Raw genomic sequence first — 72,089 nt, forward strand, 5'->3', positions numbered from 1 at the left:
AGGAATACCTAATGGAAAACAAAATTATTAGTAATAGTCAGCATGGATTTATGAAGGATAGATCTTGCCAAACTAACCTTATTTGTTTCTTTGAGGAGGTAAGTAGGAATTTAGACCAGGGTAATGCAGTTGATGTGGTCTACTTAGATTTTGCAAAGGCTTTTGATACGGTTTCACACAAGAGGTTGGTGTATAAAATAAAGAAAATTGGACTCAGTAATAATATATGCACCTGGATTGAAAACTGGTTAAAGGACAGACAACAGAGGGTTGTCATAAATGGAACTTTTTCAGGTTGGGCTAAAGTCGTGAGTGGAGTACCTCAAGGATCGGTACTGGGACCCCTGCTTTTTAACTTGTTTATTAATGACCTTGAGGTTGGGATCGAGAGCAAAGTCTCCATCTTTGCTGATGATGCTAAATTGTGTAAGGTAATAGAATCAGAGCAGGATGTAATTTCTCTTCAGAAGGACTTGGAGAGACTGGAAATGTGGGCAGGTAAATGGCAAATGAGGTTTAATACAGATAAATGTAAGGTTATGCATTTGGGATGCAAGAATAAAAAGGCGACTTACAAATTAAATGGAGATATATTGGGGGAATCCTTGATGGAGAAGGATTTAGGAGTGCTTGTAGACAGCAGGCTTAGCAATAGTGCCCAATGTCATGCAGTAGCTGCAAAGGTAAACAAGATCTTATCTTGCATCAAACGGGCAATGGATGGAAGGGAAGTAAACATAATTATGCCCCTTTGCAAAGCGTTAGTAAGACCACACCTTGAATATGGAGTACAATTTTGGGCACCAATCCTAAGAAAAGACATTATGGAACTAGAGAGAGTGCAGAGAAGAGCCACCAAATTAATAAAGGGGATGGACATTCTAACTTATGAGGAGAGGCTAGCTAAATTAGATTTATTTACATTAGAAAAGAGGCGTCTAAGAGGGGATATGATAACTATATACAAATATATTCAGGGACAATACAAGGAGCTTTCAAAATAACTATTCATCCCATGGGCAGTACAAAGGACTCGGGCCATCCCTTAAGGTTGGAGGAAAGGAAATTTCACCAGCAACAAAGGAAAGGGTTCTTTACAGTAAGGGCAGTTAAAATGTGGAATTCATTACCCATGGAGACTGTGATGGCAGATACAATAGATTTGTTCAAAAAAAGGTTGGACATCTTTTTAGATGGGAAAGGTATACAGGGATATACCAAATAAGTATACATGGGAAGGATGTTGATCCAGGGATTCATCCGATTGCCAATTCTTGGAGTCAGGAAGGAATTAATTTTTCCCCTTAATGGGGTTTTTTGTTTGCCTTCCTCTGGATCAATAAGTAAGTATAGATATAGAATAAAGTATCTGTTGTCTAAATTTAGCATAGGTTGAACTTGATGGACGTACGTCTTTTTTCCACCTCATCTACTATGTAACTATGTAACTATGTAACTATCTTGGGTTTTCTGTGTTAAAACCAAACTTTGTGGCAACATAATAGAATCTATATAATTAACCCTCGCTTCTCTGCGCACTTAATATATTTTTGATATATATATTTTTTTTTTGATATATATATTTTATATACACACACACACGCATGTATAAATACAGTATCTACACAAAACACATACATATACTTGTGCACACATACAGTAAGTGTATGCACCATATACACATAAAATATATACCCACATACTCCAAAAAATCTACCCTTCCTAACATACAGTAGGATCAAGGAGAGAAGTTCAATGGTTTTTCCATGTGCAGGCTATGTACGGGGAGACCAGGGGAGGCGCAGCAACTGGGAAATCAGGCTGCTCAGTGGCACCCTCTTGCCTGAAGCAGTTACTGCTACATACTGGACACCTCACCTACTGCAGCACTCAGCGGGTACAGTCTGCCCTAATATTTAGTACTCAAACAGGCCCGGGGGGGGAAAGTCCCCCTCCACCCCTGACCATTTCAAACTAAACCTAGTAAAACTAAGAGTCAAATTTCTTAAATTATGAATCTTCTATAGAGACAATATCAGACCAGGAAGGATTAAAGAGGCACTCCAGGCGACATTTTTTTTTGTGTTCCTGCGATTCTTACATCCGTAGTAGGTGCTGCCGGTAGGAATCCTGCCTGTATTCCCAACATGGCGGTTTAAAAGTTCTGCGTCCTGTGGGCCAATAGGAAGCCGCGATGTCATACCTTGTGTCTTCCTATTGACGCGGGACCTTTAACTGCGCAGAGATGCCGGCAGCACCTACGGAGGTATCTCAGGAATCAGGTGGTCCCCAGAGCTGAACTTAACACAGTTCAGCTCCTGAGACGCCCTGCTTCCAAAAATATATATATATATTTAAATAGTATCGCCAGGAGTGCTCCTTTAAGATATACCAATATCATATATATACCAAAGGGAGAAATAAGCGAGTCAAATAAATGGTAATCTCTGCTTAAATTCCTATTCCTTTGTTAACTTTCTGGAATAATCTTACTTCTTATTTTTGTGTGAATTTTACATTTGTTATATTACATACAGAGGATACATTATTAATAAAAAAAACAATAATAATTAAATCTCATCCTTGGTATTTAAAAGTGGTAAACTGGAACCTGGAAAGGGTTTAATATCCGTCTTCTTTCGTGTGATGTCACTGTGTATATTGAGCAGGATCTGCCCTATCTTCCGCAAAGACACCCACACCTTCTGGGTCCTTTAACCCTTTTACCGGGAGGCGTGGGTTAGAGGTGATGGACACACTTAGCTGACATACATTGTCTTTGGAGAGGACCTACTGAACGGAATCATTTGACTTGTTTCCAAAGAAACCACAAATGCTTGTTTTTAGGATGAGTAACTTAGTTTAATGAAGTCAGTTACACTGTTAGGTTGTTTCCAAACTTAGTTTATGTGAACTGTCTCCTTAAACTGACCTTTTCCCTTTTTGCTTCTTATGAAAAAGAACATCATTTATTTAATATAGTTCAGCTTTTTTTCTAAATTGTACCAGTGGAGCTCGAGTAGTAGTGTTTCTTAAATTCATCAAAACAATCTTGCTTTGTTCTGAAATCAAATAGTTCTATGCCAAAAGAAAAGCAAGCTGGCTTGATCATTGCTTTGTGTTTATACAATCTTTTGTTGTCCAGACAGCAGGAGCTTTGCTTTCATCATCAATGCGTAAAATTTTACACCCTCCCCTCAACATGGTTACTTACTCACTTTGTTTTTGTTCAACAAATTAATTATTTATGTATTGATTTATCTTAGAAGAGAAGGTTGAAGGGAGTTTATCTCAGACAAAGGAAAAATAGCCTTTGCGTATATATTTGCATAACAAGTTTTAAGGGGACATTTTTTTAAAGTACACATACATTATAACAGAATGTGTGACTAAATACAAAAAGTGAAGGCATTTGTGTGTGTGTATGTATGTATGTATGTATATACTGTATGTAGCACACTTTACCCCACCCTATGGGAGATATGGTGACTACAGTGTGTGTGGTGCGTGACCTGTGGCTCACAGAAGGCCTGAACCTCTGCCACTGGGAGCCTGTGGTGTATCTGATTCTTAGGGTGACAGCGCCTCCACCCATAGGGGATCCCGACTTTGCAGGATGAACCCTTACAGGAACAATAATAATATACGCACACAAATATAAATATATGCTAACAACCTTTACTAAACACAATAATCTTGGTACCCTGTACCCCACAGTAATATAACCCCCAATCTGATACCAACAGAGAATGTCCTCAGAGTACATTGGGTGCCAGGCACCAATTCCCTGATTTCCCTTTTTCCCAAAGTTAGGGCCTACCCAAAGTGTTGGAGATAGCGCTATCCCATGGAGTGTTAGTGCACTTGGTTAGGTACCTGCCCGGGGCTCCAGCACCCAGGTATTGCAGAATGACAAAGAGGATCCGTCTAATCCAATGTTGTCATCCGCGATGGCGTCCGCCTCCACGTGGGGTGAATTCCGGCGTGGATAATATCACCTTACCATCTTTACCTCGTAGCTGGTTTGGTCCCAGACCACAGGCCGCAGTCACCGCGTGGCGTCTCTCTGGTGCTGTACATGACTATATGCAGCTACTGAAGAAAGGTCCCTGACTATGGGCTTTCCCTATAGCAGCCACAAGCTACAGTGAGTCGGGGCCTATCTTGGGCCTAAGAGGAAGGCTCTGGCCTAGTCTAGGGGAGCACTGCTCCCTGGACAATACCTGCTCCTCAGAGGTCCCTCTTCCGACTGGCGTGCCAAATGTATCAATAGAGGTGCAGGGGAAATACTGTAGCCCTATTGGCTGTGCTTGTTCACATGCCCGGCAGCCCCAGTGCATGCTGGGTGTTGTACTTCCCCTGCGAAGTATTTGCTGCAATGGCCGCCGCTTGCAAGGCCTGCTGCGTAAAACACAAAAGACATACCACACCGCTCACTCATATTGGATAGATAAATTTGTAATAATGTTGTTTTACTAATGTCTATTTATGACATAAATGGGTGCTACCTATGTACAATGGTTAATAGTATTAACAATTGAATGAAGGTTGTGACTCATCACAAGATCACTCACAGAAGGTACATTTATGGTGCACATCACACTAAGAATTTTTTATTATTATTGTTTTGTGAATATATACAGTGAAACACCTCGGTGAAAAAGTGAAAAAATAAAATATAATTAAAACTAACACGTGGTATTTTTGTAACTGATTCCTACTCACTTATGTAGTAATGATGGTAATATGACTTACATAATACTCTGGGATATGGTTATTTGTCTTGAACCAGAAAATTACCTCCTGCTCAAATTCATAAATCAAGAGTATCACCCACAGTAAATAATTAATGAAGTCTCACAGTCAAAAATATTAACTTCTATCAGTGCCCCTGCACATACCAGGATGAATAATTCATATAATCAACCAAAACAATACATGAGCTGGCATCCATGCAGACTGCAGAGTCATTGATAAAGAATCCTATCTCAGAGGTATGGTTGCATAATCAATAAGGGGATTCCCTGAACAACTAAGCTACCATATGAAAGCTGTTTGAGACCAAACAGCACAGCTCTAACATCGCTGTCAAATTGTACTAGGGAGTCCCTGTAGCTAGTTATAAATTCATGTGCCTTGCAACAAAAACTCTCTGAGAATAAATATGAGGATACTTAGCTAATCGTAGCCTGAACTCTGCGTCTGTCACGGTACACGGCACTCCAAATACATCCTGCACACATGCAGAGGCACTGGCAGTTCCGGAATCAGCTACTCCACGTGTTTTGACGTCACCACGTCACTGAGTCCACGCCCCTGCGCATGCGTGAGGAGTAGCAAGATGGCCGCCACACTTGGGACCCCACTGGGGAACCTGTCTGCGCATGTGTGATACGTCCTGCAAAATGGTGGTGCCCTGCAAAGGGAGCCGCCGGCGATCCGATCGCCTCTCCTAGCTACCGCTGGCACCGCTCACCCTGCAACACTCCCGCACTCGCCGGATTCATCCTCCGCCACAGCGGAGATAAAGGTGCTTACTGAGGACCAGGGGGAACCCAGGATTTATATATATATATATATATATATATATAAATATATATATATATATATATATATATATATATATATACACATTGCAAATGTTAAAGAGTTAGTACAGTACATAATCAAGTCTTACTTGTCATACAAATCCACGTGAAGGTCGTGGTGAAGTCTGCCACTACTCTTTATTAACTCTATGGCCAAGTAAAGATTGCTATATTGCTAACTTGTCTGGTTCCAAAATTGGACGGACATGGTGTGGTGCTAAAGGTCCTAGATTTGAATTGGGAAAGTGAGCAAACTGGAACTTGGAGACGTCCATTTGTCTTTCTGAGCGTAAGGCTCCGAACATTAAGTTGTAAGCTATTTGGAGCGAGTATTCATTGTACCTGGAAATTCCATCATCAGAAATGCTGCACTGTATCTCACCATTAGTATGTGGAATAGTAAATCATTAGGCAGCAGCAGTGGGAACATTTATTATTGGTAAGCAGGTAAAGGAGTAACATACAGTAGGGCCCACTGATACTTCTTTTTTGAAAAGAGGTCACGGATTCTCGAATTCTGCTTAAAGCAGAGTTGAACGCCATTTATTTTTTTTTGCATTTTCTTTTACTTTAAGAGATCTTGCCCTTTCCAACACAGTTTTTCTTTGTAAATGTTATCCTCTGTTCAGGAGATAATACATGTTTTAAATATTAAGTGCCCGGGAGGTTAAAATAGAACTGTCCCCAGAGCTCATTCCAGTGTAAGGTTACCAAGTTAACCTCAAGCTAGATATTAAGAAAATTGTAATTTTTAGCACTAAAAAAAAACATTTAAAAAGAGCAGGACATGCTCGGGGGGCAAGATACTAACATTATAGGAGTTAAACGCCTAAAATGGTTTCTGAGGGGATGGTTTCTGTTTTAAGATTGGTTTTGATAAAGATCACTTTGTGAAACATGCCGTTCTCCTTTCATCAAAATAAAATCCTATATAAGCAGGTTTGCATTTTTATGCTCGCCTTTAGGACACTGCCCCATGTTTAAACTATTTGAATGAGTTCCTTGGCAAGATGTTTAGAATGCTTAACAAGACATTCTTAGTAGCTGAATCCTCCTGTTTTAAAGATGTGTCCAGTGCAAGCTGCCATACACAGCACATTCTAGTAATGCCATGGAATGTTTTTTGCCTCCTAGGCCATTATTCTATAAACTGCGACAGCGCCATCGAACTAAGGGCCCATAAACGTCAACGGGGATTTCTGTGTCATAAAATCACAGTTTATAGAATAAGGGCCATAGAAGTGGCTGCACATGTTAATCTGAAGGTGAATGTAAGAAGGAACGGTAAAATGCAAAGGACTCCGTCCTACGCTTTCACCATCAGAACGTATTCTTTCTAGACACTTACCGCCCCCTCCACAAAGGTGCATTTAAATTGTAGTGCTACTGCAAAAGGAACAGACTGTTTTATAGTCAAAGGCATTTCACCAGATAATGCTTACATTGTAGAATTCTAGTGCTAGCATAGCATTGGGATTTTCCATATACATAAGGCGGGCTCACTATTTTACAATATTTAGCACACCAGATGATGGTCTAGCACAGGGGTGCACAACTCCAGTCCTCATGATACCCCCTCCCCCCAACAGGTGAGGTTTTAAAGGATATCCCCGCTTCAGCACAGGTGGTTCATTCAGTGGCTCAGTCTTCCAACATTTACAATTGTTTTTTTTGAGAACTTGTTTCAAACATTTTCAAAAAGTCAGAGCACACTGTAAGCAAATTTTTTTTTCGGACATCTCTAATCCTAACAGCAATCCTGGATTACCCCAAATGTAACAATCAGTCAGAAGTCTTTAAAGTATGAAATGCTTTTTTTGATCAATGCTGATCTAATTGGCACTTATTTTACCATTCTCAATGGCTGGGAGGTAACAGCCTCACTTTTATAGCCAATAGAAAGGTGCAGCATCCCCGGCTTTATAATAAGACGCCTGTCAGTTGAGAATTGGTTTTGGATGGATTGCTGCTTTAAACAGGATCAGGCAAAAAGAGCAATGTTTCCCCGAATTGAAAACAAATGAAGGATTCCCCAATGAGTTACATGATCATCAGGAGAAGTGAAAATACAGGCTATTTATAGAAGAAAAACACGACGGTCAGTGACTTGGAAATGCAACTTTGAATAAATTGAATGAAGTACAGAAACATCGGTTAACTAACGTGACGTCAATGTTAAAATCCAGTATACAGCGTTGAACTTAAAGGGAAATCTTAACATTACTGCCATTCTATTGTACATAACAGCACCAGTACAGACAGTGACCTTTGCGCAATACTGACAATGGTCTTAGTGGTCTACAGCAGGGGTGCGTAAACTGGTGGGCGCTAGATTTTCTGGGGGGCGCGGCAGTTAGAGGTCCCGCGCTCTCCCCCCAGGCATTTAAATACAATGCCGGGGGACCGTGCTAGGCCTCCATAGCACACTTGCCTTCCCTTCCAGCGACGCGTTGTCATGGTAACCCGGCGTCAAATGATGCCGCGGGGTCACGTGACATCACGTTACCATGGCACATGATGTCACGTGACCCTGTGTGTTATTTGACGCCGGGGCTGAGCAGGTGGGGTGAGGGTGGGAGGTTTCGCGAGGCATTGAGTAGAGCAGGCAGGGTTGCGCACAGGGAAAGGTTTGTGCACCCCTGGTCTACAACAGGGGTGCTCAACTCCAGTCCTCAAGTGCCCCCCCAACCCCACACAGGTCAGGTTTTCAAGATGTAGCTGCTTCAGCACAGGTGGCTAAATCAGTCTCTGCTTCAGCACAGATGGCTCGATTAGTCCCTTCATCAGCACAGGTGGCTCAATCAGAGGCTCAGTCTTTGACTGAAGCAGGGAGCGGCTGATTGAGCCACCTGTGCAGAAGATGGTGGGGTGGGGTGGAAAGCTTGAGGACTAGAGTTGAGCCTTTCTGAGCTACAAGATAAGATACGTTAGTTAAACAAGAAGAAGCGGATATCCATTGACATAAATGTGAGAGGGGAGTTCCTACTCTGCAGAATAATCTTGGTAATCTATAATGACATTTGTTATAATGGTGGCCATGCGGGATTGAGAAATACCTTTTTCTGATATAATAATAAAGCAAGAGGGTTTTGACTTATTAGTCCCAATTACCTTTTCCAGGAACAGTTAGATACCCCCAAGTTTTATATTGCACACGGCCATACCTTGTTGCCTTATCATTTTGATCACAACATATGATCAGCTTTTGCCATATAATAAGGAAGGGTGGTGTTAGGACAGTGACGATCTGATTTAAGAGTTTAGGCTTAGTCGCAAAAATAGCACGGTGGTAAAGTAGATCATTCTACGCCATCGCTATTTCAGATCGCAATGTAGAGTTCAGCGCAACAAAGTCAAACTGTTTTTAAAATATTATAATGAGGTAATAGATAAGCGCCATTGGCCATGTGTAATTTTTATGTCTGCGCAATCCTATATCTGTGTAAACATTGCGTTCATATTGAATAATTACGGCAGCTTCACTTTAGTGCTTTAGGAAGTGAATACACACCCTGTAAATAGTTATTCTCTTCAGTCATCAACAAGTCTGGATAGCAGAAGCGAGCTCTGCCACATCATGACAGAGGAAAGTAGAAGCCAGCACGTGGACAGGAAAAGTAAGCACACATTTAATAGAAAGTCAACAAGCTCATTCTGGAGCATCAAGATAAGCTCTTTGGAAAGGCCTCTATGAGAACCTCAGGGGCAGAGAACATAGCAATGAGGAAAACTGTCAACAGGAAAGTCCATTCCATAGTACTGCACTGTGGAAGAGCTAAAAAAAAAAGATGACTTGACTAAAGGCATAGACTCAAAGAAAAGCTGATTTCTACAAATATGCTGCAGGTACAGAAGGAGGTCCTCCCTCTGATGTGGAGTGCACACCTTTGAAGAAGAGGGTCATGGACACCTTCAACATGGGCCTAATACAATGGAGTTGGATCCATTGACACTGGTGCTGCTAAGAAAGGTAGGCTAAATCTTTTACACACTCTACACATACACTACCAACTTCATTACTTCAAGGATGGCAATACATTCCCACTCGCTCAAACTAGATGGCACCATCAACTTACAATGAATGTGCCTAATTTTTGTTAGTCTAGCCACTTTCTTAAATGACAATGTTTGCCAAGTGTTGCCTTGAAAAGTAATTTGCCTTTTAGAGCATATTGAGAGTCTTCCTCTGTCACGTAGGCCTTTGTTGCAGACTCTAAACGTCTGATTTACAGGTTTTTCCTTAGGGAACCATGTTTTTTTAGACAACTCTAGAAACATTCTATTATGGATATCATAAACTGTATGGTGCTGCCTAGTTGGTTTCAAAAACATGCTTTATTAGAGGGCATCTGAGGATTTCTGTGGAAATGTCTTGTTTATGGTTTTGAAGATATTTTTAATTTGTAACTAAGAATTGTGTCTTGTGCAAACACAAGGTGTTTGCACAATGTTTGGCAAGGTGTACAGTATGCCTTATTTGTGTTTTGTAATAGAGAATCTAGTCGGACAAAGAAGTCTTTTGTGAAAGTGCACAGTGCACCATTTGAGTTTTGTAAAGCAAGTTTGAACAAGATATAGTGTAAAAGAATTGCACTTACAAGTAAAGAATTGGTGAATGACAATCTCTTGTCCTTCGTCCTTCCTCCATTGTATCGCCGACTTCTGCCTCAAGTTCCTCCATACCCTCAGGTCCATCAATTTATATTCCAGCTATCATTCCCCCACTCACGGCTAATCCGTTAACGTGATGCGTTGCGTTATCACTAGGGCACTATTTTACCATAGGACCATAGAAAACAATGCCAAAGAAAATAACTCATGCTGTTCTGTCCCAAATTCACTGTGGCAAGTGAGTGGAGACAGGCAGCTTAACTCAATCTCATATGCCAAGCAAGGGGAAGCTTCTTATTTGCTGAAGTGTTAATTGGGCACAACACAGAAATAAAAAGGGGAAAAAGTACTGAGGAAACAATGTGGGATGGGAACAAGGAATGGAAAGGGGGGCTAGATTGGCAAATGGGAAGGTACTAAGTATAGGGATAGGTAAATAATATTGACTTTACCAAGGGATAGGTAAGGTGTAACTAGTCACAATGGCTGCAGGGTTAAAAGAGAGTCTGCTTTCCTGTGCAAGCAGGAACAAGACATGGGCTGTACCAAATAGCAGGGGGAGGATGGGTATCCCAACTCACCGAAGAGCAAAGGGGAGTTCCTAAGGCTAACGTTTCAGAAGGCCAAAAGGTGCTCTCTATGGTAGAAGTATGGGCCTGGTTGTAGCGTATCTCCATAAGTGCAACTGGATTGAAAAAAAGTGTTAAGAGCTAAGGCCTTAGGGAGTAGGCCTTATCACCTGTAAAGGACTGGGGGAAACTGAACCTTAATTGTGGGGTGAATAGTAGAAATGAGAAGTAGTAAGGTGTAATATTTGAAAAGTCCACTTACCAAAAAGTAATTCCATATGCAGTTGTTTAGCCTTCAGTGGGTCGGAAATGGTGGAGTGGTGAACAATTAAGGGACCATGGGTGCAGCCAGGGTATTTAGCAACCTGATAATGAGAAGTGAAGCATCCCAAAGATCAGGACAAAAATGGAATGGTAGAGTTTCCTGTTTATGCACAGGACTTCCCTCTGTGGAGGCACTGGTGCCATGTGGGTGCAGTCCCACAAGATTTGGGAAGTGAGCAAATAAAATTGTGTTACATCATTCATAGCCTGTTGATCTAAAGGGAACTTATATTTTCATTTTAAAGAACAAAGCCCTCAATAACCTGCTTTAGAATAGAATGTTGATAAATAATGTTCATAATGATATTAGGTGTTAACTCTGTATTAGTAGAATCAGGTAAACAAGGTTAACCCGTCAGGTGCGTCAGAACATGGCAAAGCAGCCGCTGCGTATGTGTAAAAGCTATCACGAGGTAAGTGACGACACAGTGTGAAGGATATGTACTCTCTCTCTGCAACTGGCCCTACCTTTGGGCATCAAATGTATTGCTCCGGTACAACTCACTGTTCTGTAGACTGTGTCTCGATCCTCCAAATGATGCGTGTTGCACCGCCAACCCTCCCGCAACTGCACCGTCGCGGAGGGCGGTCACCTGACCGGCGGTGATGTCATCAGGAAGTGCTGCAGCTGCCCGGCGTGCTACCCGGCAATGAAGTACAGGAGATCTCTCCAGCAGGAGATAGAAACGGGGCACAGCCGTAAAGCAGTCAAGGATGGCTTAGGTGGTGACTAAAGGATTTTATTGAACAACAATATACTGCAGAGGATCCATCAGCAGTATACTGTTGTTCAATAAAATCCTTTAGTCACCACCTAAGCCATCCTTGACTGCTTTACGGCTGTGCCCCGTTTCTATCTCCTGCTGGGGAGATCTCCTTAACTCTGTATTATTTCGTCATCATTTTTTAAAGCAGCAGAGTCCCCTTTGGCACAGAATGAATGTGTTCTTAGGTTAGAAGCTGCTATTTATCCAACTCTAAATTGGCAGCTAATAAAAGATAGGTGCAATTTAACGAGTGAATGCCACGTTGAGCTCGTTTAAATAAATTAGGCATAGACACGCCTGCACTGCAACTTATGAACTGTTAAATGAATGTGGCCTAAGCAAACATGGTTTTGTCTTGTGCCTAATTTTGGCCAACTTTTATATAAAATTCTTATTTTTAAACCACCATTTAGCACCTGCCAAATGAGTTTGCGCTACGACTCCACTGTGTTGTTAACCAACTCTAAATAGACTCCCGAGTGTGTAAGTCTCCCTACATGCTTGTTTCTTTGCTAATGTCTATTGGAGTCTGCCTATATTTCATTTAGGTTACTTATTTCTCCACTTTTAATTTTCCAGCTACAAACTATAGACTTGGATACTAGTGAATTTCTGTACCACAAGTCACAATTACCTGAAAATTATGTAAACTTGAGTTGTTTGTGTTGGGAAAAATTGTGCCAGAACATTAAACCAAAGTAAATATAATCTGTATCTAAAGTAAAATAACTTACCTGGTTTTAATTGGATAAATGTGGCAAAAAAAAGCTTTTAAACCCCCAGTCACCATCTCCGTCCCATCCCATATAATTCTATAATCACTACCGATGTAGCAAAACTCACTGCCTCTGGTGCCGCGGTCAAAGAAGCTAAAATCTGCGGCGCTGGAGACCGTGTCTGCCGCGATCGTGCTGCAGGGTCCACCCCCACATGCTTCCAGAAGGGACGCCCCGCACAGGGTTGCCACAACTCCGGGTTTGACCAAGAGACTACGGGTTTCGGCCATGAATCTCGGGCCTACGGGTTTACCTGAAAAATATCCGGGCGGCGGCTTTATCTCCTGGCATCTCCCCATACAAATCCCGTCAACATGGCTGAGCGACGTCAAGTGGTGCCACGTTGCCATGACAAAGGGGCACTATGTGACGTCCCACGACATACCGTTGAGATGACAACGGGGCATCACGTGATGCTTCGGCGCCGTAAGGCGTCCCGTTGTCATGGCAACTTGTGCCATTTTACGTCACAGAGCCATGCTGACTGCACCTTGCAGGGGTAGATGATGCCGGGAGATGCCGCCAGTAAGAGAAATAAATATATAAATAAAATAAATAAATGTAAAAAAAATGATTGCAAAAAGTCTCCGGGTTAGCCTTCAATAGAAGGTGGCAACCCTGCCCCCGCACCATTAAACCATTGTACCATCTGTATCTGGAGATTCTTCTTGATCTCCAAAAAAAAGACCAGAACTCCGTTCCTGTGAGTTCCCCCACAACAAATATCCGCACATGCAATAAATATCTAACATGCAACAAACCAAAGAAATCCTACTGGCTGATGATAAACATTACAGCACACACCAATGCTTTATTATCTGTGCTATTTTAATTTGTGTGCACAAATCAGTCCAATAAAAACAACTGTGCACTGAAATGAGTATAAATGCCAAATGAATCCTTGAATGAAGATCTTGCTATCTATTTTGGGGAGAAGGGGGAGTTATGGAGGTAACACAAAAGAATCCTATTTGAACTCACTATCAGCAATAAATGGCTAGGAAAGATTCAATCCTTGGGAGAAGCCCAGTAGCCGTTCATTAAACATATTAAAATATTTTATTTAACATATATACAAGAAGAAGAAAGCCACCATGTGGCAATAAAATAATAGGGGGTGGTACGAGAAAGGTAAGTAACCAAAATAGTTTTAATACTTTGAACAGGGTGTAATTACCCAATTTCAGATGTCAGGGTGTATACAATGATACGCAGAGGTAATGAAAATGTATGGATGGTTAGTGCATAATATGTGTGTTGGCTGCTTTAAAGGTCATCATATATCCATACAGTAATAATATGTGTCTAACCATTGTACCTATATATATATATATATATATACATATATATATATATATATATATATATATATATATATATATATATATATATATATATATATACTCTATACTGGTAAAGGTATTATTACTGTCAAAACAGCTTGCACCGCTAATAATATAGCTGTCTCTGCGCACTCAGGCCCCCAGCTATGAGTCACTCATGATCCCAAAATCACAACACTATTTATACATATAAATCATAGTGTTCCATTCATTGGCTGCAAAGTATACGTAGAACCGAGAGTATTAGTGATCATGTATAAGGGTCAAGTGCCCCGCTGTTGCGGCATTAAGATGGTAGTATACGACCTGGCATCATATGTTGTTCAAACGGAGCTGACTCGCGCCGTCCCGTACCCGCGCTCCCTGATGACGTCTTGGGTAGTCCCACCTCCGGCCATCTCACGTAAGATGCAATGGATGTGGTCTATGCCACCACTCCCATTACCTTGACAAAGCGCTAGGTAGCGCGAAACGTATGTCGGTTGTTATGACGCCCTTGTTGTGACGTCATCAGGGAGCGCGGGTACGGGACGGCGTGAGTCAGCTCCGTTTGAACAACATATAATGCCAGGTCATATACTACCATCTTAATGCCGCAACTGCGGGGCACTTGACCCTTATACATGATCACTAATACTCTCGGTTCTACGTATACTTTGCAGCCAATGAATGGAACACTATGATTTATATGTATCAATAGTGTTGTGATTTTGGGATCATGAGTGACTCATAGCTGGGGGCCTGAGTGCGCAGAGACAGCTATATTATTAGCGGTGCAAGCTGTTTTGACAGTAATAATACCTTTACCAGTATAGAGTATATATATATATATGTATAGGTACAATGGTTAGACACATGTTATTACTGTATGGATATATGATGACCTTTAAAGCAGCTAACACACATATTATGCACTAACCATCCATACATTTTCATTACCTCTGCGTATCATTGTATACACCCTACATCTCACATCTAAAATTGGGTAATTACACCCTGTTCAAAGTATTAAAACTATTTTGGTTACTTACCTTTCTCGTACCCACCCCCTATTATTTTTATTGCCACATGGTGGCTTTCTTTTTCTTGTATATATGTTAAATAAAATATTTTAATATGTTTAATGAACGGCGACAGGGCTGCTCCCAAGGATGGAATCTTTCCTAGCCATTTATTGCTGATAGTGAGTGCAAATAGGATTCTTTTGGGTTACCTCCATAACCTCCCCCTTCTCCATATATATATATATTACTCCCGTATGCACCCTACCTGTATATAGTAAATCTCATACATTTGGTGAGCGGCAGTTATTTCTCTTTTTGCGTATCTATTTTGGGGGCCTGAGGCACAGGGAGACAAGTTCATGAAGAAATGGCACTGGGGCTTGAGTCGGATTCTCGCATTTCAAAGTCAGTGTCGTTATCACTAGGTTACTCCTCCCTTACAAGGTGGGCTTGCAAATAAATGCCTTTATATCTTAGCTACTACTCCTATCCATTCAGGAGTTCCATCCTTTTTCAAACATAGCACCTAGCTGTTATGCTCTTTGCATTGAAAAGCATGAAAATTTTGGAGGGAGTAGGACTGATGCTGGTCTTTGCAGCGCTGAGTTTTCAAGCTCCAATGATGTTCATATTATGGGGGGCAGAGACACTTCCAATAGCCACTTGTGTTACTCACATGCTTATGGCAAACAGTGGGTTTGCAATATAGTAAAAGAAGCAAGGGTTTGTTACAACCTTTGTCACAAACTTCTAAACTCTAAAAAGCACGTCAATTTCCATTGTAAATAAATAAAAACACGCATGATGAGCACATTCACGTGTCACAATAAAATACATACTTCTGCTAAGAATTCTGACGTGTTTCGAAATCCCCACAAAAATGATCCTACAACAACATTTGTCTGTAGAAAACAAATACTCTGGAAACGTTGGCAGTTAAGTACATGACTATAAGTCTTTTAAGACAAATATAACTTTGAAACTGGACTAAGCTTTCCTTTAGCACAGAACCAACCTGTATTCCTAAACCAGCTACAGTACAAAAGGTTTCCACTTTTTATTGTAAAACTATACATAATAAATGGTAAAAGACATGTAATATGCAGCTGTTTGGCCCCTTCTTTGTTTCAGGTGTTTGTGACGCATTTCTGTATACTTACTGGTGCTCCTTCAAGTACTGTATGCATTCAAAATATGTTTTTGTATAACTGCAGTGTTCTTCTAGATTAAATGATTTAGTTACTGTCATGGGATTAGAAAGGTTTCATGGTCAAAGGCATATGATTGGATGACTGTCACTGTGGAATTCACATGCTAGCATAGCCTTGGGTGGCGCACTCAGGGTATCATGTCTCACTTGCTAGTCCACCATGCTGATAGCTCTTACAGTGCGGGTGTAATGTGACCTAAAATTAGTGACAAAGAGATGAGGTGATATACATATGCAGGAATGGGAAAGGATGGGGGAGGGAGGTGTTTAGAGGATAGAAGAGAAGGCTTCCAAATCTCTTTCACCAATTGCCTTCCCTTCCATCCCCCCTGAGAGGGAAAGCTTTGTCAACAAAAAACAGTGTGATATGCAAAAGCCCTCCAAGGTGCAAACAATGAGACAGAAGGGGCTGTTTGAACTGATAAAGGGATAAATATGCAAGGAAGGGGTGGGTGAACCAGAAGGAAAAGTTTGAACTGTTAAGGGGATTAAAAAGAAATCCTACCTTCCTCCTCCAACTGCACTTTTTCTCCTTACAAGAAAAAAAAGGCAATCTTTAAAAACAGAAATGAGATGGGGAACTGTGTGAGAGCAAGTGGAGAGAGCATAAGAAGTTAAGCCGCGAGGACAATGAGGATGTGACTGAGACCATGATACACTCCATGGGCTGCCCAATCATTATTACTAAAGGGGCAGTCCCACACAGTGGGCAATAAAACGTAAACATGTCAATGTAAAATGTAGAACTATATTTGGCCGCTGTTAAAAAATTCCACCACGCTTGAAATGAAAGTTTTATTGTTCCCTTTGAGAACATGCATATGGTTTTAATTTGACTGGGTTCTGTGTATTTCTTTACTTACCTGATTATTGTTCTACACTTTTGTCTGTTTGGCTAATGATGATAACCTTACAAAGAAAAGGAGGGGGAATTGGAGATTTACATGTAGGTTTTATGTAAAGGCGCTAGGGTAAGGCATAGTTAACAGGGTATTAGCTATTCATTTCTATGGAGGTTCACGTATTGCTATCTGTATGTTACCCTGTGTCTCACTATATGTGCCTCTTACTCACACTTGTATCACAAAATATCTCCAAATAATGTATAATCTGTTTTAATATGCACATTGTAACAGAGATTGAACTTCTGTAAAATGGGTGCGGTGAATGCTAAATTGCTGTATCAATAAGAAACCTGCTTTGTCTTCGTGCCAAATTAGATTGTAAGCTCTTCAGAACAAGGATTTGGTTATCCTGTATATTTTATGTGCAGCATTGATCACCCTGTAAACATAAATAACAATTCTCTCAACTCTTTTCTCTTTACGCTGGGTATGATCATACAGTGATCTGTGCCATTGTTTTACGCACCAGTTGGTCCCTTTGTGGGTCGGATGTGTTTACTAATTAGTAACCTAAATGAAATATAGGCAGACTCCAATAGACATTAGCGAAGACAAGTAATCTTTTAAGATATCTGCATGTCTTCTAGAACGAAGCAGATTTGGAGGCTGTGTATAAGACATGCACATGCACTCATTGTATTCTTGTCTTTGTTGTGTCTTGTACACTGGACAGTTTTGTCACTTTTTTTACCCACCATAACTTGACTTTGCCTAGTGGACATTTTTGGGCCAGTTTTTTTTAACACCCTCTTTGTATAGGAACAGTTTGAAGTCTAATTTTGGAGTAGAATTGCACAGATTTGACAAGACCTGATTATTATAATTATGATTATATAGCACTAATCATGTATGTTTTAAAGCAGGGGTGGCCAACCTGACAGAGAGTTGGTGCCGGACTTTACCAGTCTCATTGTCCAAGGGCCACAGAAAGAAAAAAAATAAAATTCATACCTGCATACAAAGACACATAGCATAACCTGACAGTCTCAGTGTGTATTGCCGTCAGGTTATGCTCTCTGTCAGTGTGTAGTATTATTATTAGTGCTGTCTGGCTATATACTTGTAGCCCCCTTTCCCCCCCCCCTTCCCGCCCCGTGTCTAGGGTGACCACGTGTGCTGCTACTACCTGAGTGGCAAACAGGAGCCTGATCCTCCGCCACTGGAGCCTGGGGTGTGTGTAATGAATATACTAACAGCGCCTCCACCTGGGAAAGATCCTCACACAATGGGATAGCCCCTCCCAAGACAATACAGTCCGTAATTGCACACAAGGCTATATGTAACAGTATTTACTGGACAGTAACTTATAACAGGAACAATACAACATAACATATAACAATACAATATATACTGTATATAAATATACCGACCCGTGGAATATCCCCCCACAGTAATTGGGTGCAGGAGCACCAGTGTCCCACTGTCCAGGCCACAATAGCCAATCCCACCCCAAGTGTGTGACAGGCTGCCCTTGTGTATTGTTGGTGCTCCTGTAGATATACCTGCCCGGGTGCAACAAACAATCGATCTGTCTGTCCACCGAAGATCCGCCTCCTCGTTGGGTGGTATCCGTTTGGAGGGTCCCACCTTAGGATAGTCTCTGGTTTGATGGCCTGGTCTGGTCCCAGACGCAGGCAGTGCACACCGGGTGCATTCGTAGCATATGGGTGCAGGAGCACCAGAGTCCCACTGTCCAGGCCACAATAGCCAATCCCGAAGTGTGTAACAGCGCTGCCCTTATGTATTGTTGGTGCACTTGTAGATATACCTGCCTGACTTACACTATATCGCTAAGGGCCATCCCTACAGCACACAAGCTATTAGTGGTGGGGTCTAGCTGGGACCTATGGGGATGTTCTGACCTAGTCCAGTGGAGCACTTCTCCCTGGACATTACCTATCCCCTTGCTATCCTGCTTACAACTGACCCACTGCCTAACTGACTAACTGCCAGCGCGAGCTCCCTCGCGCTAAACTGCCTCTCTCCCTTTACCACAAATGCAGCAGTCCTATTGGCTAAGCCGCGCCGCGTCATCCAGCCGCCCCAAGTACCATTTACTGTGATGGAGAAAATGGATATTAGGCCAGAGTTATGGGAAATATTAGATCAGTTTTAGACATATTAAGTTTAAGATTGTGGAGCACCATTCACGAGGATATAGCCAGGAAGCAGAGACTTGAGACTGGGTTGAGGGCAGGAGTGGATAGATAGATTTTGTGTATCGGCTGCATAGAAATTATCTCTAAGGCCAAAAGAGTTGATGAGGTCACCAATAGATAGTGTGTAGAGAGAGGAAAGGTCCCAGAATAGAGCCCCAAGGTACACCAACACAGATCAACAGGACACGAAGACATTTAAGCAACAAAACCCGAATATATGCATTGGGAGAGGTATCATGAGAACCAGGTAAATTAAATAAATACATTTAATTAATAAATTAGATATTGCGGATACCAAGAGGGTTTAGAAAATGAATGTGATCAATAGTATCAAAGGCAGCAGAGTAGAATAAGTAGGGAAAATTACCATGGGATTTCGCTTCATGTAGATCATTGGCTACTCCAGAAGGCACAGGAGAAGGGAAGAGCGACCAGGAATAGGTTCTGGATTAAGTTAGATGAGTTAACACCCTTAGCAGTGAGCAAGGAGGAAGCAGGGGAGCATGGGTGAGAGCAAATGTGTATATGGCGAGCCGAGGTCCAAGATTAGCAAGGAGGTGTGGAGAGAGGGAAATGAGGTGTGTGGAGGATTTGTGGTGGTGCTTTTTGTTGAGGTGTGCATAAGTAGCTGGGATAGAGGTATGTAAATAGTGGTGCAGTATCTGGGCACAGGCAAAGGGGGAGGGAAGGAGAGATGAAAGAGGAGAGTGGAGAAGGTGGAGAGAATAGAAAAGTTTGCAAAGGAGTAAGGAAACTGCAAATAGAAAAAGCAATAGGGAGGGAATAATGAGATGCAGCGCAGGGAGTAGGGAGAAAAAGGTAGGAGGAGAGAGTTCTGAGGTACTTTAGGCTATGAGGAGTATGATTTGAAAGAGGCAGATGTATACATGAGGCCTCAGAGGGCAGTGTAGCACTGAAGGTTAGAAAGCAGCTTATGTTAGTGTTAAAGTTGTGCATACAATGTCAACATTTAGATTGTAAGCTCTTCGTAGCAGGGACTCCTCTTCCTAAATGTAAATTTTTATGTCTGAAGCACTTATTCCCATGGTCTGTTATTTGTATTATTTGTTATGTATATGATTATGTCACATGTATTACTACTGTGAAGCGCTATGTACATTAATGGCGCTATATAAATAAAGACATACATACATACATACGGTAATTCTCACAGTTGCAGAGTTGTTGGTCAGGGGCTGAATCTTGTTGCTTTTTCCCACCCTTAATTCGCCTCCAATTCAACTCCAGTTTAACTTCACAGACACAAAATGTGGCACTTGAGAAGGGGGCACAACCAAGTACATTGTCATAGCCAATAAGTACAGTCTTAAATACCTTACAATATCACAAGACCATAAAAAGGAAGGGAGGGGTTGTGACTAATTAGTAGAGCCAGAGGAACATACCAAAGAGATGTTCATTTGATTATGGTTCAGTAGGCCCAATGTTATTATCTCTTAGATTGTAATGGAAGGAACATATTGATTATTTGTATGGTGCAATACCTTTTAACAAACAATCAATTTATTTATTACACGTGTATTTATATTGTAGTGGTAAGAGACAGTTACATCGATTGATCGTTTTTTTTCTGCCATCAATGTTTATTTATTTATAAAATGTTTTACCAGGAAGTAATACATTGAGAGTTATCTCTCGTTCTCACGCATGTCCTGGGCACAGAGTTACAGATGACAAATAATGTGGTACTGAAGAATAGATTATACAGCAATAAAAAAAAACATTATTCTAATGCTAACTGGGTTTGGTAAGTGCTGCTTTACAATAAGGGTGCGCTCTTTCACTGCTGTTTTAGTTATGGTCCCCGAAAACTTTTTTGTACTTTTGTTTTGTATTAAAAGAAAATATATGAAAAAAATCAAAATACGCCGGAAAATGCTAACATAACACCAGGAAGCCTAAAAAAAATGATGCTTCAAATAAACAAAGTCATAAAAACAATTAAGAATCTAAAATAATATAAGTGAAAAACTTAAAATAATAATAAAAAAGATATGTGGAGAAAACACTCCAAGTTTTGAACTCTGCTGTCCATCAGCAACGAGGAGGACCTACTCCTTTTAGATATAATCATGTTCATCTTTCTGATCATGCATGTCATTATCATCATCTCATCAAGACCAAGACAGGCTCAGTGAGAATAGACACTGACTCTCTAAACCAGGGGTGTGCAATCTTTCCCTGCTGCACCCCCCTGCCTGCTTCCCTCCCTGCTCGCGTCCCCCCCTTACCTTCTCATTTGAAGCCGCGTTGCCATGGTGATGCGTCGCAGAAGAGAAGAGCAGGGAAGTTGCAGAGGCCGCACGCGATCCCCCGGCATTAATTTAAATGCCTTGCGGGAAGAGCGCGGGGCCTCTGCAACCGCCGCGCCCCCCCACCCCCCCTGAACAATTTTGCATCCCCCAGTTTGTGCACCCCTGCTCTAAACAATGACACCAAGTTTGAATCATGTGAAACCTGGTTCAATTCCCGGTGTCAGCTCTTTGTAACCTTGGGCAAGTCACTTTATCTCCCTGTGCCTCAGGCACCAACAACATAGATTGAAAGCTCATCAGGGCAGGGACCTGTGTCTATAAAAATTCCTATGTGCTGCGAACCGCATGCTATACTGTAATTGTGAAGCACTTTGAGTCCCATTGGGAGAAAAGCGCTATATTAAATGAAGTTATTGTTATTAAAATGATAAGCCTGTCCCCTTTGAAATTGGAATCCTCTTTAAAGGAGAAATTCATGCAATATCCGACATGTGTGTTTAAAAAATAATAATAATAATTTCTGTAGTATTAGATAATACTCACTACTTTTATTATTATTATTCAACTCTTAATGCCATTTTTTATAAGTTTTAATATATTGAGCATCTTTTGATTTCTATAGCAGGTTTTAGCACACCTCCCCAGCAGTGCAAGATATTTGCAACACTTTACTGTTTGTGATCATTTGTAGCTAAAGTAATTCGTTTTCAATAAAGGTAATCAAAGGCTGCATATAGTAAAGCCACTGTTATATATATTGTGCCATCTTCTGTGAGGTTGTGGTTCCTCATAATGAATACCAACGTTTCTACATTTTTGGGCAACAGCATCCTGCAACACTCACAATACTGCCAGTAGTGCTAAATATTCTTTCAGAGTAGACATGTAGTAAAATAACAAAGGAGGGTGAGGGAGTAGGTGGTATGAGATCTTATATTAGACCAGCAAGTGGTTGATATGTTACAAGTGTAGCCATGCCATCTGTGGCTACTAGTTTGCTTCCCTCCTGGCAGTAAGTCCTGGTATAAGCAGGCCTTGCCAGTAGTTATCATGGGGTTTTCCCCTTCACCTTTGGTGCTGCACTTGAGTGACAGCAGGGGGTGGTACATCCTGTTGTAGCTTTTTCAACGGGGTGCCCGCCTTCTGGCTGTACTTAAGGGCAGGACCGCCCTAAAGTTAGTGTGGTTGTCCTTCCCCATGAGGAAGGCAGGTTACGTCTCCGGGGAGGAGTAAAGTAACTATACTTCTGCCTCTGCTAGGGAAGTGGGGAAGAGCTAGGATGGCTGTGGGTGCCCTAGGCCCATAGTGACTGTCCAGGGACTATCTCCAGTGATACCTGGGATACGAGACTGTGATCTGGCAGGTGACTGCTGAGTACCTGTATTAGTGCCATAATAAGAGTAGTAATACACCCGTTCCTGTTTCGCAATATACCTCCTGCCTGGTGTGTGATCTAATTGGGGAGAGAGTTACAGTTCTACCGCAGGAGATCGCCTCCTTATCCATGGAGCCTACGGCAGATGGAGGCGCTGCACTGCTAAGTATTACGTGGGGTATGGACCCCAGAAGCCTGTTCCTGTGACCCAAAGTTACCGCGGACGACTCAGCCCTCTTGTTACCAGCAGGTAGGGGGGGGGGGACGACACCATTACACAAGCTTTCAAACTTCATATTGTAGAAATACAGAAACAAAGAATATTATATAAGAGGTTTATCTGGTTGCAATGGATGTTGAGAGGAAGTGGGATATATGACACTGAAAGGTTAGCAGCTTAAATGGTGTAACTCTGAAAAGCGTCCTTTTTTTACATCCAGTATGTCCCTGATGTTAAGGCTTCCTTAATCTTTAAAACAGTCCTCCACTATATTGGAAGCTGAGTAGGCCTCAGAAGCACCAGTGCTATCTTCTGTCATTTCCTCAAAACCTGACCAGATGTCATCTGATGACACAATGTCACTACTTAAAAAATGAAGCGGTTTTTCAACTTTTTATTGGCTGGCATAAAGAGATAGAGTAAAAACAGTTGCAGCATCTAGAAAAGCAGCATGGCTGGGTAGTACAGCCTCAACAGACTGTCCCTCTTGGTCTTTCCCCAGGTTTAGTACCAATACTAATAGCAGAAACAAGCACATCACACTACTCTTTTTCCTCTGAGGTACCAATTCCAAGAATGAAGAGTTCTATATTGCTGTCAGGGGAAGATAATTTCTGAGTATAGGAAACAATATGAGTGCATGTTAATCTCTCCCACTGCAGCTAGTTTGTTTAAATGTACTTTTCCTCATTACAGTACTCACACCCTATTAAGGCTAAGGCTACACTTATAGCGACGCGACGTCAGGCTACGGTTGCTTGAAAAATCAAATTGAGATGACTTCCAGCGATCGCGACCAAGCCGTCGCGCCGCGTTTACTATAAGCGCATGTGACGGTGGCAATGCATTTGTTTTGACGCGACGTTGCGTCGCTGTCACCGGCACTATAAGCGCAGCCTTAGGTTTGCATGTGGACATGGCTGCAGAAAATATACTACCAGGAAGAGTTTGCTTGCACTGTTGCTTACATTTGTTTTTCACTGCAGAGTTAAAGGGCCATGGCTTACCCACATCATCAGTTGGCCTACTCAATTTCGCAGGGCCGGCCTTAGGCTTTGCAGGGCCCAAGGCGTCATGCTGGCAGCAGGGTCCCCCCTGTAAGAAAACTTAAGGGACTTACCTTGCTGGGCAGTCCTAAAGCAGCGTCGCGGCATCATGACGCCAATGTAATATGACATCACGTTACCATCGTAACGCAGTCATATGATGCCGTGGCGTCATTTGACGTTGGTCACCATGGGAACGGGACACTACAGGAGGCTGCCTGCTCTGGAAAAGGTAAGAACCCTTTTGCAGAGCACGCGCACACACACCACCCCATTCCTCCACACTTACCACTCTCTGTCGGTCTGGGGGCCTTGCGCTCCCTGCTCGTGTCAGCACCAGGATCCTTCTGACTGGAGAGGGGAGATGGAGATAGGGGGGGCTCCGCGCACCCTCCTCCAGCTCCCCCCTCCAGTTGGGTGGAAGTTGGCGCTGACGAGAAGAGGGAGCGCGGGACCCAAGGTGGCCGTCTTGCTTGCCTTACCGTAAGGCCGACCCCCAGCGTTCCACTGCTGTTAAGTGTACAGCCCATGTCAGAAGGAATTGAAGTAGAACTACATGATGTAGGGAATGGTCTGACTCTTCTTTAGACATGATGCCTATCCAGAAGTATCCTTTACTTGAACAAACTGTAAAAGTTTTAGTTAACTCAAAGTACAGTAAATCACTCCAAATGATAAGTAAATGGAGTAGTACTCTTGTTTGTGCAAGTGTAGCTTGAAAGATGACAGAAACTTTCTTAATATCTATTATCCCTTTTAGGTAATCAAACAGTAACACTAGTAAGCACCCCCAAACCCCAGTATTACTAGACACCCCAAAAATGTATATCGGCAAATGTCTTACCCCTGTTTGTACAAATATAGTTTGAAAGGTGGCACAAACTGTTGGGCAAACAAACATTAATGGACCCAACTGCAACGGATTTAACTCAGAGAGTTGTTGTCAGATGTTAGAGTTGTCAGATGTTGGTATCTCCACGCCAACCTATATATACCAAACACAGATCACCTAACGGTGTTCACCCAACTGGAACCATTTGACTGGTAGACTAGTAGAGGCAGGTCTGCATGGAAATGTTGCGAGATTCGAGCTGGTATCGAAAACAATTGTTTTGGTTTTGATTGGGTTAACCAAACAGGTGAAGGTGGTCCGGGGATTTGAGATATAAAAAATCCCAGTCCAATTATCCTTTTCTTTAAATTGCCATGGGCTACTTTACCAATCCTCCATTACTCCTTGGCTCACTTTTTTGTTATTTACTTTGCTGTGTACAGATAGCACTGTTAGTACTAAAAAGGTTAATTGAATGTTGTGTAGCCATGAATCTCCTTGGCTACTAATCTGCCCTGCCTAACACATAAGCCCTGGTACCAGTGCAGGCAGTGTTAGGGTTAAATCTACGACCTGCTGTAGTAAGCAGCTTCCTTGAGTGACAGGGGGGTGTCCTGAGGCCTAGGTGCTGACCACACAGGGCTGAGACCTGAAGCTCCGCCCCTGGTAACAGTTGGGAGTGGGCAGTTGTGAGTTGTCAGTCAGTTCTACCCTCTCACCTCAAGAGAGTGGGTCGTTATTCTATCCCTGTGAGGATCGGGCGCGGGCATCGCCCCCAAGACGGCAGCATCAGCAGCAGACTCCGTCCCAGGCTCTGATACAAACTGACTGCTACTGCTCTTCGTCAGTGCCTGCTGTGCTGAGCTCACTCAGCAACGAATCAGGGGGCTGATTCTTGCAGCAGCTTCTGCTGCTGTACCCCTCAGCTATTGGCTGCTATCCCTTTATATGTTCAGCTATTGCTGCTACAATTTGGCTGAGTATAGAGACTGGTTCCTTGTGACGTCGTGCTATACGCAATCACCTTATATTGTCCTATTGATAGAAATCTGGACAAATGGGCGGAAAGGGCTTATAGGCAAGTAAATATGTATGGAAGAAGATATCACTCTAAAATCTAATGTAATGTGGGAAATGATACTTAGCTCCAAGTAAGGGCTGTTATATACAGCATGCGGCCGTGCGTGCCTATGCGAACGCACGTGCACGTGCTGCATGCTTTTCGTGAGTATACTGTGTTGAGTGTATACAGTGTTGAGTGTGTTTATGTGCATATGTATGTGTGTGTATGTGTATGTATAAGGTGTGTGTGTGTTTATGTTTAATTTATTATTTATTAAAAAAAAACATTAGTAAAAAGAAAAAATGTATTAGACTTATGCAGACACACAAATACATACACACACACACACACACACACACACACACACACACACACACACACACACACACACACACACACACACACACACACACACACACACACACACACACACACACACACACATGCATACATACACACACACACACACACACATATACATACATTCAGCTCCGGCAGCGGCGCAAAAAGATGAATTTCCTCATCTTCGCCGCTGTCTGTCGGCTCCCCTCTCCCTGCCGTGCGCGCGGCCCTTGTATAGAAAGGCTGACTAACGTCAGCCAACTAAAATTCCGCGCGCGTGCACGGCATAGCACGCGCCCGGCACTATAGAACGTGCCTGAGTCCTTTAGAGATGACATGTTGCCTCCTCTTGTAGTTCTTAGATAATTTGGGCAACTGTACCTTAGAAAAGGAATATAAAGAACAAAATAGTGCAATAACGTTTTTAATAAATAATAAAAAAGAAATGCGATTGCAAATTCACAAACAAATGTTGTTATCAGCACAGTCGAATATTAAGCTTTCCAGCTTTGCATCACAGGTACACTTCTGTTCAGACACTTCTTACTGCAGTTTAAGATGATCGCTTTGTTGGGGTGTACTGGTTCCTCCTCCGGGGGGTCGTCCACTCCCCACGTATATCGGTTACCTCCTTCCCGCTCTGCGGGCTGCTGCTGTCCAGGCTCCTGCTCTGGTGCGTACTGGTATGCTGGGTATTTCTTTTGCCGAGACACACAAGCTCTGTTGTAGCCGGTTTCTACTTCCTGGTATGGAAACTAATGACATCACTCGTCTGCTACGGTGGCTCGTGTAGGACACCCTATGCATTTCGAGAAGTTCGTTCTCTTCTTCAGGGAATAGTCCAATGGGCTCAGTATTATGTCTTATGTAACGGATATTCCCTGTGAATACAGACGCTACTACCTGCTGTGTATACTTGTGTGGCTCTCAGGAGCCTAAGCCTCCGCTCGGGGAGCATGGGGTACATACATAGAATACAATCTTGTGGTGCAACGCCTCCACCTGGGAGGGATCCCAACAGAGTGGGAGGAGGCCCTCACAGGAAACAATCACGGTAAGCAAACGGTTGTAAAACAGAACAGGCTTTACTGCATATATGAGCATAACATTTACTAAACATATTAAAGGTTAGCACTGCATAAGGATATTGCATAATCCCCACACCCACCACCGTGAAAACCCACACCGTGTTCACAGAATAAACCCCCCGTGTCCCGTGGTCAGCGCTGCCACTGTGAGAGTACTCTCGTGTGTGCACGTGCGTAACGTTACCTGCCCAGTGCGACGGCACCTTGGCGTTAAAGACTCTTCACAAAGGATCAGACTAACTTTAGGGTGATGTCCGGTTCCTCCGGGGAGAAGATCTGTGAGGGCGGTCCACCCTTGGTACGGTTCCGCACTCTCTGCTGAGCAGGCTTGATCCCAAGCCTCTGGATGGAAGCGCAGCGTCCGCTGTGTCCCTAACTGGCTCTGGATAGTAAGGGGCAGGGTCCCTAACCTGGGGCCTGTCCCTGAAACAACTCAAACTACTGGGTGGCTCAGGGCTATCTCGGACCTAGGGGGCTGCTGGCCTAGTGCAGGGAGTCACTGACTCCTGCACCCTACCTCCTTCCCCTAGCTTCTCCTGGCGCCGACTGACTTGCTGCAAAACCCAGCGAAATGTATCTAATCTGTGAGCAGGGAGATACTGTAGCCCTATTGGCTCCCTGGCGTCACGTGGGGTCCCCTAAGGCTCATGGGACCTGTAGTCCCTGCCTGGAGCCCTCTCCTCATTGGTGGCGTTTCGCACTCTCTCTCTGTGCATGCGCAAGCTCTCTGGTGGCCGCCGCCTCTACTTGCCACACTGCGCATGCGGAAAGAACAATATGGCGGCACCCTGCAATGTCGGGCCGCCGCGGAGTCTCCGGAGCACCGGAGCGCTCCCTGCTCGGCCCCCACCCTCCAGAACTTCCAGCGGGTCTGCCGCTTGGCTCCGGCAGCACTCGCCATAGCTCCTGGCGCGGAGGTAACGAGGGGGGGTCGCCGAGCAGAGGGGGACCCGGCTACACTTATATACACATCGGCCCCATAGCATTGCTTGACATAATTGGCAATTGGGGTAATTGTACAGCGCCGGTCCCTGATCTTGCTCACTACATAATAATCAAATTTGCATTCTCAACTGGATTGCAGCATCCATATTAAGACAGACACCAGCATAAATAGAATACAACAGCAAGAATAAATATATAAATTGGTTAAAAGAGATGTCTTTTATTAAGAATGTCAATACACTAAAAACACTTAACATTAAGGAAATATGTATAAGACAGGTCACTGGTGGTAGAGGGAGACCACGTGTGACCTGAAGGTGGGCTGAATGATCTAATGTTGAGTAAAACCTTGATGATGGCTCCAATATATAAAACACTAGCTGAGAGACCCGGCGTTGCCCGGGCGTGGAAGGGCAGGGGGCATGGAGTGGAAGGGAAGGGGGGGGGAGGGGCATGGAGTGGAAGGGGGGGGAGGGACATGGAAGGGCGGGGGCGGGGCCAAGGGGCGTGGAAGGGCGGGGAGGGCAAAGGGCAGGGGGGCAAAGGGCAGGGAGGGGCGGTTGGGCAAAGGGCAGGGAGGGGCGGGGGGGCAAAGGGCAAGGAGGGGCGGGGGGCAAAGGGCAGGGAGGGGCGGGGGGGCAAAGGGCAGGGAGGGGCGGGGGGCAAAGGGCAGGGAGGGGCAGGGGGCAAAGGGCAGGGAGGGGCAAAGGGCAGGAGGCAGGGAGGGCCGGGGGGCAGGGAGGGGCAGGGGGGCAAAGGGCAGGAGGGGCAAAGGGCAGGGGGGGCAAAGGGCATGGGGAGTCAGGGACGCGTTAAATAACCCATTCCCCTGCGTTTACTCACCTTGCACACGGCCATGCTCCTGTTCGTTCAGGTACCGGCCGCCCTCCTCCTCAACCTCGGGCTCCTCAGCGGAGAGGCTGAGACGCTCCGGTGAGGAGGTGGTGTGCCTTTCGCGGGGAGAGGCGGAGACAGCCGGAGGAGCACCCTCGGGGACGGGGAGGGGCCTGTGTGAGGGGAGAGCCGCACAGTGCGTGCTCTGTGTGTGGGGGGGGGGGGAGGGGGTGAGCGGGTGGGGGGTGAGGGAGAGCGCCGGGGAGCCATGTCATTGGCCTGAGGCGGAGTGACGGGCCAAAGCTCCAATGCGGAAACGCAGACAGGCATACAGTGCTTTCAGAAATATATAGAAGATATATACACACACCCACATATATATACACATACTCCTGTATACCCACATATACATATCTATATACCAATATCTACCCAGTGCACCCCTCCTCGCACCTAAGTGCAAACATTCCCAACGACCCCCCGTAATCGAAAGGTGTGGGAAGGGAGAGCGCGGGAGCAGCCTCCTCTCCAGCCGCATGGCTGGACCGCCGCTACTCATGCGCCTTTAACTCCACCGTGAAAGGAGCGCAAGCGCCGCATGCCCCTTGGCTGCGGGAAACCCCGTGGGTACCGGGAGGGGGACCTGACCGTGTCCCGTAGGTCACTTGTGTGCCTCCCGCGTGGGCCGCACACGATGGCAACCAGTTCCACACCTACCCGGCACTGCCTGTGCGGGTCGCGTGCTTCCACCGGACCCCCCCCCCCCCCACGCACACAAACCCCTCTGCCCTAAGACCACTAATCCCGCCGGGCGTCCGCCGTGGCCCCAAAGGGGTAGGAGGGGGGGCATCTGCCCCACACTATGCTCCCACTCGGGAGAAGGAAGGCACCCCCCGGGGGAGAAGCTGTACTTACCTGGCCTCGGGTCCAGGAGAGTGCGGGGAGAGCTCCAAAGCAATTACCTGGCGGGTGGCAAAGAGGACTTGCCCCCGCCAGCTTGGCCTTAAAAAAGAGGGGGGGAGGGGGGGAAAGCACGGGAAACCCGGGGAGAGGAGGGGCGCGCGGGTCCCGATGAGCGCGGTGTGTGTGTGTGTGTCCTTTGGCCCGTCACTCCGCCTCAGGTCAATGAGAGGTGTGCGGGGGCGGGCGGGCCAAGGGACCAATGAGATTTCCCCTAGGGACAGAGGCCATGCAGACAGGCATACAGTGCTTTCACTAATATAGTATAAGATTTAAAATAAAAAGCTAATTAATAGTGGATAAATATTGCAAAAATTAATTGTAGATAAAAAGTAGACAAGAGGAAATGCATTGTTCATTGTGTACGACTGTACTCAATAAAGACCAGTTGCTGCTTTTATACTCCTGCCTGTGACTGCAGTTTATCAGGGGGAGTGCAAGATGGTTTTCCTGCAAGAACTGCACCCAGCTCTGCTGGGGCCTGCTGGAAATAGAGGCGCTGCACCCAGAAAGAGCTGAGACTATCCTGAAAGCCTGTCCTGTCTTCCCCACTAACATCAGCGGACACTCAGCAATCCTGTAAGCCTCACAGGTACAGCACAGCGAGAGTACAGGAAACAGTGAAATCTCCCGTAGGGTGGGGGGAGCACCTGTTACAGTCGTATGAAAATACATAAGAGGATTAAAAATCAATTAGACCAAACTGAAGCCCCATACACTTGTGATGCCTGGTGCTGCTGCCCAAACTGTTCCACTATGGACCGAGTTCATGGTTGTTGTACATAAGAAAGGTAATGCACTACGGCACACAATTTTAACATTATGTATTGCACATGCACTAGTCTCAATATATTAAAGCTGTTCCACCGAAAAATATTGTAGCTTCACAAGGGTTCTTGCTCAAGAAAATATTGAGATGAGACAACAACTCTAGAAACGGGAAATTAATTCTAAATTATGAGTGACATGCTCTCCATGTTGTCTCAGGTCAACAGTCCACCCCAATGCCCACAGTGCTATATAATCTCGTCCAAGAGCCAGAAACACACTAGCAAGCACTCCCAGTCCCAGAACAGGTCCAGTTTAAAGGGCAGGTCAACGATCTGCAAGTGTTTTTATTAGTATTAACATTACTTTGTTGTTTAAGTGCCTCTTTCATGTAGTAACAAATACAGCAACATTTATTGTGCCTTGATGTATCCCAGAGCCAACCATTTTATTTTCTCTGTACCACTGGAAAACTATAATTTTGTATCTCGTTAATCTCTAAAGGTGCATTCACTTTTGCAAACGTATGCAAAGAAAAAAAAATCTATTTCTGAAGTTCTGTCAACGTTATATATTCCTTGTCACACAATTTTTTTTTTATTATGGACTTCTAATTTTATTTAACACATTTGTAAATGGCGAATCAGTGCATCAGTTATCAGTTCATTGCCTCGGGAACCTCACTACTGCTCTCAATGATATTACTTTGAGGACTTCAGAGAACTCACCATTCTAAATATCAGTGCTTTCCAACATTGCCTTTTCTGATTGGCTCTGCTAGCAGCCATTTTAGATTGTTCAGGGAGCTCAGTTCTTTTGTATATTTTAAAGCAGCAGTTGCCACTCCAAGACACATGAGGTTTAGCGTTTATGATCTTGGGGGTCTTCTGGAGCATGAACACTATATATCCTAGATTTACTTTCTGGAAAGCCCAGCTTCACATCTATTTCCCTCCATAAGTCCTGGCATGACCAGCAGGATCATTATTATTGGCTCAGTGGCAATGATGTTATTGGCAGCCATGTTATTTTATCAGTCCTGCTGCAAGAACTGGGCTGTCACTTAGTTTAAAGAGGAAGAAAATAAACAAGCGGTGCATATTGCTGCTATATGACTGTTGTGATCACTCACAGTGTCCCCGCCTTTAATACAGTGATAACACAATTGATAATGGATCTCACTTTTTCATTTAAAAATGTATAATTAGCCACTATAAAAAGTACTCAAAAAACTCATCATAGAACTTGGTTACACAGGTGAGAATACCAATAATACTACTATGGGGGTATTTATGATAGAAATATGCCAAACATCACAGAAGCCACCATGTTTCATGTGGCACACAGCAAATGCATATGAATGTTTTTATTTCCCAACGCTGCTTCTGCTAATTTCCTTGAAAATGCAGAGATAAAACATTATATATTTGTCAGCTGATCTACAGTAAATAACACTGGTTTCTCTGTAGCCTTGGTTGTGTAGGAAACCTCACGTGCCAAAGTCAGCACCGATGATATGGGGAAATATTATGACCTGACCTAAGGTGCTGGCACCTTCATGCGCTTTTGATAGAGATTTTAGCAGAGGTTCACTGGAGGCTCTTTGGCAAGTCTACTTTTAATTTTATACCCTGTCATTGGCGGTTGTAATTTTCATTTATCATTCAAGTAAAGTCAATATGCTGAAACTATGAACACAATTCGAGAATTCCGCGCTCGTGCTGTCTTGAAAGTCTTATAAGAAAACCAATCCCTTTGCTGCTAGGCGCATGGTCACTCCCCACAGACTCCTGAATGAGATGAGGGGTGTACCTCAGAAAAAAAAATGAAAAAGAATATGCACACAGCGCACCAGGGATTAGAATAAATTGAATATTTATTCAGATCTCACAGGATCTAACAGGTTAAAATACCAGCATCAAATATAATGAATAACTGGTTATTCTTTATAGGCACAGGTCCCAGCCCTGTGGAGCTTGCAATCTATGTTTTTAGTGCCTGAGGCACAGGGAGATAAAGTGACTTGCCCACAGTCACAAAGAGTCCACACCGGGAATTGAACCAGGCTCCCCTGCTTCAAACTCTCAATGCCAGTCAGTGTCTTTACTCACTGAGCCGCTCTTTCTCCTACAAAGGTGTTATATTCAGCCTGGGATATCTGATGGCAATTTCTCTCTCTCACACTATGGGAGAGATGCACAAAACACTGGTCACAGGTATGAGAGCCTGATTGGCGTTAACTGCCATTAAAGTCAACGGCAGTTAATACCCATTGAGCTCAAGGACGCATTGCCGGAGATTTGTGAATCATCCCCTATATCTTTTATCCTCAGTTATATACAATTATTACTAGTGTAGTCATGGACATCTTAACAGCATAACAGGCCCCCGGGCAAAGCAGTGCACTGGGCCCTGCCAACTCTCCGCTACAAGTCGTAATTTTTCTCCTTCTACCGAGTTAGAGGGAGATTTGAAGTTGAGGCGGGTGATCGGAAAATTAGTGTTAAATTCTGGTCTGTGCATAGATTAGCATGGGGCCCCTATTCTCGTGGGGTCCCCGGGCAACTGCCCAGCGTGCCCATGCGTTAAGACGGCACTGAGTGTAGTTGCAGTGCAACCCAGGTCATTTATATTTCTGATGGAAACTGAAACAAATTTGCTAAGCAAACATTATTTTATCTTTTTACCTGTAGTGACAAGTTAAAATTCTGCTATACAACGCAATATCTTTATCACTGAAATATGTTCCTTTTTTTCCTCATTGCCATAACTAATATTGCAAACAATTGTGCACGGCATTCATCTCTTTTCAAAGTAGCAGCTGAATCCCTGTATATTTGAGTTACAAAAAGAATAAGCACAATGGGCCATATTTACCAAACAGTGCTACTACATAAGACACCTTCGAGACTGGAAGTGAATGAGTCATAAAGGGCCATGTGTACTAAATGGCATTACTCCATAAATTGCATTGCAGGCTGTAAGACACATTAAAGACCATTCCAGTGAAAGGGCTGCAAAGGCCCATATTTACTGTGGTACCAGAAGGTGTCTTACAGAGTAGCACTGCTTGGTGGATATGGGTGTAGCCAGGTCCCTCTCTTACTTCCGGGCTGCGTGAGGGGGACGGCTGTGTGGTTGCTGCAGGGAGATTATGAGCTGGCGAGTGGGTCGCCGGTGCTCCGCCGAGGGTGCCACCATTTTGTTTGTACGCGCGCATGCGCAGACAAGGTTCGCGCACGCGCAGATAGTATCTAGAGTTGCGGCGGCCATCTTTGTACACCTGCCGCATGCGCAGTATAATGCCAGCGGTGGCCATTACACCCATAGATCCGCTGGGAACTACAAGTCCCAGCAGCATCAGGGGCTGCAGGCAACATGTTGTCAGGCAGCCAATAGGGCTGCTGCATTTAAACAGTTAGAACAGTGATAACAATTAGGGCAGTTGGGAGCAGGGTACAGAAGAGGAGGTAGGATCCCAGGTGCCAGTAGCCCTGGGACTAGGCCAGCTTTCCCCTGCAGGCCCCAGTTAGTCCCCGACTCACTGTAGGCACCTGCAGCTGTATAGGGAAGCCCAGTTAGGGACCCTTTTCCCTGTGTTGTGCAGTATCAGGGACACAGTGTCTATGCCAAGCGGTGACGTGTAACTTGTGGTCTGGGATTAGAGCACCTACGTTCAGAGACTATGTATGGTGGGACGCTCCTGCTGGAGACCACCCCACGCGGAGGCGGAAGGCGTCGTTGGAGCAGACTGCCAACGGACTGTTGTTCAGCTACACCCGGGGGCTGGAGCGCCCAGGAAGGTATCCACATAAGTACACCAACATTCATGTGGGCAGCGCTGTCTCACACTTGAGGGTGGGAAAGGCCATTGGGGTCGGGACACTGGGACACTGATGCACCCAAGTACTGTGGGGATATTCCGCGAGTTGGTATACACATATGTCTATTGCTGTTCCTATTGATGTCATTGTTTATTACCTCCCAGTAAATACTGTTCCCCATACTCTGTGTGTGTATTACTAGGCATATTGTCTTGGGAGGGGCTATCCTACTATGTGAGGATCCTTCTCAGGTGGAGGCGCTGTTAGTAGATATACATACGCCCCAGGCTCCCCAGTGGCGGAGGATCAGGCCTCCCGTTTGCCACACAGGTATAGCAGCACACGTAGTCGCCCTGACACAGGGGAAAATGGGGGCTATATGGACCAATATGCATTTTCTGTGGGCCACATACGACAGATGTCACCATTATGTTTTTTCATATAAGGACTCATTTTCCACATCACTCTTCAGGTGCTTTGTGTCTGTGTAGCCAGGTCTCCCCAGCGCTACCGCACCCCCCTCACCTGACTGCCAATCGCGGGGGCCGCCGCGTCCAATGGCGGCTCCGTTCGGCAGTGGCAGGGGAGAGGGCGGTCAGGTCCCGGCTCGGGGGTTGCCGGGGACGCGTGCGGCCGGTTGCCAAGGCCGCACGCGCATCTCAGGGCTCCCGGCGCTCCCGGAGCCGGGCGGATAGGGCGCTGCCATTGCGCTTCAACTCGCGCATGCGCAGTGAGTCCCCGGCGGCCCAGTTAGCTCGCACATGCGCAGGGAGGCTGCGAGAGACAGGGCAGAGTCGCGCATGCGCAGGGAGAACCCTAGAGCCAGGGAACAGTTGCGTGAGGGCAGGGAAGGCGCAGGAGAGTCGCGCGAGAGTAGGGGAAGTTAGTGAGAGGTTGCGGCGGCCATTACAGGTTTGTGTAGGCAGAGGGAAGGCACGCACGCGGCCTCAATGTTATTGTAGGGGCCTCGGGACTACAATTCCCATGAGGCATAGCGAGGCAGGCACCAGGTGCTTTATAGGAGCCAATAGGGCTGTAGGACTGCCCTGGAGGGAGAATAGATACATTTCCCGGGCTTTGGTCACGTCAGTTGGAGCAGCGGAGCTGAAGGGGAAGGAAGGATGCAGGGAGTGAGTGCAGCTCCTGCATCCTGATAGGTACCCTCACCCTCCAGGTAGGCCCCAACTCCCCACCAGGTTAGTGGGTAACTGATAAGGGACGGCCCTAGATAGGGAGGTCACCCTTAGTGTGTGTAAGGTGCAGGTTTGGCAGTGCCACAGCGGAGAGGGCTGTGGGCACTGGCAAATAGGCACAGTGTGCTAGTAGTGGGTTGCTACGGGATCCAGGTGGCTGTGTGTGATTGCAGCTGTCTGTGTGTGTGTCGCTGCATGTGCTGGGCGCAGTGCGTGCAGTGTGGGTGAAGTGTGTGTGGATCCCTGCAGGCTGACAGTGTGAGCTGAGTGTTGGCTGCAGGCGTGTTAGTGTTAGGATTAGTGAGTTAGGAGCTAGAGGTTAGGGAGGTTTCTGGACTTGGGGTAGTAGGGGAGGGGGGTAGGTTATTAACCCCGCAGGCCCTAGGAGTTTCCCCCAAGTTACCTCAGGTTGCGGTACATCAGGGACAGGCCCTAGGTTAGGGACCCTGTCATGTAGTGCCAAGGTTAGATAGGGATCAGCGGATGCTGCAGTTCCCATAAGGCGACTTGGGCTCAAGTCGGTGTTCAAAGATAAAGACTATCTCCCGGGTGGGATCACCCCTGGCGGACCCCAAGCAAAGATTCACAGCACCGGATCAGACGGGATCCAGGTCGACAGATCCTTTGAGAAGTAGTTGCAGGCCCGAGTGCAGGAGCACTCGGCAGGTACTCTACAAGTGCACCAACAGATCATAACATTCTATTAACACATAGTGGCAGCGCTGACCACGGGACAAGGGTTGGGCTGTGGGCACCGTGTGGGGATGTTATACTGTTGTGATGGTACTAGAGATGATGTAATAGTTGTCCTTATTAGTGTTTATTCATTCAGTAAACCTGTTATCCCTAATACTGGTGTATCTGGTTTCTGAGTAGGTTCCTATGTTAGGGTCATTCTACATTTCCCTAGAATCCTACATAGGTGGAGGCGCTGAAAGAAGATCCGTTCCAGAGGATTCACCCCAGGCTCTCATTAGCGGACCTCCTGTGAGCCTGCAGGTATACGCACCACACCGGTAACACTGCATGTTCTACTCACCCACACTATATATGAGATTGGGTGGGGTGGAATACCCGTTACATCTGTCTAAAGTGACATTTATGAACTGTATGTAATATAGGAGAAAAAAAGTGGATGATGGTTGCGTAGATTTTCTTATACTTTATGGAACATTTGGAAAATGAAATCCCTTAAAAATGTTTTGAGAGACACCACTCAGGGAAGTACTTAAAGATACTCAGTGTGTGTATTTTTTTTTGTTTTTTTTACTTTTTCATATTGAAAAACCATTCAGCAGCAAAAACAGTATTTATTATTTTTTTCTGTTATGAAAACAAACTCGTTCTGAACCAGGTCTGATCCATGGTCTCCTGACATTCTGGGACCCCTCTGCCTCCCATGAATACTTTCCCGGTGGACACCACAAACTGGCTGCGGGGGGGCGGGGGGGGGTCAGGGCTCACTTTCGCGGCCAATAGAATGTCACAATGTCACCAGGAGATGGCGTTTTCTATTCATGACCCCTCAGCCATGTTTATAGTTTTTTTTTTTTTTTTGTGTTTGTCAAAACTGGCAATTATTTTGTGAATCGGGGGACCATGGAATAACGGTTCATGTAAGGTAAAAAAAACAACAACATTAGAAATGGCACATTGGTGTTGTGATTCTATTAGAGGGGTATTTGTGGCTGTGTATGTGATACTGTCAGATGCCTGCTACTGATTGCTACATGCTGATGTCAGTGATTTGTTGTTCTATTACATAACTGGGCCACTCTGCGGTATAGTGCTAACCCATTGAAGTAAAGGCATACACTCTGCTTTAACTGGGAGCATCACTAGTAGTCAAAACACACTTTGTCACACACACACACTGGCCCACACAGTCACAGAGACAAATATGCAGAGCTGCCAACGGAAGAGTGTCTGCTCCATTCAAAAGAGTTTCAATTGGCAGCTTTTCATAAGGGTAAATTAAAACCAAACCCAGAACAGCAACTAAATATCCCATTAACCCCTTCATCGCTGGGGAGAGGTGGGGGAGAGGTGGGGGAGGGGTGTAGTTTTCCCAGCACACCATTCCTTTGAATACATGGACAACACAGAGAACATAGAATTCTGCAGGCCTAATTCTGCAGCCTAGCTTGCACTGGGAGGCTCAGGGTGGGAGATACAGTCACAAGGAGAGAGGGTTACTTGCTTTTTAGTTTTTACGGAGTGATATTTTAGGGCAATACTGCTTCTTTGAACATGTCTTTTCTTTTCTCTGAAAACACAATATGCATTGTAGATTGATCAGCAATGGATTCATATCAGATTCGGTGTCACTTTTGGCACTTCTTTCATCCTTAAAGGTATGTTTATTACATTTGCAAATATAGGTTGACAGGCTGAATGTGAAAAGCGCAGAACAAATAATCATAAAATATACATTAGACATTGTATTGCTTTTCTTAGTGGCTATTTAGGATCTCATATTTATCTGAGCAAATAAAGTTGAAGTTGTTTTTTTAAAGTTGTTTTTTAAAGTTCAGTGACTGTATACGGTTCAAAGAGATTTTATGCAAAATTAGTCACCCGTATTAAGAAAAAGGCCCTGCAAATAATTTTCTTTTATAAGTATATTATGTTAACAACACAGTTACTGTGTAACATCACAAGGAAGCATTTCATCAGGATGAAAATGTAAGGACAATTTGCAGTATTTTTAGTTTGCACCAAGTAAGTACAATTAAACCTTTTACAAAAATAAGTTGAGTACAAGGGTAACAGCATCATATGTAAACATAGTAAGAAGAAACTCTCTGCTCCAAAAGCTTGCGGTTCTGACTACTTCCAGATCAATCAGGTAACGGGACAACCAGGTCCCATCAAACCGCACCCGTTTCCAACAACACAACCTCACAGGCCCCAATAGAGCCTCAGTCACTGAAATTCTTATTGAAGCAGCAATCCTGTCTACCTGACCCCCTTAAAGCTGCAGTTGTCTTTTTTTTTATTTATTTAAATTTATTTTTTTACTTCAATAGTTTCATGTGGGCAATCTCTAATTACCTAAAGTACTGCATAGCTGCCGGTCAATTCGTTCTCCGTCTATTGATCGTCAAAGTTTGGCGACATCTTTAAATATGGGGAATGTAAATCGTTGCCATAGGAACAAGCATGCTTGTTAAAATAGAATACAAGAAAATTGGTCTTTCAAAGTTGTTTTTTTTTAAAACAGAAAATGCTAAAAGTATTTTTTCTTACTACAGAACTGATTTATTAAAAAAAAAAAACACACAAGCAGGATATTGCCTGAACTGCAGCTTTAACAGGGTGGGACCCAGGGGGTCCGCGGAGCTAAACCGCGTTTTTTTCAGCTCCGGGGACACCCTCCTCCACTTGTTTTCCAAGATACCAGTAAAGGTATCAGTGTTACTTCCTGGGTTTTAATTCTTCAGCCTCACGCAGCATAATAGGAAGCCGCAATAGATGATGCTGCAGCTAACCATTGGCCAGTGCGATGTGGGAGATCTAAACAACCATTTTGTTTCCCCTGCAAGGGACTGCAATGCTGGTACCCACACAGGGTAAGTATGTCTGGAATCAGGGGTTTCACTGAGCTGAAAATAGCTCAATTCAGCTCTGGGGGTACCAACCCTCACCCCAAAAATTGGGTGAAAAAAAGGGAACATCTGGAATTGCTGCTTTAACCCTTTTTGTGCCCCAATGCGTAGTCACTATGTCATGTGGTCTGGCACGCCAGGGGCTACATCATGCCCAAAGATTGTTTTTTTCCCCAACTTATATTGCGTCCTGCGTTCCCATGGAGAGCAGAACGTGATCTGTACTGAAAGGAAACGATAGAGGATGGCTCCTCCTCTTCTGCTTTGGGGTTAAGGGTCACCGCGCTCGGGTTCTGGAGGGGCGTGGCACTCTGATGCCGCAGCCTCTCTGGCACTCAAAGGCTTAATAGGTCCATTAAACATGGTCCAAAAGAAGCTTTAAAAAGAGAAAATAAACATTAAAACCCATTTAAAATTTAAATCCTTGATACTGATTTTAAAAATGTAGTTTTCGATAAACGTGTTTTTTTTTACTTTGCACAGTGATGCTTCACTTTCTTTCTTATGTTGTAACCATCAGATGTCTGCTTTTGATTTTTGGGGACACAGAACAATATGGCTGCCATTTTATCCCACATGAAATAAAGGATTTTATTAAAAGCTTGCAGGTTCTCTGCATTCATTATAAAAAACATGTATTAAAAGAAGTTTGCTTTCTCAAAAATATCTTCGGAGGGATTGTATCTTTAAAATAATCTGCAATCTTCATTTATTTTCCATGTAAAAACCCTGCAGGAAAAACTAAATCACTAAACTGGGAGCCCAATAATTCTGACTGTTGACGTTGTGAGCAAATGCCTAAACATTTTCAACAAGTGATTGAGACACAAGTTTTAAAAGTAAGTGTTATTTTGCAGATGTAACGTTATACTACAGCAAAAAAATGTGAATGTATCATTTTTGTGGGCTACACTACTTAGAATGTAAGCTCTCCGGGTCAGGGATTTCACTTCCTTTTCACCAATGTTATGTTTGTTGCACGTATTGTATTATAATTCCCTGTACTCTAAATGTCTCTTTTGTAAAGTGCTGCGTACATTGGTGGCAGCTATGTAAGTTAAAATATACGTACATACCTACTGCTACTTTAAGAGTCCACTTTTGGTTCAGAATCCCAAGTCTCACTCATCTGGATCCTTTATCACTATATATAATAAAAATACAGAAGCATGTATACTTTACTTCCATAGCTTCACAAGCAAATGCACGCATTAATACTTCAGTAGCATTGACACAAACACACAGTATTTTAACAGCATAAAATATATACTTTAGGGTCACTCTTTAGTCCAAAACAAAAAAAGGAGGAATTAAAACACATGCTACCACTTAAAAGAAAAAAAAAGTTCCTTAATCATTCACAAATGTTGAGTGCATGTGATTTCTGAATCACATCATAAATGTATTATGTATGTGCCACTTATATTTGTTGTTACTTTATCTCCCTGCCCACCTTGTTGTGAAAGAGTTAATTCAACGTGCAGCATCCTTCCTTCCCATCCCCCCCCCCCCCTCCTCCTCCTCTTCCACCTCCCTGCCTTGCAGCACTTCAGGGGTTAAAAGTGATTGAAGGCCCTTTGAAGATGGGATGAAAGGAATAGCTGCTGGAGACTCTCTGCTCTGATTGGCCCGGCAGCCTTCAAAGGGTTCCCTTTTCTTAACCAGAGAGGGGAGGGGGGGGGAGTCTGGCTTTAAGAAAGGAATTCAGAAATCCCAGGTCCTGGCAGGAGTGTAAAAAACTGGCGCGGGCTTAAAAAAAAACTGCTGAGAAAAAAAATCTAACCGCCCCGCATTTCTGCACCACAACCGGACCGGCATCGGCCCCCGTACCCCGCAGGAGCCACCCAAACCGGGGGACGGTCACTGGCCACGGGGGATTTCCCTCCGGGTTTTTCCTGCAACGTGTGTTCACAACGGCTTCCAGGACTCAGCCTTCAGTGATCTCCACTGATGTTTCATTAAAGCCATAACACCCCTTTGTTCTTTTGGCTTTGTCCCCGGGGGGAGTGAGAAAGGGCTTTTTGGTTTTGATTAAAAAAAAAAAAAAAAGTTCAGAGAGAGGAGGGAGAGGAGAAATCCTCCCAGTTCTAGCTCACTCAGGGAAGGTGTGAGGTTTTTTTCCCCTCTTTCCCTTGTTTTTTTTTTCCCTTCCCCTTCTTCAGCCTGGGATCATGTTTGTTCTGCAACTTGGATTATTGTAAGGGTTTTTTTTGCAGCGATGAGAGAGTTACCCCCGGGCCGGCTGGATTCTCTTGTGTTTTACCACCGGACAGCTACACATTATTATTATTATTAATAATAATAATAAAAAAAGGGAAAGTGCGAGGGAAGCGCTGCTCGGAAAACAAACCCACCACCAAGGTAAGTCCCTGGCTTTCGTCTCTCTTTGCATTTCATCCGGTGTCACACTTTTTGTGATCTGGTTGTGCGAGGGGGGAGTAGTGATCACATTTGGCCCTGTGATCTGCCCTGCAAATGGATCCCAAATACCAGAAACGGGGCACAAGGCGCCTGAGCAAACAATCCGACCTGCGGGAGCCGTCCCCCTCTCTCCCCTGCCCCGTCCCCATGCATGTGCGGGACCCGTCCCCCTCTCTCCCCTGCCCCGTCCCCATGCATGTGCGGGACCCGTCCCCCTCTCTCCCCTGCCCCGAGTACATGCATGTGCGGGACCCGTCCCCCTCTCTCCCCTGCCCCGAGTACATGCATGTGCGGGACCCGTCCCCCTCTCTCCCCTGCCCCGAGTACATGCATGTGCGGGACCCGTCCCCCTCTCTCCCCTGCCCCGAGTACATGCATGTGCGGGACCCGTCCCCCTCTCTCCCCTGCCCCGAGTACATGCATGTGCAGGAGGCTGAATGTTGGGTCAGAACTGGATCCGGGTTTCTTCTGCTGGGCTAGAAAGGACATGTGGTTATATTTAGTAACGGGGGGTATAGTGTTTATCGCACTCCTGGTGCCTCGCGAGGGTTATCACCGGGAGCGCGGAACCTCTAAGCCCTTGCCGTCTTTATTTATTTATTTTTTTAATTATAATTTTCTTTGAAAAAAAATTTTTTGTTGCAGTTTTTTTTTCTCGGAAATCTATTCCTCGTCTTGTAGTAAAACATATATTTTCTAAGAGCGTGGGCAGATATATAATTGTATCTGAGCAAGATTTAAAGTTCATTGTGGGTATTTTTTTTTTATTTGTAGTTTTTTTCCCCCCTGTGCCCTAAAAGTATCTGGAAAGTGACCATAGTGCATGCTATTAGTTTTCTCCATGTGGTTTGTAATGGGATAATGTAGCTTAATAAAGCCTCGTGATTTGTAGCAATGTCGTTTTTTTTAATTAAAGTTCAGAAACTGCTGCTGTGATGTCCCATGTTATGATGATATGTGTACATGTGGTTCTGATCTAGATTCCCAAGTCTGTTATATGGCAGTCATGACACTCTTAAGTTTTATGGCACAAAAAAAAGGGGGTTACTTGGGTTTTGGTAAAAAATGAACTTTAACCCTGTAGCTAGTAGAGGTGCCTGCAATGCTTAGGAGGCTGTGTTTCCTTCAATAGATATATGGACAACACGTGTATATTGATGGATAACTGCATACTTTATTCCCCCCACCCCCTCAGCTAAGCAAATATTTTCTGAAAAAGTCTCTCTCTTACATCTACCCCAATCTGGAGGTGAGAGGAGTCCACTTGGAAATAAGCTTTTATCTCCCTTGCCACCTACAAAGCAAAACATTTGTCACAGCAGGAAGCAGTGGGTGTCACTCCAGCTTCACACTTTGAAGCTGTAACTCTACTGGTTCCCAACAGCCCTTTCCCCTAGGGTCAGATGGAGGTGACCACTTCATTTGCCAAGTGGAAAGGATGAGGAGATCACCCAAAGCCTGGTGTCCTCTGCATCTGATCTGTGATGGTTTGTTTAGTTGAGGGGCAATGTGGGCCTCATCAAGCTAGTATTTCATGAAAATCGGTGGAATAGCTATAACTTCCCTTGTCCACAAATGCCTGTGAACTTGTACCTATAAAACTGTTCAAACATCTGGATGTATTAAGACACATTTGCTGGTATGTTGGTGAAGAGAGAGACTTTGGCCCACCTGTTGTGAATAATTTCTCTGAAAAGTCTACAGGGTGACAGGGTATGGCGTAAGTCATGTTTAAAAAGAAGGAAAATGGTTCCCAGATGGCCATTACTTGTAATATAAACTTGCAGTTCCGGAGAAGTTGTGCTGCAGTCTAAAGTGGATTCTTCTTCCAAAGCAAGTTTAATGATTTCTGTTTAACTTTGTCAGAAGTTGACGTTCCTGATAAAAGTACTTCTTTTTTTTTGCAAATGATTTGGTTGCACTGTTTAGGAAATCCTCCATTCTATTAATCCTCCATGCCACAGTTACTGTTCTGAACAGTTCAGCCATTACTTCAGATCCTGCATTCCAACTTGATTCTGATCTACACTAATTCCTGCCTTTCACTGCCTGGCTTCTTTGTAGTCAGTCATCTGTGCTGTCCAATCTGGACCTTGATTGTAACAGATTCAGTTTTGCATTCCTGTGTCTATTCCCTTAATCTTGTAAAACATTTGGTCAGTGCTCTAATACTTTGCCATCTGAGTTGCAAGTATATTTTGGTGATAAAAGGTAGCACCAGAAAACTGGTGAAACAAACAAAAACCCATAGTTCATGTGAAATGTTCTTAGTGTATTTTGTCATCTCCTCCTTTTCAGGCTGATCTTCAGCATTCCTGGCAGCCATGAGTTCTGCTGGGGTGCTGACCTGCATGCCAGACTCCGGACGGGTCTTCCGGGAGACTTCTTTGCGCCCACCAGTGCCAGGTCAGGAGACCAAAAGCTTCAAGGTATGTATATACGAGTTCCTAAACAACACCATTACTATACATAATTCAGCCTCCTTATACACCAGCTCCTCTTTTGATTATAGTAGCAAAATAATTTATCTAAATTGTGTACAAAATGTAAATAACTAAAGTGTTGGATAACACTACACTACCATAGCCATTTGATTTTAAGGCACATTTTTATTGGGAATGTACTGGTTTGCCATGGATATATATTTTCATTATTCTAGATTAGTGCTTTTTATATTGGAAGGGCCCATAGTTTGAGGTTTTGCTCTTTAATCCTTTATCTACAAAGTGGCCACAATGCATTTAAAAGAAAAAGGCACAAGAACATCACAACATTTTCCAATTGACTTTGATCATGAGATCTTCTATATTGTACAGGCTTCTATGATTCTTTCCTCCTATCAGTTCAGTTGTAATGTTAAAGGGCCAGGGGCTTCCCACAAGCATATATCTGTTACATATTTATTACAAGCTTCTCTCTATCATCCTAGCAATACTTAACTTGTATTGCACTGTGCACCAATTTGCTACAGGAGGATCAAAATATATACAAGTAGAAACACTGCTTCCCCCCCCCCCCCCCCCGAGTACACAAGTAACAATTCTTTTTCTTCCAATGGTTCAAGGCAGAGAAATTCGCCATGAATCCTCAGCGCTTTGAGCAACAGACAAGACACAAGGAAAATGCTATCCGAGAAGCCGAAGGTTGTGTTGCCCATGACTCTCGCTTCTCCCGTTGGGGCAGATCCCTCAACTTACTGCTAGATGACCAGGATGGAGCAACCCTTTTCCGCATGTACCTCGAAGGGGAATGTCTGGGAGATCTTTTAAGTTTCTGGTTTGCTTGCAATGGCTTCAGAGCCATGGATCCAGCAGAACCCAAGACCTCAAAGACGGCCAAAGCCATATACCGTTGGTATGTACAAAATAGCCAAGCTGTTTCAGGGCGCTTGAAGCCAGCAACCCGAGCCCAAGTGAAGGACTATGTGAAGAACCAACAGCTGGATAAGACTGTGTTTGATCAGGCCCAACAGGAGATTCAGAAGGTGATGGAGCGAGAGGCCTTCCCCTCTTTTTTGCAATCTGATATATGCAAGGAATATGCTCGTGCAGTTGAAGACAGCCCCACTCCAGACAGTCCTGGGCCTGGACTTCCAATATTGGCCGAGGATGAAGAGTTTGGTGGGTTGCACCATGTGCCTGTTGGCATGGGCATGATGGGAAAACTAAGCCGTGCCTTCACACGCATCCCTCCTAGAAATCAAAGGTGAGAACTAAAGTCATTTGTGTTGAAAATGTCTCCAGAACTTGATCTGTTTTTGCAATGTTCAGCATTATAATTCACTCAATGTTCCATAATGGTCTATAGATGATAAAGGGTTAAAATATTAGTTAACTCCCCCCCACCCCCAAACATCTACCCTCTTTATGCATTTTCTTTGTTTCCTCCCCCCTAGTGTTAAAGGTTAACTTAGCTGTTATTCCTTTCCCTGAGCTCACATATCTTTGATGTGAACAAAATCTTTCCCTGCTCCAGAGATCAAAGAATGACATCCACAAAGCAGGACAGCTTTTTTTTTTTTCTCTCTACACTTCCCCCTCCCTCCCAAGATGCCTTGCTGTTTTAAAGCCTTCTTATCTTATAATGACTGTTTTTATTACAGTTATTCTTTTTCTTTTATGTCTTATGCTGGATTAGATAGTAAATCGGGATAAGATGCTGCATGAGGTTGAAAGATATACTTGAATTTGTGTTGTGGTTGTCAAAACACCTTGTCCTTTTCTCCAGTAAACACATGCACCTTACCTTTCTCTGCTTCACCTTTATACAATGATATCAAGAAACCTTTGAAGTGCAATGACCATAAATTTAAGCTTTACCAAAAAGTTAAGGGTTGAATGACACAGTGTTTGAAGCAGGGGAGCCTGGTTCAAATACGGTGTCTGCTCCTTGTATCCTTGGGCAAGTCACTTTATCTCCCTGTGCCTCTGGCACCAAAAACACAGTGTAAGCTCATGTGGACAGGGACTGCCTGTAAAAATACTATGTGCCAAGTACCGCGCACTATACTGTAATTGTGAAGCGTTTTGAGTCCCATTGGGAGAAAAACTCTATATGAAATAAAGTTTATTATTACGATTAGAGAGCGGGTTATTGGTAGTATTGAATAATTACAATTACTTTACTAGTGGGCATGGATGTAGCATAGGGAGGTTTATGGCTAGTCCAACCAAGAGGAATATCTGAATTATTTTGTGGGTTGAACTTTATTTTCTATATCAATTGAAAAAATGTTTAGATCAGAAAAGGCGAGAAAAGTAGATCTTTGCTTACGGGAACTAGGTTACATGTAATCTATTCTGTAACGTTACAAATGTGTTTCCTGGATCATGATAACGTCTGGCCTTGCTCTAACAATAGTAATGTTTACCACCGTTTCTTACCTGCTCTGCTTCTTTCCTAAGGTCCCATTCAAGGAAAGCTGAACCATCATCCTCTCACCAGTACTTTGCTCCTGCAGCCAGCATTAATGACAGTGAGATCTCAAGTGATGCCCTGACAGAAGACAGTATGTCCATGACAGATGGCAGTGTGTAAGTATCCTGTAGTAAGCCTGACAGTGGGCTGCTTAAATACTCTAGCATCCTGAAGTCATGTTTGTGTACTGAAACCAGAGATGCCATTGCATTGGCCTAAGGGCACCACTGTAGGGACAAAAAAGGATTAAGTAGGGTTTAAATTGAAATGCAAAAAGAAAACTAATAGAAATGTAACAAGTACTGTTATTAGTTGGCGAATAGAAAGTTTAGGAGACAAACCTCAAACTTCTAAGATAAATTAGCATTCCACATGCTGGGGCACGTTGAGGCCTCATTGGCAGGCGGTCCTGCAGGCCTCGGTTCTTTCAGCATGTCGGCTGCCAGAGGCTATAGGTCAAGAAACACGGGGGCCTTGTTTTTTCTCTTCCTATTGTTGGAGACAATGAATGGAATTTGCTGCTCACTTTGAAGGTGTTGCCAAGTGCATGGCTCCCAAAGAGGTGATGCGGATGCTCTTAGCATCTTGATGGCAGAAGGATCCTATGATATTTTTTAATCGTGTTCTTTCAGTTCTGATTTACGTGGCCATAGTGCAGTGGGATTATTGGATGATGACCCAACTGCATAAGAGTTAACCTACAAGTTGTATATTGTATTGTATGTCTTTATTTATATTGCGCCATTAATGTACATAGCGCTTCACAGTAGTCACACGTGGTAATCAAATAAATAAATAACATAAAATATATATATATATATATATATATATATATATATATATATATATATATAATCGAGCAGATCCTCAAATACGTGATTTTAAATAAGCGCCTAACAAAGTTTAAAAGGTTAAATATATACAGAACACTATCACTTTACAGATGTGATGACTAAGTCGCAGAAGTCGGCCATAAATGCTTACTCGATAAATGCTTAATTATTAATTACAATACAATTTGCATATTGAGCGCACAGTCCTATAAATGATATCTACTTCTTTTTTTTTTTTTTTTTTTTTTTTTTTTTACATATTTTAATAAACTGCATTTCCTTTTTAGAGATGGCATTCCACCATACAGCGCCCGCTCCAAAAAGCAGCGAGAAATACATCGAAGCGTCAGTGCCAATGGACAAGTGTCTCTGCCTTTTGTTCCCGTAAGTCTAGCATTCTATGTTCAAGTAAAAACATTAATTTAACCTTTGGCGCTGACTATCCCCCATATGCACAGAATAAAATATTGTGATATGAAAATGTTGCTAACCACTTACCAAGAGCAAAATTTGAACTAAAGAGAGAGATTTTTTTGATTTTTTTTTTTTATGTGGAGATGGGGGAAATAAAGTCCCATTACGGAAAGCTTTTGAACAGCTATTATGAATGAACTGTTAAATATTACTCTATTTTTTCCCACAGAGGACTATGCGTCCACCGGCAGAAATGCTGCCGGCTAACCCGGCAGAATTTGCCGCAAAACTGACAATGGCTTTGGAGAGGGTGAAAAAGCAGAGAGACGCAGAAGAGAAACTGGAAGAGCGATTGCAGAGGTTGAAAGAGGTAAGTTACATATGGGAGTGAGAAGGGTGTAAGAAAGGTGAGGCAAGTTAATGATTCAAAGAAAACCCAAGAAAGTGATGAGAAGCATCTGAAAACGTTGAGATATACAACATTGGTATGCACCTGGCACTGTGACAGGTTGACAAGTTGAGGCATGAAGAAAAAGCAAATGATACTGGAATATCTTTTGGCACGGGTCTGCCCTAAAGAAACAGAGTGGCTTCAATCACTTTCTAATCTTCAGAGACTCCAGTCCTGAAGGGCCGCCAAAAGGTCAGGTTTTCAGGATATCTCTGCTTCAGCACAGGTGTCTCTGTTGTTGATTGAGCCACCTGTGCTGAAGCAGGGATATCCTGGACCTGACCTCTTGGTGGCCCTTGGATTAGAGTTGGCCACCGCTGGGTTAGAATGATTGCTGTGATGCTTAAAGAATGGTTTAAATCATAAAAAGTGGCAATGTACAGACTGAATATAAAACAAAATAAGGCAAAACATGCAAATTATTTTTTTACATAAGAAGGGAAATAAGTTCCATATTTTGTTGACCCACAGGAAGAGGAGAAAGATGAATATGACCTTGTTCCACCGAGTCAGGAGACCCTACCAGCTGCTTCCTGTGAGGATGACCCACAGTCTATTCTTGATGACCACCTGTCTCGGGTTTTGAAGACACCGGCAAACCTGTCACCAAGATCGCAGTCACCTTTCACTCAAAGAAAAGCCAAAGGTCAAGCGGCATTTGTCAAAGGACAAAGTTCAGCTTGTCACCTGCGCCCAAAAGCTCCTCAGGGGATGGAAGCAAATATCACGCCACCTTTGGAGCACCGGAGCACTGTGAGGTATGTGTATCCGTTTATCTGTGGGAGTGGAGAACCCGGTTTAAAGTAAACATTATAACTAAGAAGTTTCAGTAAGAAAATGTCGTTCTCGAGCTCTTTTGGTACTGTTTTGTAGAACTTCTTATACAATATTTTTTTTTGTCAAACCCAGTATTCATAAAGAGTAGCAACTTGTTCCCATGACATGAGTTCTTTATCAATACTTATAGTCTCAATATTTCAGTTCCCAAGGCACAAAAAGTTACAGAAGAACAGAAGGTTGTGTACAGTCGCATAAACCGGAGGAAGGGAGCTCATCCGTTGGGCTGACCACTCCTCTTTCACCAGAGCAAGAAGTGGAGCGTAGCCACAGTGTCTTACAATGGGTTATGGAAAGTGCAAAGTTGATGAAAAAGCACAACCGTGATGGCAATGTCAGGTGAGTTTAAGCAATTGCACATAACTTAGAGGAGGACATGCTTCATGTAAATCTTTCTATAATCTGTAAATGTGTAGTAATACTGCAGCATGAGGAACCATGCAAGCTTTCCATGAAACCTTTTAATTATCCTCCTTAAAATGATTGCATAGGACTAATGTATGTTCGTGTAACAAACTAGTCCCATATTTACATTTTTTTAAATTGAGTAACTGTAGTGTGAAACCATAAAGCTGGTGTAATTGACAAGAAAAGCACTCATTGCATTTGTGTACGATCCTATTTTTATAGCATCAGCCATTGCCCTGAGACAAAGAAGACCACCCATCGTACGGCATCCCAGCCTGCACACCTATTTCTGCAGGATACCTCAATGCCCCCACTTACAGCCCCCAACACTCTTGATCAACTGGAAGAGGCCCGGAGACGTCTTGTGGAAGAGAAAAGGGTCCCCAAACTTCATAAGCCCCGGTGAGAACTCCCATTTAATGGAGTCATTGCTACCTTTTTCCTTTCATTTGCACTTCGGCAGTTTTACTTATTGGCAATAAAGGCACGCAGGACATTCAGTGGCATAACAAACTGTTGATTGCGCTGTTGCAAGTGGTTGCAGAGTTGAGCTCTTTGGCAAACATGAAATCAAACTCTTAATAAAAAAAAATCTTACACATGTTTGGTTTCACATGCTTAATTTCTTTTGTTTGTATTAAAGGTGTGTGCAGTCTACAATGCTTAAAGAAAAAAGCAAAACCGTGGAATCTGCTCCATCATCGGGTTTCTCCACTCTGAAGATTTCAGAAGAGTAAGTATCTTGGCCACAGTACAGTATCAAGCATTTTAGTGTTAACTTGTGTCGCCGCTTCAACCGTGTCTTGCATTGACATATTTATATGGTGCATTAAGATGCAGCATTGGATGTTTGCACGTGACGTACATCCATAGAAAGCAGCCCCATACAGTTTGCCTTTCCTATGCTGATCATGAATGGTAAACCTTTAATAATCACACAGCCCCTATTCCATTTACTTCTGTAGCAGGAAAAATGGCAGCAACACTAAATGTGGTGGAAAGCATCTCCAGACGGGCGACATAAACAAGATGTCGTCAAAGCCCACAAAAGGGACTTGCTTCATGATGGAATCTGATATTTGTATTTTTTTCTTTTCTTGCAGGCATAAGGCCGTTAAGAAGCTGAATACCGATAGCCAGGTGCAAGGAGGGCTGGCCATCGTGTATTACTTCTGTGGAGAAAGGATCCCTTATATGATACGAACAAAAGAACCCAGTTTGACCTTGCAAGAGTTCAAAGAGCTGTTGAGCAAGAAAGGAAGTTACAAGTAAGTTGCCTTCGTACTGCAGTTTAATCTGATTTGGGGTCTGCTAGGAATGATCACTAAAATCTGTGTTTTTTCTATTGCATTTTTGTGTCCCTAATACTTTGTCCCGGTTCTCTCCTTTCTAGGTATTACTTCAAAAAGGAAAGCCAAGAGTTTGAGTGCAATGCCGTGTTCCAAGAAGTCTCTGAGGAGGATGCTGTTCTGCCGTTGTTTGAGGAGAAAATTATCTGCAAGGTGGAAAGAGCATGTTGACCATAATATGCACGTTTTCTAGAAAAGGAAAAGTTAGCGCTGCTATTTAAGGGAGTCACTTTGTTCACAATCGCAATGTGGCGTGAGAAATCATGTTTTTGCTTCCAAAGCACTTGCGAGGTTTTTTTTTATGTTGATGAAGACTTCACAGATGTGCCAAATGGATGTGAAAGGGATGCCAAATCAAGACTAAGGAGTGCATGAAGTGTGCATCTTTTTCACTGCTGGCAACAAGGAAGTTAATAACAAAAAATACATATGGCATGTTTTTGAAGGTCAGGGGTTGGGAAGACGAGAAAAGGAATGCCGATGGAGGAGACAAAGCATGGCAAGACCTATATTTAGGAGTAAAGGAAGTGATTGGAGCAGGTCCAACAGGATTGGGATCTGTCACCAAGTGATTGCAACAGAAGTCAAAATATTGATTCGGCGGATTGTTTTGCTATAAGATTACCTTAAGAAGATGTATGGCCACTATCTTTATTCGGGTACATAAAATGTACATATTTCTGGGTATTTCAAAGCCATTGAATTGAGTTTTGATGGAGAAGAGAAACGTTGCCTCCTAATATTATGGATAATTATCCGCTACTTTAAAAATCACCACTATTACTACTAGGAATCATAAGCTGCAAGCTTTACTTGGCAATTTTAAGCTCCCTCAGAAAAAAAATGCAACCTCAAGGAAGTACTCTGTCATCAACACAAGCTTGTCAAAGAATCTGCATTCAAGAACTTTGGTTATCCCGGGTTCCGACATTTGAAATTAAATCTGCGTTCACAACATCCTTAGGACTTTATTGCCATGGCAAATTGATCTAAAAAATAAAACCTAATCCAAGACGCATCTTTTCAATAATTTCAGAACATGGATAATTTATGAGACTTTTTTGGCTGAATAACAGAAAACCCTCACTTCCTGGTCATCAAGCTATGCAAGTAATTTAACTATATGCTGCTATTCAGACTTCCCCCGATGGCATACCGATTTTGGTTAGTTTGTAATACAAGAATGTACTGTCGTACGTTTGAGAGGAATGTTGTCATCTAACCTTTTATTTCTACAGTAGATGGGTTCCTTATATTTTCTATACCTTTTTTTTTTTGTTTTTGTTTTTGTTTTTTACTCCACGTCCGGTACTAGTACATCTTCTGGGACATGGTGGCCTACTGAATACTTTACCTGGTAAAGTAGATGACTTGACAGAGTTGACTTTGTTCTGTTTTAAGAACAGATGGGTCTGTTTTGTGAAAGAACAGCGCCAAAAGAGACACATTGGTATTCAAAAGAAAAGCGTAACAGGACCCCGCCTGCACAATCTGCACATGATCATTGAAGTCTTAAGCTTTTTTCCAATGGTACTTCTAAATGAACAGCTTGAATGAACTTGTCTTTGATGGAGAAATCTAATTTAAGCCATATCAACAATTTATTTTACTCTGTTTTTAAGAGTGTATGTTGTCCCTTGATTTTTAAAAGGGGTTTGTTTGCCTTTGTACATTATGTAAATATTCTCACGCCTGTTATTTAAGCAATAATGAGTGACATGGCATTTTATGGATATAAAACCCTTCCCTGTTACATGGAGGCTTCACATCAGGAGTGGCCAACTTCAGTCCACAAGGGCCACCAATAGGTCAGGTTTTAAAGATATCCTTGCTTCAACACAGTAGCTCAGTCAATGACCTGAGCCACCTGTGCTGAAGCAGGGATATTCTCAAAACCTGACATGTTGACCCCTTGGGGACTGGAATTGGCCACGCCTACTCTGGAAAGCCCAGCCCGAATTGCATCATTGGTTGATAGAAATGTATGTTTCAAGTGGTTTATTTTATGTTTTTGGTAGCACACTCCAACTGTTAAGTAAGGCAAATTGAAGGAGGTTTTAGAACCTGAATTAATTCAGACACTGGGACTTCTAGAGTTTTGTGATGAAATCCCTGAAATAGAAAAAAAAACCTGCTACCCCTTGGAGGTTTTTAGTTTGAACAGGCATGGCTGCAGGTTGTAGCCTGTAAGTCTCAGGGCTGCATCTTGCACCACCTGGAAGCTCTTTGGAACACTGCATTTCTAATACTTCAAGAAAGCTCTATTTTACTCTGGAACATCAATTGCTGCGTAAGTGGCATTGCTGCAATAGAATTCCTTAAATACTGCTTGGGTAATTTTATATTGAATCATTATAGTGGTTGAATGACTGCTGTATTAAGGCTTATTTCTGTTTTGCGGAAACAAGTGTCCAGATGTTTTAGCTAGGTTTGCTTGTTGTACAATTATATAGCAAGTGAAACAGACATTGACTTATGCAGGCAAAGCAAAAAAGAGGACATTGTTGGACGTCTTTTCATTTGCATCTGTCCTATCTTGTGTAGTTTTTTAAAGTCGCCTATATAAGCCTTGGGCCTCACTATCACACTGGTGTATTGCACCATGATCCATTAATAAAGGCCATATACACCAAAGGGTGCTAACCTGTAGCATGCCTTCACTACCATTCAAATAATAGGAGTTATGGGGGGCTACAGCTTTACCCCCCGTATGTGACATCCAAAGAAGCATTGTAAACACAATACATCTATTGGCTTTAAAGCTTCTGGTGCTACCAATCCCTTCTCTGCCACTTATTTACTTCAGACTTCTCTTACCAAGCTATTATTTGGTAAAACAAATAATTGCCCGATATTCAAAAATGATCAGACAGCTGCCATCAGAAAGCTTCATAACTTACATTTTCTGGAGTGTTAACTGTACGTTTTTTTTTTTCTTTTAAATCTACAGATTGCTATTTAATATTCATAATAATAAAGTATTGTTATCATTATGGTGTTGTGGTTGCCAAGCGAATCTATAATCAACAGCAACGCCTGTTTTAAAGGTGCTGAATAAAAAAACAAAACAAACCTTAATTGATGCAGGAAAAAAAATCTATGAAGAAAGGTTTATTGTTCTTCATTTCCTGAAGCAAGTTATAACTTTGGTAACCCATTCCACAACTGTTTTATACAGCAATGCATATTTTTATATATATATATAAATATATACATGTATAGATATAAATGATACATTGTTTTATATATTTCAGAGTGATAATTAAGTTGTATAAAAATTGAACACTTGTTATTCTTCAAAATGTAAAAATAAGCTGAAATAAAATTATATATTTTTTTTTCAACCCTTTTTTGGGGGAGAATTCATATTTCTGTACCTCGTAAATAACACTATCTATGGAAAGTAGTAATTGGTGAAATCCACACAATGCAGTAACGAGCACAGTTTTAGTAGCAATCTTAAATGGAGCTTGTAAAAGATAAGTAGAACTTTAGTGCACAGAGCAGAAGATGTCATCGACACAAGAAAGCAGCTCACTTTATATCCTGGGAAGGCAATATTAAATAGAATATTAAAATAAGCTTTGAATGTTACTTTCCCACAATTCTTGTATATGAACTCTTTCCATAATCATGTTAGAATTTCGTGAAAATAAAGGTGAACAATAGCGCTCATGCAAACAATGAATTACAAAAAACCTGTGATATAGAGTCCAATGTAGTCCTGGAGCTGCCCAAAGAAGTGAATCTGGAATCTCCTACCCAGATTTGGTAATGTAGGGGAAAGACACCTCCTGTGGCGCTGAGGAATGGTTTAAATGTGATTGTAGACAAAGTTCTTTTCTTGATGGATTCCTCAAGAGAAAAAGAGAAAACAAGCATACACACTGCAATAGTGCATTACCCAGGGACAACTAGGATGTATAAAGAGAGCAATTTTAATACAATAATAAAATACAGTATAACATAAAATAAAACAATTGATTACACTAAAAATGCAAACATTTATACTAAAAAGAATTATACTAAAAAGAACTATCTGTGCCTTGGCATAGGAACCAGATGTCTTGAAACTTGCTCCATTTGGTGTAAAATTGGAAACCTACTCACCACAAGTGACTAGGACATAAGCATTATTGAAATGGTCTTATCAGCATACGGGACCGCTTGCTGAGAGGTGAAATTGCGTCAATCCACGGAAGAGGATCTCTTTTTCTGCTCGGGTGTCTAGTTGCTGCACACTGCTTACTGCTTTCTCCCAGAGTTCAGCCGATCAACTCCTCCTGTGACATCACCGCTTGTTCTCCACAGCTACGGTGTCTCAGTAATGCCAAAAGACCTCCTACATGTTTCGAAACTCCTAATAGTGGGTTTCTTCCTCAGGGATAGTAGTGAGGGTGAGTAGGTTTCCAATTTTACACCAAACGGAGCAAGTTTCAAGACATCTGGTTCCTATGCCAAGGCACAGATAGTTCTTTTTAGTATAATTCTTTTTAGTATAAATTTTTGCATTTTTAGTGTAATTAATTGTTTTATTTTATGTTATACTGTATTTTATTATTGTATTAAAATTGCTCTCTTTATACATCCTAGTTGTCCCTGGGTAATGCACTATTGCAGTGTGTATGCTTGTTTTCTCTTTTTCTCTTGAGGAATCCATCAAGAAAAGAACTTTGTCTACAATCACATTTAAACCATTCCTCAGCGCCACAGGAGGTGTCTTTCCCCTATGTTAGAATTTCGACTGCTACCAAGCGATATATATATATATATATATATATATATATTTTAGTGATTCCTTAACTTGCAGCACAAAAGTTGCCCTCTTCCTAACCTCCTGAAAAATGAGAAATATATTGTTTCCAAGAGGTGAGGGAGATTGCAGAAAATGATGATGGGTAACATGCCTAATATTTCAAATCGAGGTGGAATATCTGAAATATTGATTACAATCTAGTGAGTATGTATTCGTGCAACAGGTGACGTGGTTTAATAGTGCATTGATGTCTTGGTTTGGATCTTCAATTTGTTTTAATTGATTGTATTGGATTTTGGCCTGGTTAGTGGTGTACCTGTGCAGCTACACACTAGTCACCAAGTGTGCCCTACTACAGGGGTGTTCAAGACCCTGCAACGGGTCAGTTTTTAAGGTATCCCAGCTTCAGCACAGGTGACTCCATCTTTGATTGAGTCACCTGTGCTAAACCTGGGATATCCTTGACCTGGGGGGGGGGGATGGGGTCTTGGGGACGGAAATTGTGTACCATTAACCAACTACACTGTCACACCTTTATTTTAATTTTTTTTTTTGTTTGCACCTACCGATGTAGTGCCTGAACTATCCGTGTGATCTGTGTTTACCCACGTCTTACGCTCCAGGGAAAATGTAAATCACTTAATTGTGTTCCCGCAGCACTGGTATATCAGGATCGCAGCAGAACGCTGCTCTTGCCATGGTTACATTTATTTATTTATAAAATATTTTACCAGGAGGTAATACATTGAGAGTTACCTCTCGTTTTCAAGTGACATCTGTGCAAGAAAACGCTACTCAAACCTCAGTTGAAGAGGCACTCTTGGTTTGTACCGTGGGCCATCTTGGAGCTCTTTCTAGATAACCGTTTTCTCTCTTAGAAAAGTAACACACGTGTTATGGTGGGTAAAAAAAACTTGACAACCCCTCCACCTTACAGCAAATAAAAATATCTCTTGTGAGCACATTCACAGGTCTGCGGCCATAACTTATTTAATGTGTTGACACCTATTCCAGCTTTACATTGCAAAGTCAGTATAATCATCCTTTGCGATTAGACCTAAAAAGTAGAAACAGCTGTATGTGAGTGTTTTCTGGCTATTAACTTCTTAACCCAGCCTGTGCTGAAACGCTGTGTAATGTGGCAGGCATAAGCTAATAGGGGTCCATGTTAAAATGGATTTAAAGCAAAAAGTGATGCTGTGTGTTCATTTGCATGTCATTACCCAGAATCCCTGCCTGCAGTGGAAGCATTGTAGGCTAAGAGAGAATGGTGAAAAGCAGGGCTGCAGACCCGCCTGAGGCATGTGAATGTGCTCACAAGAGCTTCTAATATGGTTTTTAGGTGGTTCTTATGATCATTCAGTATGAGCAAGATGCGAACGTGCAGATATGCACTTATATATGCACTTATATAGTGCTTTCAATATAATGTATTAAACTGCATTTATTTTAGCACACACCATAAAGATGAATGGCATTCACATATGTATATTTTAAGTTTTATAGTGCCGGCACCATATGCCACTCTTTACAAAAGAAACCCTAAAATACATGGAATTATAATATAATAAGTGCTATAAACACGAAATCAGAAAATGGGAAAGGAAATCCTTCCTTCAGACAATTTATAATCTAAGTTTGTTAAACCAGGGGGCGCAAGATGATTTTTTTTTTCCAGCAATTCCCGAAGTACCGCGCTTTTCCCCCAAAGCATTTAAATTAAATGCCGGGGAGCGCGCAAGTCCACGTTGGCTTTAGGATGACGCATCACTGTGGCAACGCGGCATCAAATGATGCCGTGGGGTGACGTCACGTAATTTGATGCCGGTTCCTAGGTAAGGGTGGGGCGCGCGAGCACTGGGGCTGAGCAGGCAGGGGGGCGCAGCGCAGAACGTTTGCGCACCGCTGTTAAACCATTATTTTACTTTTAGTGAATTGAGGCAGAGGCCCTTAATGTTAAGTCCAGCAATGCTAGTTGTAAAGGCAATCTCAATGTTTTGGTGCAGGCTGCAATTGTGCTTGATTTGCAGAATTCCAATGCCGCACACGTTATGTTTTTGGTTTACAGTAAGTATAATGTGTGGCTGCAACATCAGAATCATTTAGTCCAGGGCTGGCCAACTCCAGTCCTCCAAGGCCACCAACAGGTCAGGATATCCCTGCTTCAGCACAGGTGGCTCTGTTTTTAACCTGTGCTGGAGCAGGGATATTCTGAAAAGAACCTGTTAGTGGGTGGCCCCTGAGGACTGGAGTTGGCCTCCCCGATTTAGTCCTTCCCTTAACCTGATGAGACGAGGGGTAACTAACCGTTATCTATGCTGAGTTACTGATGGCTTTATGGTGTCTTAACAGTACTCTCCTGTACTTCTCACCATATCGAATAGAGTCCTTTTTACAATGAGCTGAAACTTCGCGTCTATGCTTCTTCCTCCAATGATGTTATTCTTCTGCAAGCTATTTTTTTTAATGTAAATATATTTGTATAATAGACATCACAAGTCTTCCTCATCAAAAGAAAAGCCTCCTTTTTATTGTTGCCATGCTACTTTTTTGTTTTTTTTACACAGACTGCATGAGACTAAATTATATAATTGTTCCATATAAAAGTTCTCGGAAGTAGCTGGCAGCCATTTTCTCCCCCTGGTTGCTGGTTATTCCTGAGAGTAGAGTTATCACATTTTACATTTTGTAAATACAGGACGACAAAATCCAATAGGAAAATGTAATTTTAAATCCAGACATTATCTATTTTTTTTTTATCGTGAAAACATAGTTTCTCACTCCCCTCATCTATCTCCCCCCTTCCATCTCTTAATCCCCATCCTCCCTCCTCCACAGCTCGCTCCCTCCTCACAGCTCCTCGCCTCTTCGTCCTCCAACAGCTCCTTCTCTTCCTCCTCACAGCTCCTTCTCTTCCTCCTCACAGCTCCTTCTCTTCCTCCTCACAGCTCCTTCTCTTCTTCCTCACAGCTCCTTCTCTTCTTCCTCACAGCTCCTTCTCTTCCTCCTCTCAGCCCCACGCCTCCTCCTAACAGCCCCCCTATCTCTTCGTAGCACTTACCTGGCGGCAGACATTTCAGGGACAAAGGTCTGGCCGACAGCGGTGCAGTCGGGGATGGTGGATGCGGAGGATGACCGTGGCAGCAGGGGGCAGTGGTGGAGCCCACCCCAGCAGACACCAAAAGCTGTAATTGACTTCTGGGTCATATACTGCTTGGGCGGGCTACACCACTGCCCTCTGCTGCCATGTTCCTCTGCAGCAACCATCCCCGCAGCACCGCTACCATCCTCCAACCATCACTGCCGACCAGACCTTTGTCCCTGATTTTTCCCTTTGCTCTTAAAATAGGGGGAAATTATGGGTCCCGACAGACCTTTCGGGGACAACGGGACCATTAATTTAAAAGAAGGGACATTCCTGTATAAATGGGACGTCTGGGAACCTTACCTGAGAGCTATATGTGCCATTAAGCCTTGTTTTGAAATAAAATAATCATGTAATTGGAGGATTAAACCTTTAAAGGTAACTGACTCTAATAATACCCAGGTATGTTTGAGACATAGTTCTAAGTGTTCAACTACTGTACAGTCCTTTTTAATAATTTGTGGTTAAAGTAAGTATATTTATATGTAACACCATTTTTATTATTTTGAATAGTTGTTTAAGGTATTTGTTTCCCTGCTCTTTTATGCAAATATATTTGATGTGTACATACTGCTCCATCGATTTTGTGCATATTCTCTTGTACATATATAGAGCGTTCAAGTAGAGACACAAGGCTGGAGGATGACACATTCTTAATAAAAGCACAATGCCTGTATCATGCCTAGTGCGAAGGTCACTTTGGAACAATTAAATGTTGTCAGGTCAAGTATTTTCATTATGAATAGTATGTACAAACAGAGATAAAAACACATAGGGATGAAACATGTAAATATATACTATAATTATGTTAAATAACGAACCACCGAGTTGTGAGCAGGTTTGGTAATACGTTCTCACATTCTTAAAGTACAGAGAAAGGAGCTCTATTACTCTTAAGGCAGTGGTTTCCAACCTTTTTTTGGTTATAGAACCCTAGAATTAGATTGTCAAATTCTGGGGAACCCCAACCCTCTCTTCTCCCCCCCCTCACATACACTCCCCCTCTCTCCTACAGTAATATTATTGGAGACAGACAGGGCAAGTATTTTGTAAGCAGTAATTTGCTCTGCATGACATGGCTAGTTTGTTTTGGGTGCCTTCTGACAGTTATGACTGATCTGTAATGCCCTGCACCAGCTGCTCTTATCTCCCACGGCACGTGCACGCACACACCCGCCTTTGGACAGCATGACGGTCCGCAGCTCCCTCCTATCAGGAAGTTGAACGCGACTTCCGGCACCGACATTAGCAGAGAGAGAGAGAGAGAGGATTGCAGTGATCGGGTGACTGCAGAGCTGGGGAGCTGAGGCGTCACTGGTTATGTGGGGTGATGCCAGGCCTGGGACAGATTGGAGAGTTGTCCCAGCTCTCCGCCCCCTGGGTTCCACAGAACCCCTGAGGGATGCTCGCAGAACCCCGATTGAAAAAGGACTGCTCTAAGGTATCAGTATGTACTATATCATTTGAAAACTTGTCTGTTCGCTATGCATTAGGCCACCCCTGAAGATGTCGTAACCACATTTTTAAATGATGATTCCTGAGATCAAGAAGCAAGTTTTTGTCTGTTTGGATACAGTTCACAAATTACATCACTGATGACATACAAAGCAATAGAGATACAAATGTCCCAAGGTATCACAGAATGGAGTACAAATATCTTCAGCGGGAGAGGTGCTTAACCCTATAACAGTGTTGCCGCACTCAAAAATATATAGAAACAGTGAGAGAAAAGGTCAGCACGCTATCCCATATCCAATGTGCCACTCACAGTTTAGTAGTTTCATCCAGATTTGTATCAAACCATACACGTGGCTTGGTGATGCAAAAAAGTTATTTTTAATTCATACAAGGAACATACCACACAGTAAGCGATGTTTCAGGCCCTTAAACGGCCTTTCATCGGGTAAGTGTGACAAACAAATGAGCAACAATGCAGCTTATATACCCCTCTGCTATAGTCCCCGGATCCACGGAGAGCGATGCCACCAAACTGGAAGCACCAGCCGAGCCTGGCTGACAAAGAAGCCCTTGGGCACAGCGAGACAACCGCATCCCCGGACAACAATCCGAGCAGCACAGGAGGAAAGCCAACACATACACACCATCCTAACAGGGCGCACAAACAAAAGAACATCAATAAAATATGTCGTCCCCAAAATATATTTTATATAAATATACCACTACACTCTTTAAACATAAACGCTCCAAAAAGACAGAACAATTAGTGAGTAAAGTGCAAAATACATACAGTAAGCATCTAATCCAAAATAGTGGATATTCAGTAATATCTCCACATAATCCTAACTAAAAGGTCAACAAAATATAACAAGTTCAAAATATCAACAATATATATGTATATATATGTATATATATGTATATATATATATATATGTATATATATGTATATATGTGTATATATATATATATATATATATATATATATGTATATACATATATATATATATATATATATATATATATATATATATATATGTATATATATGTATATATGTAACAGTGTTTCCCCCGGTGGGAGATTTAGCCATTACTACGTATGTGGTGCATGATACCTGCTGGTAACAGGAGGGCTGAGCTGTCTGCTGGTGGTAGTGGGGACACAGGATCAGGTTTCTGGGGTACATTACCCACTTGGTTCTCTAGCAGTGCAGCGCCTCCATCTGCTGTAGGCTCCAGGTAGATGAAGATAATCTCCTACAGTAGAACTATCACCTCTCCCCCCCCAGTAAGATCACACACTAGGCGGGCGTATAACAACAGGAACGGTTTATTCTCTCACTCTGCAGCACAGTACACGGCACAGTTCTGCCCAATGCAGCAACTGTCAGCTACTTACCAAAGGATGGTCCCTGGACCTTCACTACGGGCCAAGGACACCGCAGCAGTCCCAGCTCTTCCTTCCCCTCTAGCAGGACCAGAGGTATAGGGTATCACACTCTTCCCCCAAGGGGAAGAGAAACAGGGTAGGCCAATGTAACGGTGAAGGGGTACCCAGGCCATTAATAAAGGTATTTGGCCCGGCTGGGTGCCCCTGAGCCAGACTGGGAATTGTAGAGTGTCAGCTCTGCAACCCAGCAAGGGTGGTAATACTGCAAAAGTATTCAAAATGCCTGTGTCTCTCCCCCCAGGGATAAGGGGGCGAGAGTAATGCGATGTATCAGCTGTATAAGCCAAGTAACAGGGTTCCCCTGAGTCATAGTGGGTAAATGTAAAGTGTCAGCTCTGCAGCCCACTAATGGCTGCAACCCTGTAATTGTGTTAGAACGTTCTGTGTGTGTCCCGCTAGGTATAAGGGGACCACATGTATAAGTCATGTAACAGAGTTCCCCTCAGTCATATGGGGTAAATGTAAAGTGCAGCCCACTGCTGGCTGCAAGCCTGTAAATGTGTTAGAATTGTCTGTGTGTCCTGCTAAGCATAAGAGAACCACATCATTATGCCGAGTTACATTGTATCAGTTATGTATCGTGTGCGCGCATTGCAATAGTGTTTCACTACCAACCGCAAGAAAAGAAAAAGGTTTTTTAAAAACCAGCAGCCTTGCGCGTAGCATTTAAACAGCAAGTTAACTGGATAGGAATTTCCCAGCGCTCTGATTTTTGCTATGCATAATGATAGTGGGTAATCATTAAACCGGTTATGTTTTCTGTATTATAAACTTTCATAAGTAATGAATGAAAGTCCCCCTCTTTTTGGTGTATTAATATTATAAGGGTAAGGGGATTTTCATTCAGGTCAGAACAGGAGGTGACACTTAGGGTATAAGTACTAGGCTTTAGAATGCATGGCAGGAAATCCCAGTGTGTAAGCAATGCATAATTTAACCCCGGACTTCTAAGGCACCCTGCGGGGATGGTCCCAGAATGTCTGACCAGGTCCGGAGTTAACAAAGCACTTGACAGGTTAAAGTGCTAAGTGGGGAGGGGGAGAGGTAAACAGTTTGTCCCTGACAGATGTCAGGGGGCAGGGAGACAACCTGTCATCAGGGAAGTGTGCTTTTGCTAGGTATGCTAAGCGGCTTAGGGCCGAAGTTCGCACATGGCATATCTTGAAGCCTCTGACAGGCTTCCTGAAGTATGGGTGAACCTTGCCAATGGGTGGGATGTTTTGTTCCCACGCTGCGATTGGTTGCACAGTGTAAAGATAGGACTTGTGAGGTTTTAAAAGTCTGTGCAGCCAGTCAGGAGGTAGATTCAACATGCTGTAAAAAGATTAACCTGAGATTCCATCTAAGATCTTTCCTGTAACCAGATGTTACATTGTAACTAAGTAAGTGTATTTTCGTATTATTTTGTAAATTAAGCTGTGTATGTTCATTGTGTGAATAAATTACAATTTATTTGATCTCACGTTTTGCTCAATCAAAGGATCTGGGTATTCTTGTGTTAAAAGCATTGGTCTCCCGTACAGCCAAGCTCCAGGCAGTCCTGTGAGATCCCTGCCTCCCTCATGAGGGGAGAGGCACTGCTAAATTTGGGGCGGCAGTGCCCTTAAGTACAGCTAGGATGAGGGCACCAGGTCTGTCCCATGATTGGACATGCTCAGGCCTGATGTCACCGCCTACCGCTGTCAATCAAGTGCAGCACCAAAGAGGGGGAAAACCCCATGTGTTGACTACTTGCAGCCTGATTCTAGCAGGGCTTACTGCCAGGAGTAGGGCAGGTTAATAGCCAAATGTGGCATGGCTACACACACACACACACACGCACACACACACACACACACACATATATATATATAAACAGCAACAACATATAAATTCATTGCACACCACTCACAAATAGAGTTTATTTAGAATTGACTCAATTTATAAAAGATAATGTAATTTTATATTTGTATATCCATAAAGGGAGGGACACCTCCTAATGGTACAAATAAACACCCTATCCATTATATCTATCTTAATATATCAAATTGAAATTTGTGGGGTTGTTGCTAGATGTGGTGAATCTGATTGGTCCGTGGGTCTGTCACTCAGCCTCTGGCCAATCAGATTGGTCCGTATCCCTGCCCCGCCACGCACGCCTCTCATTGGCCTGCGTGGCTCTATGACGTCACCCAACTGCCACTCTCTTTTCCTCCTCACCCGCCCACAACCACCCGGCCACTAACAGCCGCTCTGGCACAGGCCTCACCTCTCCCCCACCACAAACCCCTCTCCCCCCCGGTCACAACACTAACAGCCGCTCCGGCGCAGGCCTCACCTCTCCCCCACCACAAACCCCCCTCCCCCCCGGTCACAACACTAACAGCCGCTCCTACCGAGCACATTCTCCCCCTGGCTTCCCCGCTTGCAGCCAGCGGTGTGGAGGGCGGGAGGCGGCGCCACGCGGGAGACTAACTGGAGTCCCGGCCCTCTCTCGCTCCTGCCCGGCCACCGATCGCTCCATGCTGCACTACGGCCGCAGATGGAGGACGGGGCCGACCACACCACACCACGGATTCCCTCTCCTCCCTGAATCCCTTACCTTACATTTCGAGGAGAGGGACATCTGAAACCGCTGCTAGCGAGGACCGGGGGGTCATGCATGGGGGGGACAATGATGTGCGGTTCAGGGGGGGGAATAATGTGAGGTGCAGGGTGGGAGAGACAGATGTGGGGTGCAGGGGAGTGATGAGTGATGTGGGGTGGACAGTGATGTGGGGTGCAAGGGGTTGACAGTGATGTGGGATGGACAGTGATGTAGGGTGCAGGGGGGTGGAGAGTGATGTGGGGTGCAGGGGGGAGAGTGATGTGGGGTGCAAGGGGGGAAGTTTTGTGGGGTGCAGGGGCGTGGACAGTCATGTGGGGTGCAGGGAGGGGAGACCGCAGCTGTGAAGGAGGGGGGGGACCCATCTGTGAAGGGGGGTAAATTCCGGGCAACGCCGGGTATATCAGCTAGTACTCTATATAAGAACTGGTGTGAAATAAATATACATGTGTATATATAATGGTACCAAGATTAAATAGAGTACCCCCTGTAAAAGATGACAACGATACCCAATAAATGTACCCAAATATTGTAAACACACAATATAGGTGTAACACCCCTATCCCACCCGGCTGTATAGAGATAGGGTGTACATAAATAACAGTCTCTCTCTTTGTCTCTGGCAGGGTTTATACCTGCTCATAGAGTATTAGCTCAATTGGTTTACCTCTTATCTCAGGGTCTTCTTTCCATGTGGGGTCAGGCCAAGGCGAGGATGTAGTTGTAGGTAGAAATAGAGAAGGGCGCCAAGAACTTTATAACTTGGTGTTTATTAGCATACAACAGTCCTTGAATCTATACACAGGGACAGTGAACAAAGCATCTCTTCACAGTACAATCATCAGAATAGACCATAGTATCAGAACAAGACAGCAACATCAGGACAGGCTTTCAATATGAACCTTCTTGCACAGGGCATTACGCCAGAGTAACCACTCCCCCTCCAGACAGGAGTTCTGTGCAGGGATTTAGAAATATAGGACCTCTCAACCTATATTGAACAGGGAGTATGGTTCCACATACTCCCTGCAAGGGTAGCCTGCTCTTGGTCACCTAGATTCTAGGACCCTGCATCTCAAGAATCTCAGCCCTGTCTGTTAACCAAGGTCAGGAGGGTTTTCCATAATTATAGCTAGCCTGGTCTGCTTAGCTTATACTTCAAGCTGCGTGGTGTAGTCCCTGGGGTCCCTCTATTATAGCAAGATCCACACAGGGAACTCATCTGGGATCCCCGTCTCCATAGATATCTGTTGGATTCTTCACCCTAGAAGCCAGAGGCCTCCAGGTGGACTGGACACACTTCTCCCCTCCCCCCCATTGGGGAGGACTGGCACTCACCCCTAGATAGGGATGAACTCAACTACTTTAATTTAGAGGAACCCACATCTTTATACTGGAGGATGAGCCAGAATATTCTGCCCCAGTAACTGGGCAGAATGAACTGTAGCAAGGCCCTCATCCTGTCATGTGGTCCCAGCACCTTCCAGACCCAGATAAGTCCCTGTAAGTTGCTACATAATTGAAACATGTGGGGATGTGACTTCACCAGCTTGTGACTTATTAACCCTAGCACTGCCGGCTACTACCAGAATTTATATGCCAAGCCATAGAAATATAGCATGGTGCTACATAGGGAATACAGTAAAATCCTCCAACCAACATTGTAAAGAGAGATAAACATAGAGATATTCAGGCGGTTCACAGCTGCTGTCGGGGCACGAAAACAGGATCCCAAACGCAATCAAATAAAAAGGTTGTTTAATGAGTGCATATACACCAAAAACCTTCTGCTACAAAGAAAAACTCTGACGCGTTTCGTCCACAGGTAGGGACTTTGTCTTTGTCAAAGACTCTTTGTAGCAGAAGGTTTTTGGTGAATATGCACTCATTAAACAACCTTTTTATTTGATTGCGTTTGGGATCCTGTTTTCGTGCCCCGACGGCAGCTGTGAACCGCCTGAATATCTCTATGTTTATCTGCCTTTAATATTGGCTGGAGCACGCGTCATTGCATACCTGATCAGCGGCACCGTGTTTTCATTTGGGAGCTTGAGCCCGGCGTGTCAAGACCGTGAACAATTTTAGTAGCATCGGTTTTCTTGGAGTTTACTCTTGGACATTCTCAACATTGTAAAGAGACCATATTCCCAAGACAAAGTACCCAGAGAATATCTAGCGAGTAAGCTTTACAGTATTTATGACAGAATACCCTATGTCCTCGATTCTAAGACGCCATCGATTCTAAGACGCACCCTTGATTTAATAACAAAAATTGGGGAAAAAAACACTATATTAAATGTGCAGAATTTTTTTCTGGGGGGTGGGGGAGAAAGAGAGGGGGAAGATAGAGAGGGGGAGAGAGAGAGAGAGGGGGGGGAGAGAGAGGGGGGGAGAGAGAGAGAGGAGAGAGGGGGGGCAGAGAGAGAGAGGGGACAGAGAGAGGGGGGAGGGGGAGAGGGGGAAGGGGGGAGACAGAGGAGCAGGGGGAGGGAGAGAGGAGCAGGGGAGAGAGAGAGGAGCAGGGGGGAGAGAGGAGCAGGGGGGAGAGAGAGAGGAGCAGGGGGGGAGAGAGAGAGGAGCAGGGGGGGAGAGAGAGGAGCAGGGGGTTAGAGAGTGGAGCAGGGGGGAGAGAGAGGGGGGGGGCAGAGAGAGAGGGGGGGAGAGGGGAAGGGGGAGAGAGGGGGGAAGGGGGGAGACAGAGGAGCAGGGGGGAGAGAGAGAGGAGCAGGGGGGAGCAGGGGGAGGAGGAGTGGGAGCAAGGGGGGGAGGAGAGGGGGATAGGAGGGAAGGGGGAGAGTGATAGGAGGGAAGAGGGGGAGAGGGATAGGAGGGAAGGGGGAGAGTGATAGGAGGGAAGGGGGAGAGGGATATTAGGGAAGGGGGGAGAGGGATAGAAGAGAAAGGGGGATAGGGATAGGAGGGAAGGGGGTTAGAGGGACAGGAGGGAAGGGGGGGAGATGGATAGGAGGGAAGGGAGAGAGGGATAGGAGGGAAGGGGAGAGGGATAGGAGGGAAGGGGAGAGGGATAGGAGGGAAGGGGAGAGAATTGAGGGTCACACACACACACACACACACACACACACACACACACACACACACACACACACACACACACACACACACACACACACATACACACACACACACACACACACACACACAGATACACACACACAGATACACACACACACAGCTCCTTCAGCACGTGCAGCTCACACAGAGATTTGACAGGGGGAGGAGGAGGGCTGGGCAATGTGAAGACAGACCCGTCCGTCCCAACTCTCTGCACCTCATGGTCCCAACTCTCTGCACGGAGGAGGAGGGGGGGGGGGGTATCCCGTGATCTCTCTGCACGGAGGAGAGGGGGAAGGGCATGATTTCTCTCTGCACGGAGGAGAGGGGGGAGGGCATAATCTCTCTCTGCACGGAGGGGAGGGCGGGGGCAGAAGACCCGGCCGGCATATCTCTCTGCACGAGGGGGATAAGGGGGGCCGTGATCGCAGCCATGTTTGCTGCAAACAGAAAATCCAGCAGCACCCCCTAGCTGTTTTTTTTTCAGTACATCGATTGTAAGACGCAGTCCTATTTCAGCCATGTGAAAAAGGAAAAAGAAGTTTGTCTTACAATCGAGGAAATACGGTATATCTAAATTATTCTGTAATTTCTAATTCTAGAAATACTCATGGGGCACCTTGCAAAAGATTATGAATCATAACAACAACATTTGTATTTGTATGTATTATACAATACATTTATAGGAATACTTTAAAATCCAATATTTCATTCATTCCCTTGGGTAAACACAATCGAGTTGAAAGGTCCATTGTGTTTCCTTTTTTAGAAGTAATTTTTCTCTGTCACCACCCCTTCTAAGGGGCAATACCCCATCAGTGCTTGTCTAATGTCACACTTATGTTCAGTTATACGTCCCTTAATTGGTCGGATAGTTTTTCCAATATAGCATTCCCCACAGGGGCACCATAATAAGTAAAGTACACGTATAGAAGCCTTTTATCTTTTACGGTTTCCCTAATCTGGGGTGTCTAAAGGTATCACAGAGTTACAGTGAACACAATTTATGCACAGGAATGTAGAGGGGGTACTCTATTTTATTTTGGTAGCTCTTTAGATACAAATATATATATTTTTTATATATTTTTGATATTTTGCACTTTTTATGTTTTTTATCCTTTTAGTTAGGATTATGGGAGATATGACTGAATGTCCAATATTTTGGGTATGGTTGTCATCCTTTACAGGGGTACTGTCATGGAACAAGAATCATAGTTCTGTTCCTTTTTTCCTTTTTTGCAGCTCTGCCTGCTGGCCCTTTATGCAGTTGTACTTTCCCTTCAGTTATTATTCTCAGTGCAGGCGATATGGATACATTAGTTTATTTCCCTATCTCCTGGCCTCCTGCAAGTGGTTGCTATTACAACCCCTGTTATTCCCCTGGCATAGTGGACTATTCCATTACCCCCTGCCTGTATTCACAGTTACCTTAGCCCAGGCTCTGTTCCTGTGAGACACCCTCCATTTTGCTTTCTTTCAATCTCAGCAGGCTAAGCAGCACTACTCATGTCCCCAGCTCTTGGTAGAGTATCGTTTTTACTTTTTGTTCGTACTATCAAGCACTATTATTGTAGAAGCTCTCTCACTACACCATCTACAAGTAACTTTGTTATCTGCTGCTTTTCAATAAAGTGAAGAAAATATAAAGGACTTGTGGTGCTTGTAAAAGGAACTAGTTAAGCTGTCTGGCCATATATTACCCAGCATACTTCCCTTTGGTTCCAGAACAGTAAAAACGGATTTTATATACCTTGAGGACAGCATAGAAGCCACTGCTTACAGCCTTTAGACAGAAACTTGCAGCAGCCTTTAAACAACAAGCAGCTTACACAACTTCTGCAGCAGTACAAGCAAGCAGCTTACACTGCACACAGCCTGCAGCTCACACACAAGGCAGCAGCACTGCAGTCAGACTGCACTATACACAGAACTTTGATTGCTCTTTTCTGTCTTTGAGTCCATCCTCTGCACAGCCTGACAGTGAGGAATTAGCATCTCACCTAACCCTGCGCACGTTCCCACGGCTAGCGCCACCAAGGGCCACGCCTTCGGACACCGCCAGGACACGAGTCAGAGCCACCGGACACCTGTAAGTACAGCTACCCCTACTCTTACCGCTGCAGGACACCTACCAGCACTATCCGAGACAGTCATCCATCGCTGACACAGGTAAGCAGACCGCACGCCACACGCACTGGCTAAAGGCCTACACACACCTGCAGCATGGCAGAACTCAGATCCTCACCAAACACCACGCAGGAGAGTGACCACTCAGACACTGAGACCGCTGCGCAACTGATACAGGCGCAGGCAGACGCAAGGCCTAAACGGATAGTCACACTGACACAAAAGGCCCGCGAAAAATATGAGACTGACATTGGAGCGCACCGCGCTAAATTAGTGAAGGCCTGGGAAATAACCACACATGGAATACGCAATGTCGCCAACAATTATGTACAACAGCTTGAGCAGGCAATAACTCAATTAAAGATAGATCACTCATGCTACCAAGAGCTGTCAGAAGCATGCGTCACTTACTTGACCAGGGCTAACACCGCGAAAGCCTGCAAGAAAGAGACTTACAGCATAATATCGACCTAACACGTGACAGCCGCGTGCGAACCTCTATCACGAAGCCGAGAGTAAGAGAAAAGACCTTTTGCTGGAGACCGCATCAGAACGCTCCAGCACATCCAGGCGCTCATCAAGGTCAGCCAAGTCAGCGCAATCTAACACGTCTAGCGCAAGCGCTACCAAGGCACGGGCCACCGCAGAAGCCGCACGTGCTAGGGCCGAATATAGTCGAAAAGAGGCAGCCGTGAGGGCAGAGAGAGCGCGCATAGAAGAGCAAGAGCAGACTGCCGCCGCCACTGCCGCAGCCTCTGCGCGTAGGAAAGCCGAATTTGATGCGGAAATAGAGGCACTTGATCAAGAGAAGGAAGCCGTTGCCGCCATAGCCCAAGCTGAAGTCCTAGAAGCAGCCACCCAACAGGACGGCGGGGAGCAACCATACAGACGGATAATCTCAGAGTACCCAGTCCAACGTACTGAGGACTATGTAAGGAGCCTCTTCAGCATAAACACCAGCGCACCATCTCAACACGACAGGAGTGACTCCACAGACACCGAAGACTTGCTAGGTCCACGTGGAGAAGACGCTGTTCCTTCAAGGGTACACGCCACCTGGGATAGCCACAGCCGCAACAGTGATCCACACGCCAGCGCGCACACAGATAAACTACAACGGACTCGCAATCCAGGTACACCAACACGGGAAAACATAGCCCCTCACACTGACCAGCAGTCATCACACGTCCACCCCAAGGAAGAGATGACCGCAAGGACCCTCCTGGTAACTACCTCAGAACGCGACCAACACGCCGATGCCTCAGGCCTGACAGACATGGGCAAGTACATGATCCGGCGTGACATGGTGCAAACAGGACTTACCAGCTTTGACGACTGTCCCGAGAACTACCGAATGTGGAAGTTCACATTCAAGGACGCAATCAGGAGCCTGGGATTCTCAGCAAGGGAAGAGCTCAGCCTGCTATCCAAATGGTTGAGGAAAGAATCCATGGAACACGCGAAGAGACTCGGGGCGGCAAACGCGAACCTCACCCAAGTAGGTCTTGACCTGGTATGGGAAAGGCTAGAAGAGTGCTACGGTAGCCCCGAAGCAGTCGAAGATGCGCTCTTCAAGAGAGTCGACAGCTTTCCCAGGATTACAGCTAAAGACTACTCGAAGTTATGAGAGCTCGGGGACCTGCTGCAAGAGCTGGAGTTTGCAAGGAAAGACCATTCCTTAACAGGTCTCAATGTCCTAGACTCAGCTCGTGGAGTGAGACCCATCTTGGAGAAGCTACCTTACAACCTCCAAGAAAGATGGATTTCACAAGGCTCCAAATACAAAAAGGGAGAAGCAAGTCGCCTTCCCCCCCTTCTCATTCTTCTTGAACTTCATCTGCGAAGTGGCAAGGACAAGGAACGATCCCAGTTTCATCTTGGGTGCGCAAACTACACACAGTGCAAGCAACCTGAGGAATGAGAAACCAGTGGCGAGATACGGTAACACTCAAAAAACCATCTCGGTCCACAGGACAGACGTGTCCCCCACGACCCAAACTACTCCCGATCAGTCGGTCGCCGGAGACGAGAAACCAAGGGACCCAAACAGGGAATGTTCCATACACAAGAAGCCACACCCACTTAACAGATGCTTTGGGTTCAGGATGAAGTCCCTAGAGGAACGCAAGAAGTTACTCGGAGAATTTGGAGTCTGCTTCAGGTGCTGCGATTCCACGACTCACCTAGTCAAGGACTGTAAAGAGGCCATCAAATGTGCAGTGTGTAAAAGTGACAAGCAC

The 72,089-nt window shown here is 44.0% G+C and overlaps 1 protein-coding gene and 1 long non-coding RNA gene across 4 annotated transcripts; one reads left to right on the forward strand and one right to left on the reverse strand.

Moving 5' to 3' along the window:
* Positions 1-38,295: 38,295 nt before the first annotated feature.
* On the forward strand, positions 38,296-54,621 carry LOC142497491 (axin-related protein-like). 3 transcript variants are annotated; one of them, XM_075605345.1, is made up of 14 exons: positions 38,296-38,376; positions 40,366-40,469; positions 41,847-41,991; positions 44,350-44,480; positions 45,116-45,756; positions 46,956-47,084; positions 48,089-48,185; positions 48,445-48,585; positions 49,138-49,424; positions 49,648-49,842; positions 50,134-50,313; positions 50,555-50,644; positions 51,015-51,179; positions 51,305-54,620. In XM_075605345.1, the coding sequence occupies exons 4-14, from the start codon at positions 44,376-44,378 to the stop codon at positions 51,429-51,431; spliced, it is 2,157 nt and encodes a 718-aa protein (XP_075461460.1). In that variant the 5' UTR covers positions 38,296-38,376; positions 40,366-40,469; positions 41,847-41,991; positions 44,350-44,375; the 3' UTR covers positions 51,432-54,620. The 3 variants fall into 3 exon arrangements, with proteins under 3 accessions (XP_075461460.1, XP_075461461.1, XP_075461459.1); XM_075605346.1 differs by lacking the exon at positions 41,847-41,991 and having other exon boundaries at positions 51,305-54,621; XM_075605344.1 differs by lacking the exons at positions 38,296-38,376; positions 40,366-40,469 and having other exon boundaries at positions 41,340-41,991.
* LOC142497493 (uncharacterized) lies at positions 38,340-42,186 on the reverse strand. The gene is made up of 3 exons (XR_012802264.1): positions 41,985-42,186; positions 40,707-40,774; positions 38,340-40,006 (listed from the first exon to the last, which is right to left on the reverse strand). It is a non-coding gene; the product is annotated as an uncharacterized LOC142497493 (long non-coding RNA).
* Positions 54,622-72,089: the final 17,468 nt, after the last annotated feature.

This window comes from Ascaphus truei, chromosome 6 (genome assembly GCF_040206685.1).
Source record: "Ascaphus truei isolate aAscTru1 chromosome 6, aAscTru1.hap1, whole genome shotgun sequence".
Classification (NCBI taxonomy): Eukaryota; Metazoa; Chordata; class Amphibia; order Anura; family Ascaphidae; genus Ascaphus; species Ascaphus truei.

Excerpts from the sequence above, each read along its gene's own strand:
- LOC142497491 (XM_075605346.1), top strand. The coding sequence starts at position 44,376 with ATGAGTTCTGCTGGGGTGCTGACCTGCATGCCAGACTCCGGACGGGTC. Across the intron at positions 48,186-48,444 it reads TGTCTCTGCCTTTTGTTCCC|AGGACTATGCGTCCACCGGC; the intron begins GTAAGTCTAGCA and ends TTTTTCCCACAG. Across the intron at positions 49,843-50,133 it reads AACCGTGATGGCAATGTCAG|CATCAGCCATTGCCCTGAGA; the intron begins GTGAGTTTAAGC and ends CTATTTTTATAG.